At 44.7% G+C, this 72,089-nt stretch overlaps 1 protein-coding gene across 3 annotated transcripts; it reads left to right on the plus strand.

Annotated features, from left to right (window-relative positions):
- Positions 1-18,900: 18,900 nt before the first annotated feature.
- INSIG2 (insulin induced gene 2) lies at positions 18,901-44,270 on the plus strand. 3 transcript variants are annotated; one of them, XM_084789691.1, is made up of 6 exons: positions 18,901-19,017; positions 31,476-31,854; positions 36,675-36,799; positions 40,955-41,121; positions 41,301-41,400; positions 42,630-44,270. In XM_084789691.1, the coding sequence occupies exons 2-6, from the start codon at positions 31,611-31,613 to the stop codon at positions 42,669-42,671; spliced, it is 678 nt and encodes a 225-aa protein (XP_084645817.1). In that variant the 5' UTR covers positions 18,901-19,017; positions 31,476-31,610; the 3' UTR covers positions 42,672-44,270. The 3 variants fall into 3 exon arrangements, with proteins under 3 accessions (XP_084645817.1, XP_084645815.1, XP_084645816.1); XM_084789689.1 differs by lacking the exon at positions 18,901-19,017 and adding an exon at positions 23,664-23,959; XM_084789690.1 differs by lacking the exon at positions 18,901-19,017 and adding an exon at positions 23,976-24,087.
- Positions 44,271-72,089: the final 27,819 nt, after the last annotated feature.

Genomic DNA, 72,089 nt, shown 5'->3' on the forward strand with positions numbered 1-72,089 from the left:
TCTACAACTACAGTCTTGCTAAATGGACATAGTTTCTATGGAAACACAGATTAATGTCTATCAACTGATGAATGGGTAATGTACTTAAATACAATGGGCCTTTATTCAGCTATGAAGGAAAACAAAACTATGAAAATTTCTCAGAAGTGGATCCTAGCCCTGATCTTTTAGGTCCGTATGTTTAACTTGGAGTATATGTTGAACACAGGCAAACTGGAAAGGGGATGCTGGTGGTAAGAAGAAATGAATGTCTCAAGGGACCAGGGCAGTGAGGTATAGACAGCATGAAGGAGGGAATGACGGGGAGAAAGGTTTAAGTTGGGAGAGGAATGGGAGAGCAGGGCAGAGGAAGGGGGGAGGGGAAGGCGTAAAGAACCTTAAGGGCATTTGAAAAGGCCACATGAAAGCCTACAATTTTATAAGTTTCATAAATGTATATATTCATATAAAAGCCGACTTGAGGTTATCCTACACAGGGTAACAAATGCCATAAATTGTCAAATAAAAATCCCAACGCCAGCTGTGGGATTCCTCCCCTTAAGTTGTTGATCAGACACCCTCTCTCCACGATAATCCAGGACACTGCCATGCTCTTGGCTGCTGACTATATGATAAGACCATCTTGCTAAAACACGAACAAACGAACAACAACATGGGACCCAAATCCCAAAGCCTACAAACTTTGATCACAGGGCTTGGGGGATAGCAAGTTGGTACTGACCAAGAAACTTTCTCCCGTTGGCTAGTTTTTATAGTATGCAAGGGTGCTATGTAGTTGCTGGGAGAGAAAAGTCATCAGAAGTTTTACCCAGATGTGAACCCTATGAGCTACGGTAAGAGCTGATGTGGCAAATGATGCCCACGGGCACAAGCATGGCATGAATTTTATGGGGTTAGCCAATCTCTTTCTGACTGAGATTATGGCTTAATCCATAAGATGAAACAAATGCTTGACACTGTGCATTTGGACAAGGACCCATTTTTTTTTCAGGGAGATCCTATGCCCCAGGGTGAATCTATTACTACAATTTTTGTTAAATGGAAATAGTATCAAACTGCCCTCTAAATTTGCATCTCCATCCCCACAGAGCAGTGCGGCATTCAGGCTTCATGAGCAAAGTCTTCTTGTGCAATGGTTAATGCAGACATTCAAAGTACAGAGCATAAATGCCTGCAAGTGTTTAGCTACAAATGAGAAGTCTATAGCACATCTCTCCCCCACCCCCACTCCAGTGCTCAGGCTCCATTGCAGAAAGATTGTAAGAGCCAGGTAGTGAAACAGTATCTACTGAACATGACAGGACCACTGCACTCATGAATTCATAGAAGCTGAAGTTACCTGCACAAAACCTGAAACAAGGTGAAGCCAGGCAGCATTTCAGCGTGGGAGGCATAGGGCCTCTGGAGCCCCCATCCCTAGTGGAGGAGCTCTTGGCAGATGACGGGGAAGGGAGCATCAGTTTGCTTTAAGAATACAGTTCCTGGTAGGTTGACGATGTTTCAGTGGCTGAGCTGCACAAATTGGACTTTCTGAGTGATAGTGAAAAAAATAGGACATAAAGATGGTAGCAGTGGTTTGTTGGGTAGCAAGTCTAGGAGTATTGGGGGTGGGAAGCGGGGAGTAAATGTAACTAAAATATATTATGTGCATGAGGGAAAGTTTCAAAGAATTAATGAATTCTATTAATATTCTAATTATTACTTAAAATTAATTCTGATAATTATATTAAGTCTTTAATTCAAAAAATTAAAAAAATATTATATATTCTAGGCCCCATGTTCTCTCCCTGTGTGTATCCTAGCTTTGGATGAATATTCGTGTGTGTGTGTATACACACACACACAGACACACACACACACACACACAGGGATGCTGACATAGGTTACGAAACTATAAAGGAGACCATAGGAGGGGAAAGGAAGCCCTGGAGAGTAGGGGGCTGGGCATGGGGAGCTCAGCAAAGGAGCACAGCAATGGAGGAGGAGAAGGAGGCAGAAAGAAAGAGGCTTGAAAATGCCTCAGGAACAGTCATAGGGGAGGGGAGTAAGGGGAAAATGGGAGGGAGGGAAGAATGGGAGGATACAAGGGAGGGGATAACCATTGAGATGTAACAAGAATAAATTAATAAAGGAAAAAAAAAAGAAAATGCCACAATGAAACCTAATACTCTTAACAGGAGGGAAATAAGGGTTCCCTTTTGTTGTTCCTTAGTCTCCTAGATTAAATAACTTGAGGTAGACGGAGAGAATGTATTCTTTTTGAGTTAGAACTCAGGAGACTAGGCCATCTTAGCAGGGGAGATGTGTGGGCAAGTGCAGGAGGAGGGGCTTCATGAGGGACAAGAACACTATCTCATCCAGAGGATAATTATTCCTCCCATCTCTGTGGCATGTGCGCAGGTGCAGCCAGCCTTCCTGAGGGGTGGTTTCCTGGCTAGATGATTGTGTACTAACTGAATGATTTTTTTTTAAAGATATTGGACTTTCTACATTTCATTTTGAGGCAGGAGCCCACGTTGCTCAGGCTAGCCTTGAACTGATATGGAGCTGAAGGTTATCTTGAATTTCTGGTCCTCTTGCCTCTACCTCCTAAGGGCTGGCCTTACTGTATATACCACCACGTCTGGCTTTCCATGGTGTTGGAGATGGAACTCAGGGCTTGAGTCATGTTAGGCAAGTGCTATGCTAGCTATATCTAGACTATTTTCTGTATTAATTTTAAAAATTGAATTTATGCAGCACATACGTGCACGTGCGTGTGCGTGTGTGTGTGTGTGTGTGTGTGTGTGTGTGTGTGTGTGTGCCATCAGAGGCCAGATGAGGGTATAAGATCCTATGTACCTAGGATTACAGTTGCTTGCAAGCTGCCCACACCTGAATTCAGGTCCCTTCGGAAGAGGAACACATGCTCTTACCTGCTGAGCCAGCTCCTGCTTTCTACACTTTAAGTGACATATTTTTATTAGCTCATGATCATCTGAGCTGATTGGGAGGAAAATTGAAAACACAAATTCTGGGCTTCATCTTGCTTCAGTCTGGAGATTCAGGAATGAAGGTCCAGGCTGGGAGGTGACTGGCTGAAGGTCACCTGGCTAGTCAGCTACAGAGCGAGGACCTGAAGCCAACCCAGCATTGTCACATCGGCCTCCCTCCAATACCCCACTGGAATTGAAATCACCGTAAGAGCCACTGCAAGCACCGGTGATGGCTATTTGATAGTGGTCCTTTAAGCCTGCGAGGGGTGGTGTTCGGCTTTACACTCCATCAGCACTGAGAGACAAGGACACAGCTCTGAGCCGTATTTCACGCTGAGCTCCGGGTTCCCCTCAGGTTTATATTTCTGAACCTTCCTCCAGTTTCTCGTAGGGCTTTATGATATGATTTAATTTCAGCTTACGGCTGGCTTTGGCACTCAGAAGAGCGGTAATTTGTCCTTTAAATTCTTCACCCAGGGGAGTCAGTGTCCTCAGAAAACGAGGAGTGAAAACCTGGAAGCTTCCTCCCTGCAGAGGGATACATGACAGCGCCGCCTCTTGTGCCCGTTCTTTTCCACAATGCCTTATCTCCCATGTTCAGCCCTGGCTGCTATAATGCATCCTCTTTCTGCAGAACGTTGTACATGAACAAATAAAGCAATTTATGGAGTATTTACACACTGACTAGTGACTAATTATACACCTGCAAGCAGTGCAACCATTCCAGACAAGCAACATTCCTCTACATTAGTTTCCTTAGGAAGGCAGCTTGCAGCCGAGGGTTGAGAGAAATCAGCTGGACAGCCAGCCGGTCCTGCCTCTGACATCAGACCGTTCTGTGCAGGAGCAGTGTTCAATCTGTGCGTGGCACCACTGGGGCTTGGTTGCCTAGCACAGCCAGGAGAGCTTATGAAAGGAGATAACAAGTGGATGGATGGGATGGATGCAGCAGATCTTGCTAGAAAAATGTGAATAAAGTTAGCCAAAACAAAACAATGGCCACAAGGAACATGCAGTATTGTGAGATCATTTGTTGGCTCTGTTTATGTGGAGCCAGAGCCCAGAATGGGGCTGTCATGGTTTCTAGTTAAAAAAAAAATAATTGGAGATGAAATCATAACTGGTCTATAATGCTGAGGCAAAGTGACTGGTGAGTGCTCATGTCAGCCTCTGCACGGTCCTTGGGACACTGTGGAAGATGGGGAAAGAAAAAAATCTAAGAGCTGGAGGAACCAGGGGAGCTGGAAAGTGCTATCCTCTGGACGTGCCATGATAGCTGCATGCATGGCACAGCAGCCGTGGTTGTCTGCAGAAGGCCAAAACAGTCAGGACTTCCGGCGTGGATGGGAGATAGGCTCAGGAGGTACCCCTACAGCTGGAGACTGATGGGTGTCGATGGTTGCTGGGGTGGGTGAGTCGTTTTCTTTAGGGGTATGGTAGGTTTCCCATGTACTAATGACAGCCTGGTATCCATGAGAAGGTGCTCAGCACCAATTGGACTCGGTGGGTCATTTAAAAAAGGAAACAGACTGAAAGTTGGAGTGGGGTGTGTTAACGAGTGTGTGTCTGTGGTGAGTGGGAGGGGAAATTTGGTGTAGATATAATCAGAATACATTGTATGTGCATATGAAATGCTCAAAGAATAAATTATACTTATAATATATATTTTATTTTATTTTTTGTTTTTTTTTTGTTTTTGTTTTCATTTTCGGTTTTTTTCTTTTCTTTTCTTTTTTTTTTTTTTTTTTTGAGACAGAGTTACTCTGTGCGATAGTCCTGGCTTTCCTTGATTTGTAGACCAGGCTGGCCTCGAACTCATAGATCCGCCTGCCTCTGTCTCTGCCTCCTGAGTGTTGGGATTAAAGGTGTGTGCCACCAGTCCCAGTTCAAAATAAAATATTTTTAAAGGATAGAATTAATAATTTTAAAGACTACCGCGTAATGGATGCCTAGTATGTGCTAATCTCCTGTGTTCGTGACCTTATGTATAGGTGCTTATGTGTATGGGCACATGTACATGTATGTGTACATGTAGAGGCCATGAACAACCTCAGGGGTAATTCCTCAAGGACCACTCACCTTGTTTTTGAGACAGGGTATCTCACTGGTCTAGGGCTTGCCAAGTAGTCTGGGCTGGCTGGCCAGTGTTCCCTAGTTTCACTGTCATCATCTTCATTACACACACACACACACACACACACACACACACACACACACACACACCTGTGGTTCTAAGAATTGAAATAGCTTTCTCAAGTTACACAAATACTTAAAGATAACTGAAACTAAAATGTATCCCTGTCTGACCTTTATTCCATCACGCCTTATCAAAGGTGGCAAGTATTTACAAGTAGAAAATCAACTGCACACATATATGTACGTGTGTGTATATGTGTGTGTGCACACATGTGTGTGGAACAGGCAATATAGACAGAAGAAAAGGATTGATAGTACTACACCTACAAGGATGCTAAGAAAAGGAATTACATACTTTCAAAGTTTATACTTTGCCCCCTGATAAGTCTAAATGGATTCAGAAGATGTTCCTGGAAGAATTCAAACAGAAAATAGACCAGCAAGCACAATCCAAGAGAGAGCGGCAACGGAAGCCTGGGAGACCATTTGATGCCACTGTCAAGAATGGAGTTAGCTGTGTGGAAACGGGAAAGGAAAGGAGGCTGGTTAGCAATGCCTGGATTTTGGGCACTACCTCAGTGCAGGGCTGTGCTCTCTGCTCAGTCTCGCTTGATGTTCTTCCAACATGCTTACGTATTGTAACTATTTTTTTTTTAAGATTTTATTTATTTTATGTATATGAGTGCTCTAACTGCATTACATCCGCAGGCCTGAAGAGGGCACTAGAGGGTATAGATGGCTGTGAGCCACCATGTGGTTGCTGGGAATTGAACTAACCCCAACCCTAACCCTAACCCCAACCCCAACCCCAACCCCAACCCCAACCCCAACCCTAACCCCAACCCCAACCCCAACCCCAACCCCAACCCTAACCCCAACCCCAACCCTAACCCTAACCCCAACCCCAACCCCAACCCCAACCCCAACCCCAACCCTAACCCTAACCCTAACCCTAACCCTAAGTCTAGGCCCTAAGTCTTTAATTCTAGGCCCAGATGAAGATTTTCAGATAGGAAAAAGAGCAGAAAGGAGGACGAGTCCAGTGGCAGGAATATTGAAATAGGAGGATAACCAATGAGACCGGAAAACCTTCAGACCGAATGTGACAAAACAGCAAAAACAGAAAAACAAGGTACAAAATGAAACAACAGCAAAAACACTACCTCCATGTACCAAAAATTTACATTAGGTGACTCTTAAAGGATGGAGATTAATGACACAGGGTCTTTGGCCTTCCTGGGTCTCAGGACAACGTCCATTCTCAGCAATCTCCTTTTCTTTCTTAATAAATGTTCCACATTCTCCCACTATCCCTGTGTCTCTGGTCCAGTTCTTGGCTCTCGGATGTTGATCTTGGAAGTCTCAGAAGGTGCCCTCTGGACACATATTCGTTGACAAACAGTACAGCAGAAGAGTGACATGTGACATGAGGTGATTTGGATGGGTACTTGGATAGATAGGTACACGGCGAGACTGGATCATCCAGAGAGAACTTCAGGGCTCTGAGAGTGTACCCAGATGTAAGGGCTCATTTGTTGAGGTGTGGTATTCACTTTGGGAACCAAAAGAGTAGGGTAAAAGCATGAGAAGTATAAAGCAAAGGTGGAGGGAGAGTGAAACAGCCAAAGAAGCCATGAAATCAGACTGGAAACAGTCTACAGAGCATGGCCGTTCAGAAGCACACATATGAACAAGATGAAGGTAACTAGTCCAGGAATGCAGTGACTAATCTCAACTTCCGGGAACAAGGCAACATTGCAAGCTCTTTCTAGAGCAACCTAAAGGACACCAATGAAGGGAAATCTGCACAATGGACCGAACTTTGGGTAGTGTACATATGCATGCATTTTGCCTAGAAGGAATGGCCAGGTGTAGAATTGAATACTGACTCGTGGCCTGTGGCCAATGTATCAGCCGAGTGGCTGGGAACTTGGACAGAGCATGATTATAAAATTGGTGAGAAAGTCGTTTCTAGAAAACAGTATGTGGAGAGAGCGTTCCAAATGGGCAAAGGAGTGAAGGCACTTGCGTCCCAGGTAATGCTTATCAAAAGGCGACTCCAGCAGAGGAATTCAATAATCAAGTAGATAGGATGAGCCCTTCTGTGGACAGTCAGCCTCTTTCTCCAGTCAGCTTCAAAGAAGACATCGTGAAGACACAAATACAGCACCAGTTAGGACACAGTAGCCTGGAGGGCTACTGCAGGGCTCTCTAGAAGGCAGTATGTACTTTAAATAAACATCCATTTTATGGTACTATTTCTCCTATAGCTTCTATTCATAGGACCAGAAATAAAGGGATAAAAATGGGAATTTTTCTCCTCACTGTCACCCCTGCTGGCCCACTAAGAAAATCTTTGCTTCCTATTCCCACCTCCTTATGCTCCGCTGGCCTACAAGTTTTGGTTGAGAGTAGAGCACACCTTGAAGAAGACAAAACAAACATTCTATTGAGCTGAATGCTCAGACTTTCTCTGGGCCTCTGATGCCTTCTTGTCAACAGGCTAAGAAAGGAATAACCATGTTAGGAGGAGTGATTGAGTCGTATCGGGGAAAAGTGGCTTGCTTCTCTAAAACAGAGGTAAAGAAGATTATGTTGGAGTACAGGAGATCCTTTAGAGTGTCTCTTGGTATCACCATGTCCTAGATTTAAAATCAATGGGAAACTACAACAATCCAATCCAGGCAGGACGACAAAGGACACTGACCCTTCAGGAATGAAGGCATAGGTCACTTCCCTAGGAAAAGTGGCAACTTGTTGATGTGCTTGCTGAGTGTGGAGGGATTGCAAAACGGGCAGTAGAGAAAGGTAGTAACACACATAACCAGTTGTAGAAATGAGGATTAAAACTGACATGAGTATTTTTGTCTTCTTTTGTTGAGAATATGTTGATTTTGATATTTGCATTTTCTTTCCTCTATTTCTCAATCGTGAAATGTAACATCAGCTGAGATAACAGCAATGGTTAAGTGCTGTTACTTTATACTATCATATCTAAAAGATTTTCCTCAGGGGCTTTGCCATTTAGTCTAAAATATACCATGGACTTAAAGGTGTATGTGTAATAAACAGTTATATCATGTTAGGCAAGCTATGTTCATTATTGTTTTCATCTGGAAATTAAGCATGACATAAAGAGACATGATTGTGTGTCAAATTGATGAGGATGGTCTTGTGATGGCTAATATTGGTTGTCAACTTGAGTACATCTGGAATCAACTAAAGCACAAGATGCTTGGCACTCCTGTGAGGATTTTTTTTTTTGATCAGACTATTTGAAGCAGGAAGACCCACACTAAAGCCAGGTGGCACCTTCCATTGAAGGCAGCACCATCAAGAACTGATGCTTTGCCCATGGTGGTGGCACACGCCTTTAATCCCAGCACTAGGGAGGCAGAGGCAGGTGGATCACTGTGAGTTTGAGGCCAACCTGGTCTACAAAGTTAGTCCAGGACAACCAAGGCTACACAGAGAAACCCTGTCTCAAAAAACAAACAAAAAAGAAGAAGAAGAAGAAGAAGAAGAAGAAGAAGAAGAAGAAGAAGAAGAAGAAGAAGAACTGATGGTTCATACAGAACTCCAAGCTAACGACTTCATCCATCCATAGGAACTCTTTTGCTGAGGACAAGACTGTGGCATCCCAGATAAAAGATCATGTAAGGCAACTTTGCTTTTTGCCTGCTTGTTTTCACTCTTGCTGGCAAGTTCATCGACTCTGCTGCTGCTTCTGCTGCTGCTGCTGCTCAATTCTTTCATATGTATTAGGATCTACCTTTTCAAGCTTCTAACATAGACTAAAAATCAGCAGCTCTCCCGGAGTTATCCAGGCCTTTAGTGCCACATTGGGACTGCTGAGACGGTTAGCCTTGTGATCTGAACAAGTCCAAGATTCTTGGCCTTTCTAGTATTAGCCATTGTAGGGACCATACAGACTACATTCTGAAGGTAGTCTAATAAATACTATGTGTGTGTGACATGCCCACATATCTATATTCCTTTAGAGAACTCTGACTAACACAGGATGGTTCCCTAGAACTTGGAGCCTAAATGAGCCATTCTTTCCTTCCTTAGTTTTCTTTTCCTGGGTATTTTGTGACAGCAGCACCATCCCTAACACAACAGCTGACGTAGAGAGTCATGTGTGCATAAGAGGTAAATTTCCTTGCATGGAACAGAAATGTCCCCAATGTGAAGGAGACTGAAGGTCTCAGCTACTTTCATGGTTAAAATGAAAGAAGAGGGAAGCAAAATGCCTTAGCTGACTTCATCGCTGAGACCTCTGAAGTTCAGAATCCAGATAGGGAAGGGCAGCTTAAAATCGGCTTGAGGCCACCAGGTGGCTGAGAAATGTGTATCAAGCACTGGCTCTGTGGAATTGATGTGTCTGTGCCTAGCTGAGTTCTGTCTCCTAGACACTAAAAAGGCTTTGGGTTAAGATACGATTACCGCCAACATTTTCAGACCTTTGAGAATTAGGCAAATCTGACCAAAGCTTTATTCTCATGACAGAGGTGAATCCTGGAAACTCCAGGTAGGTGGATTTGGTATCTGGAGCATCTTCTAGTCCAAATTATAAAAGAGATGACGTTCTTGTCCTCAGCGAAAGAGTTCCCATGAATGGATGAAGTCGTTAGCTTGGAGTTCTGTATGAACCATCAGTTCTTTTTGTTTGTTTGCTTGTTTGTTTGTTTGTAAGAGCCATCAGTTCTTAACGGTGCTGCCTTCAATGGAACAGCTGTTAAGGAAAGCGCTCTTTCTCAAAAGTGGCATTATATCATCCTAAAGGTAGGCGTGCAGATTCTCCTAGAGCTCACTGCATTTGGTGCTGTCACTTCTAGATCAGCCGAGACTCTGGAGTATGTTTCCAGTAGTCTTGTGGCATGCTGAAGCAGCTGCAGAAAACACACTGGCCAGTTTTAAGTAACTCACCACCATCTAGAATCACTTAGGATCTTAACTGAGAACTTATTTGCATCAGATTGGCCTGCAGGTATGTTTGTGTGTGGGGGGGGGGGTTGCTGTGATTGGTAATCGCTCCAGCTCACTGTGGGCAGCACCATTCCCTAGGCTGGACCCGTAGCTACATGAAAGTAGAGAAGCCTAGATGAATGCTAAGGAGGAGGCAGCAAGGATCCATGCATTGATTCTCTTGCCTGTGGATGTGGTGACTTTAAGTTCCTGCCTTGACTTCTTTGCACTGACAGATTGTAACCTGGAACTGTAAGAGGAATAAACCCTTTTCTTCCCTATATTGTGTTTCTTCGGGTATTTATCACACCAACGGAAAGGAAACTAGAACAGCCCTGAAGGTGAGAAGGCCACTGGGATGTTGAGGGATGGACACCACACCACCAAGCTCTCAAGAGACAGTGACTGTGAACATGTTTCAGGATAGAGCAACTCACTGGGAAAATTATAAACCTCGTTGAAGCATTCACTCCTTATCAAAACTTCCATCCCCTATCTATAAAAGAGCAGAAGTGAGAAAATGCAATAGGAATAATTTAAAAGTCGTCTAAATTTGTAGCTGGAGCAATGGACCAGGGGATAAAAAGCACTGGGTTCTTCCTCAGAGGACCCTGGCACCCACATGGTGGCTCATAATTGTTTATAATTCAAGTTTCAGGAAATCCAACACTCTTTCTGGCTCCGTGGAAACCTGGCATGCACATGGTATATAGACATACATGTACACAAGACACCCATACACAGAAAACAAGAATAATAAAAAATTAAAGAGTTATCTCAATTTAACATCTCGCTACAACTTAAAAGTGGGATGTGGCTGTCAAACGTGCTATTATGGTCTGGAAAGATGGCTCGGTGGTTAAGAGCACTTACCAGTCTTCCAGGATGCCAAGGCTTGATTCTCAGCCCCCGTGTGCAGCTCACAACCCTGTAACACCAGTTCCAGAGGACTGACACCCTTTCCTGGACTCCTTGGGCATTGCACACGTGCAGTGCACAGACATACATGCAAGTACAACATGTATACAAATAAAATAAAATTTAAAATATATTTTAAAATTAATTAATTAATTTATTTATTCATATTACATCTAAATTGTTATCCCACCCCTTCTATCCTACCATTCCTCCCTCCCTCCCTCCCTCCCTCCCTCCCTCCCACTTTCACCCTATTCCCCTCCCCTATGACTGTGACTGATGGGGACTTCCTCACCCTGTATATGATCATAGGGTATAAAGTCTCTTCTTGTTAGCTTATCAAGGGGACGTGGTCAAATATGGGGCACTAGAGTTCATGTGAAAGTCAGTCCCCACTCTTCATACAATTTATTTTTTAAAAAGCCTTTAACATGAGGCAGTGTACTAAACAAAATATCCAGGATAAAAGTTGGGCGTGTGTTCTGGAGGCAACTAAGGAAGGAATATTGAAGAAAGCGACCATTAAGGTAAAGAGACATAGACTCCTTCACCTCCACAGACTCATCACAGGAAGCCCTTTAGGGATGAGGGAACGGAACATCAGAGATGTCCATTAGTCTGACTTGGAGGACACGGCTGATAATAGAGGGCAGAGTCTAGGACGTGGATGTGCCTGATTCTGAATGGGGCAGCCAAGCGCATTAGTGATGCCTTCCTGGTCCAGGACTGGGAGGTCAGTGCATACATCTCTAAAACAATGAGGGGGCGGGGCGAGGGCGGAGAGAGATAAGAATCTGATCATGCAAGGAACACTTGCATATTAGCAAGTATCCCCAAGTTTCCCCAGGTCACCCACAAGCTAACACACCCCTCCTCACTTTCCTGATTGCTCAATACTAAATCATTTTGTAAACCTAAGATATGTATTGAGAAAGTCCGAGCTTTTTTTCAATTCTCTCCAACAACATGAATCCCTACCCCCCCTTTTTTTTTAAGGTGATGATTTTCAGACTCTGAGGGAGTTCTATTCAAAACCACTTCCCCATATTTTCTTTATTACTAAGGGTAAATTTACATTTGGAGCAAGTTCAAATCCCATAGCAAATCTATATCCAACTCCTTATGTTCCTGTGATGCGAGCTATGTCCATCACATCATCTGGTTTTTACGTATACTATTGGGGGAAGTTAACTATTGGATCATGTGTGCGCTCTGTCTGCTATCAAGTAAAAGCTTTGCAGAGATTCATATATAATTGGAAAGGAACGGAAACCCCCACTTCTGTCAGTCTTTTATAAAGACAGAGCTGGGGAGATGGCTCAATTGGCAAAGCGATTGCGGTGTCGACAGGAGAACCTGAGTCTGATCCACAGAACCCACGTGACATGCCAGACACAGTGATAGCTTGCCCACAACCCAGTGCAGGGGAGGCGGAGACAGGAGAGTGCCCCCTGGGCTTTTTTGACCTGCCAGTCTAGCCAGTTGGTGAGCTCCAAGTTGAGGGAGAGATGCTGTCTCAAAATACAGGGTGAAGGGTGATTGAGAGACACCCTACATTGAACTCAGGCCTCCACACAGTGTGCATGTGTGTGCACACACTCACATACATGGATAATGTCCATGTATAGTCCACTATGAGTCTAGGTTCAGAGATGAGAGACAGGAATACTTTGCAGACCCCATGCTGTGAATCACTTTTTAATGGCTGTGTACCGAGAGCCAAGCAGGTCAATTTGGTATGCTTTTTTGACCTTAAACTGCATGGGCGTTTTGTTTGTTTGTTTTGTTTTGTTTTGTTTTTGGTAAGTACAGCTAATGTGGCCTCTGTACTCTTGGTCTCCGCTATGGCCTCCCAGTTTACAATGGATAAGTTTCCTGTCATCTTCTCAGAGACTTCCTGCTAGAGTTTGCTTGCTCAGCCATGGTGACCTAGTTTCCTTTGAGTTTTGTTTATTCTCTTTGTTGGGAGATGATCCATCTCAGGCCTCCCAAGGACCACGTGACCTTGTTTATTGATTTCAGTTACCAGTGCTTCCTAAGATAATCATCTGAAAACATCTGAGTTATGACACAAAGGTTAATGCCCTCGCCACACCTTTTTTTTTTTTTAAAGAACCTTGGTGATTCAGACCTGCCCTGCTTTCTAACCCTTGTCCTCAAATACATCGTTTTTAGGGTCTTTTTTCCCGCTGTGGCCAGTATTGATCTTAGTAATAATCAGCGACTGGAACCACATGACTATGAGATTCAGTTGCGTTTGCATGCTTGTGACCAGATCATTTTATGAGTACACCTGCCATTTTTGTTGTGTTTCTTGGACTGGAGAGATGGCTCAGAGGTTAAGAACACTGACAGTTCTCCCAGAGGACTCTGGTTCAATTCTCAGCACCAGCATGGCAGCTCGTAACAGTATGTAACTCCAAGACCTGACACTCTCATATAGTTATATATGCAGGCATAAAACAATTTACATAAAATAAAAATTAAAGTTCTACTTCACTGTTTATTAGAATGTGATCCAATTTGCTACTAGCTCAAACGAGACTAATGTCCATAACTGTAGAAAAATCTGGTGACTTTATATGCTTATCAAAGACTCATTCAAGACCATGGGTTTCTGTAGGCTTTGAACTTTTTCAAACCTACTTTATTTGGGGTTCTTTAATGCCTAATACCTTCCTTTCAACCCACCTACCCTAGATAGGAGATAAAAAAGGTTAACAGGAACAGAAGAAGTAGAACTTTCTAGATTCCATCCCTGGAGTGATTCCACTGGTGTAGTCACCAGGATGCCAATAGACCAGTTAAACAGCAAACCAGCAATTCAGCGAAGGTGACTGCAACCTCAGCTGCTGGAACCTGGAGCCTTGAAGCAGTCACTGGAGCGTTTCTCTCCAGGACCATCTTGAAATGAAGTAATGAACAACCAAGACCAAAAGCTCCACCTCTTGTTTTGTGCTCATGTACACACACACACACACACACACACACACACACACACACACACACATCCTCTCAGACTCCACGCTAGGATGCTTATCAGTTGGCAAAGACCATGCCCTCAAGAGGCGGTTCCTCTTCCAGTGGACAAACATCACCTGTTCTCTCACAAGTCTGTTTTCGGCAGAAAAACACCACATACCCTCATACAAGCCTGTTTCACATCTCACATTTGGGATCAAAACAAAACCATGTTTCCATCCACTATGGGTTTCCTTGCTAGAAAATCAGCTCACATTTGTAACTCCTTAGTCAGGGAACTTTGGTAGATTTTTATCATCAAGTTAGGACAGTGTTAGAAACACACATGGACCATGGGTAAAGCTTTGTCTACGGACACATTGAGGATTATCTTTTAGCTCCTTGGAATCTGTCATACAGTAGAAGAACATTTCCTCATAGGAGGAGGAGGGGATGGAGAGGGCCATCAGACCTCAGTGGAGCTCTCAGCTAACCTTTTTCCCCCTCCCTTCCAGCTGGATGACATCTGTCCTAGCTTTACATTGTCTCTTGGTTTTAGGAAGTACCAGAGGTTACAGAAGATAGGAGTTAGCTGAAGTAGAGCTTTCCATTTAAGCAGGTATAGGGCAGTCAACATCCAAGCTGAGGTGAGACTTCAGGGATGTGACTGCTTTGAAGTCACTCATGCCAATAAGTAACCCTTCATCTGTGCTCCTGTAAGTAAGCCCAATAAACTCACTGGTTTATCAAATCAGACTCTGGTAGAAGCATAGTTTGGTCTGTCATTGGTGCCCTATCCTATGGTGGGAGGTGCAGAGGTTTGTTTACATCTCCCCAGGAAAGGTAACACAATAGACTTGGGGGGCAGGGGTCAAGAACAAAACATTCCAGGGGTTGCAGAGATGGCTTAGTGGTTAAGAGAATATCCACATCAGAAACTACACACACACACACACACACACACACACACACACACACACACACACACACACACGGTATACACCCTGTTGCAGGAACACACATGGACACACTGTTGCAAGATGTTTGACCACACTGTGAATGCCAAGATTGTGTTATTTGCTGGAAAAATCTATTTCTAGTTGTGGTGTGGTTCAGCTCTAGCACAGATCTTTAATCTAAGAGCTTTGTGTTTGAATACTATAAGCAGGATTAAATAAAGTTAACCCTAGGTCAAGAGGTGGAACAAGCAACCGGCTGACAGAGTGAACGCAGGAAAAAAAAATCATAGAGGTCAGGAGGACAGATGGGAAGGAGAAGGGAGGAACATTGAGAGAGAGTGCTCCTTTTTCCTTCTAGGACCTCAGCTGGGGAGGAAGGTGAGCTGGGTGCTTTCTCTGCCTCTCTGAGCTGGCAGGCCTTCACCCCAGCATCTGGCTCCTGAGTCTTTACTGGTAAAATTGAAAGTTTGAGATTTTGTTCAAAACAACAACACATTAAAAACAAACAAAATAATCTAAAGGAAAATCGTCCAAATGGGCCCAGTTTGTAGGCATGTTAGGCCCAAACAATCTAAGACTAATTTTGCAGAAAATTAAAAGACAGGAAGTTTGGGTGGTACCAAAGTGGAGCTAGTTGAGATGCAAATCTGGGCTTGAGATTCTATTCTCAACAAACATTTATTTTCAGAGGACTGTGAGAAGGAACAGAGTGCCAGAGTACTGAGGGGGGGGGGGAGGTGTAGTAGAACATAAGAAAGGAAAAAAAAAGGGGTTACCGAGGACGGTGAAACGGTAGAGAGCAGGGCTAGCCAGACAGGAGGGTGGGAGGCAAAGCCCCAAAATAGAAAATGCTGTAACAAAACCTGATATTTTGTACTTTAAAAAATGGGGCCACATGCTTATCATCTCACCTGCATCTTTTATGCCCGCCCCCTTGTGGGGTGTGTGTGTGTGTGTGTGTGTGTGTGTGTGTGTGTGTGTGTGTGTGTGTGTGTGATATATTATATCAGGTATCTTCCATAGTCACTCTGTGTTTGGAGACAGGGCCTTTCACTGAGCCCAGAGCTCACCAATTTGGCTAGACTGGCTGGCCAGCAAGTCCCAGGAAAGCTGTCTGTCTCTGTCTTCCCAGCACTGGGATTAGAGAAGTGTGTAGGTCTGTCCAGCTTTTTATGTGTGTACCGGGGAACACACTCAAGTACGCAGGCTTGTGTGGTAAAGCATTTCCCCTGCTGAGTCATTTCACTAGCTTTTTTTTTTTTTTTACACTTTTTAAGTAGCTGACAGATTGTAGTGTAAACAGGCTCAGTTTAAAAATGCAACTTAATTATTTAAAGTTCCCCAAGGTATATTTATTTGGAAATACAGAAACACAGTCAACTATTTGTTGTGTAAATGCTCTGAAAGTTGGAAAAAGGCAAATATTCTATGGGTCCAACTGTGGAATGCCTGTACAGGTCAGGCCTCCCTGCCTAAGGAATAGTGCTGCCTGCAGTGGAGTGGTTCTTCCTAAGTCAATTAATTAAGATAATCCCCCGGCAGATGGGCCTCACATGAAAACTCAGTATTGTCCACCTCTCATTGAGGCTGTCTTCTCTGGTGATTCTAAGTTGGGTCAAGTTGTCAGCTAAAGCTAAGCATCAACCTTATGGGAGTGTTTCCTCAAAGTGCTGTGGTGCGCTGGATGAGAAAGGCTCCATTGGCTCACATATTTGAACACTTCGTCCTCGGGCGGTGGAATTGTTTGAGAAGAATAAGGGGTGCGTGGCCTTCTTGGAGGAAGTGTGCCACTGGGAGTGGCCCTTGAAGTTTGAAAAGACTCATGTTATTTAGTCAGCTCTTTCTGCCTCCTCCTTGTGGATCGGGGTGTAAGATCCCAGCTGCTTCTGCCTTGACTTTGTTCTGCCATTATGACTCCACTCCTCTGAAATCATAAGCTCAATTAAACCCTTCCTTTTCAGAATCGTCATGGTCATGGTGTTTTGTCATAGCAGTAGAAAAGTAATGAAGACAGTGAGAGGCCGTTGTAGCTTTTGGGTGGGCAGGACTATAGTCTCAGTATTCCATAACATCCTAAGCAAATCTTGAAGTGATGGCATTTGAACAACACAATAGCCTTCATTTATTAGCTTCTCTGGGCCATGGAGAACCAAATTGAACAAGATATTGCCATGTGATTTCTCTCAAAGTTGGCCTCTAGCCAGGCCAGGCATTTGCCTATATTTCCATCACTCAGAGGGCTGAGGCAGGGGGATTTTAAGTTTAAGGCCAGGCTGGGTAACCTAGCAAGATCTTCTCAAAAGAACAATGAACCAAATAAGGAAAAGAAGTGTGATTGTCAGATTTTTTAAAAAAGGGAGTGTAAATTGTCATGTGTTCTAAATAAGGAGCAAATAATAGTTGGGTAGACTATATAAACAAGGGTTTAATAGTGGGGCTGGTGAGAGAGCACACCACCACAAGCACTGTGTATTAAAAAGCTTTTATTTAAGAAGAATCTAGACAATACCTGATAGTTCAATATTTATATTATACAACATCATGAAAATGTCTCTCACATTGCTATGAGTTTAAGTTTATATGTGCTTGTTGAAGTGCTCTGAAAAGCTTTCCATATGTTTATGAGCTTAAGCCTAAGAATTTTCTGTCTAAATTTAAAATTGGAACACTGTAACTACAATAGACTTAAGTAATACTATGATCAAAATAGCCTAAATCAAAACTATAAAAGTCATTCATGTAAAAACACTAGAGGACAGTGGCGGGCCACTTCTGTTGTATCTCTGAATGCCTTGTGTAGCATTCTTCAATATTCAGTCATTGTTTAAAACTGGCTAGTATTCTATGGCTATTTATCATCTAGTAAATCTGCAGTGTTTCCAGGATCAGCCTGGAAAGTATTACAATGCATCATGGGTGATCATGAGTTGACTATGTTCAATATCACTGCAGATAGATAATAAGCTTATAACATATTCCAGTATTACAAGGACAGGAGTTTCCCCTTCTCTATCCTTAATATATTTTCTCTAAAAAAATTCATATGTAGGGGGCTGGAGAGATGGCTCAGAGGTTAAGAGCGCTGACTGCTCTTCCAGAGGTTCTGAGTTCAATTCCCGGATAGCACATGGTGGCTCACAACCGTCAATATGATCTGATGCCCTCTTCTGGCCTGCAGATGTACATGCAGGCAGAGCATTGCATACATAATAAATAAATAAATCTTTAAAAATAATCATATGTAGCAATGCATATTGTGTAAGTGTGGCTTCAACCTCTCTCTCTCTCTCTTTCTCTCTCTCTTTCTCTCTCTCTCTCCATATGTGTGTGTATGTGTGTGTGTGTGTGTGTGCATGTGTGAGTATGTGTATGTGTGTGTAGGTCAGGAGATATCCTCAAATGTCATTCATTCTCAGGTGCTTTCTACATTGCTGCTTTTTAGGCAGAGTCTCTCATTGGTGTGGAGCTCTGTAATTCAGCTAGGCTGACTGGCCAGCAAGCCCTAGGCACCCACCTGTCTCTACCTTCCCAGAGTTGGGATTATAAGCACATGCTACCGCACCTGGATCTTTACATGGCTTCTGGGGATAGAACTTGGGTCTTCGTACTTGTGTCAAATGCTGTACCAGTTTAACCATCTTAGGCTCTTGATTTCTAAACATATTTGCTCACTGGAGTTACGGATTCACATTTCCACTGCTCTAGTGAACATTTCTATCTGAACATTCAAAGTCCTTTGAAGTCATTCAACTCCAGCTCAAATGTCAACTCTTTTAGCAAAATCAACAGTGTTGCTCCACTGACCTTCCCTGGCTCAGAACTTGGAAGCCACTTCCACTTAGTCCTTCGTCACTTTCACAGCAGTGGTCAGTTAGCACTGCCAATCCTGTGGCCTTTGCCATTGCCTCAGTGAATGCTTGCGCCATCTCTCAGCTGACATCTGCAATCCTGCTTTCCTACATGCCCTGCCACACCAATCTAGATTAAAACAGGGCATGTCTGATGTCAACGGGAGTCCTCACTTTGCTTGTGTCCGTTTATGTGAGCTAAACTGGCTTGCTTTACTAACACCTCTGCTGCCCAAGACGAACTTATTGAAGGTAAGTGCCCTCATTTATTTTCGTGTCTCAGTGAGTTTTTAACTGCTTACTGTATGCAATTGTTGACAGAGCAGCTAAGAACACAGGAATTGGAATGCACAGACAGGTGTTGAGTTTCTGCTTCCTCTGCTATTTTATTGTCCAATGAAGCTAGACAAATTTAGATGAAGCCAGTGCTTCTGAATTCTGCCTGCACTGGGGTTTCTTTAGGAATATATATTATATAAGAACTTTATTGAAAAGGCCTGGGTCTGTCCTTCAACCCAATTAAACTGGAAATGGAGAGAGGGTACAGTTCAGGTCCTGGAAAGATGTCAGACGCAACACATGCATAGTACTTTAATCAATTTACAGGTGGTTCTAACATACAGTTAGAGTGGAGGACTACTCAGGTATCTAATTCAAAGGGTTTTGAAGACACGGTTGGCATAAGAGTGAACTGAAGGACCGTGGAGAAGGTTTAGTCGCACAGTGCTTGCCACAGACATGTGAGGTCTTGAGTCTAATCTGAGTCATCCATAGAAAATCTAGGGATGGCAGCACGTAGCTGTAATTCCAGGGCTGAAGAGGCAGAGACAGGAAGACCCCTGGGGCTTGCTGGTCAGGCAGCTGAATTCATGAGCTTCAGGTTGAGTAAGAGAACTCATCTAAAAAATTAAGGCGGGGTGTAAACAAGGGAGACACCAAGTATCAACCTCACCTCCACACAGATGCACATTCACATCTGCACAACTATGCCTATACACACAAGCACTAACACACACACACACACACACACACACACACACACACGATATCTGACACACAATCACACAATACGGGGCAAGTCATGATGTTAACATACAACCTTAAGTGGTAGCTTTTTTTTCATCTGTGATTATTATTATTTTTTTAAAGATTTATTTATTATTGTGTATACAGTCCTCTGCCTGCATGTACACCTGCAGGCCAGAAGAGGCCATCAGATCACATTACAGATGGTTGTGAGCCACCATGTGGTTGCTGGGAATTGAAATCAGGACCTTTAGGAAGAGCAGGTGGTGCTCTTAACCACTGAGCCATCTCTCCAGCCCTTCGTCTCTGATTATTATCATCTTCCTTCTTTCCTCCACTCATCCACGTGACTCCGCCCTTCCTTCAATTCTGGGAACACACGGAGTTTCCAGCTGTTGTATCCTCACAGCTGTGCTTCAGCCTGCCCTCCGCAGTTCCATCACAGTTTTCAACTCACACTTGAAATCACGTCTCCGGGCATCTCCTTTCACTCCAGGTACATCTCTTTAGCGCTTGTGGTTTGAATGTGCACCATCTGCCCCAGGCCCGTGTGTCTGGACAGTTTCCAGCTGGTGATTGTGTTTAGGAAGTGGAGCCTTGTCGCTGAGATGGCTCAGTGGGTACGGCACGGAACAGAACAATCTCACTGAGTTCGAGCCCAGAACTCATGCAATGGTGGAAGGGAGAACTGGCTCCATAAAGAAAGTGGAGGCCTGCTAGAGAAAGTTGGTCCTTGGGAGTTAGCCTGGATGCTTTTTAGCTTAATCACATTTCCTGTCCCTTCGCCAATCTGATCAGCAGACTGTGATAGACCGAGGCCTTTCTTGTGATGTAACCTAAAGTAAACTGCTCCCCCCCCCCCCCCCCCCCGCCGTCAGTCATTTCTTGCCAGGTATTTCGTCACAGCAATGGGAGAAATAACCCAACACTTGCCTCAACTTCTATTACATACCCATTTAAATATTTATTGTGTTTCTCCCACTAGAATGTAAGCAACAAAAGGAAGGTAATTTGTCTATTTACTTTCTTCCTAAGGCCCAGTGCGTGGTGTCTGCTTAGCTGCTCAGCTTGCATTTATATAAGGGACAAATGCACTAATAATAAATGACTCATGCAATAACCTCAAGAAGGCAAACTCCTTTTCAGGTCCCTTAACTATATGTATCTGTGTTAGTCTATTTTGATTTGCCTGCTGTAACAAAATATGTGGGACTGGGTCCTTTATAGAGAGAAGATTTTTGCTTAGCTCACAGGTTTGAAAGCTCAAAAATCCAAGACCACTTGGCCATGCTGGCTCAGCCTGGGGACGGCCTTCTACCTATGTGACAACATGGTAGGTAGTAGTATAGAGGGGACATGGGCAAGAGGGCAGGAGCTTGTCAAGAGGCACTGTGCTTGTTGTTGTTGTTTTTTAATCACAATCTGCTTTCTAGGAATGAATCCACTCACACCAGTCTTTAATCACCCCATTCATGAGAGTGGAGCCCACAGCGCATAATTACTGTTTATTAGGCCCCACCTACCTCTTAAAGGTTCTACTACAGCAGTTGATACCACCATACTATGGCATATTTCAGCACATAAAGTTGGAGTTAGAGGGGCTAGAACCAAACAAAAGCAGTGTTTCACATTAAAACATGATAAAAGAAAACTTCCAGCTTTGGTGATACAGGTACACGACCCCAGGGACCCCAACACTTAGCAGGCAGAAGCTGAAGGATCTCTGTACGTTCAAGATCAGCCTGGTTCATATAGTGAGTTTCAGGTCAGCCAGGGCAGACCACAAACAAACACAATATCATAAAAGGTAGGATAGTTTTCTAGTATTTGGGGCTCCAACTACTGATAGAAACATTTTTCTGTATTCTTCGGGTTTAATGTTTGGATGCTTTTCATTTGGGTAAGATTTCCAAGTGTCAGGTTCTCAGAAACTTAGAATAGGGCTTACTGAAGCACCAGCCCATAGAGAGTAATTACCATTAGGTCTCATGGTGCCTCCCGTCCAGTGACCTCTGTGGATGTCTGCCTGCATTTAGGTACAGTTTTTTATTCTCTCTAGCTTGCCCAATGACCTGCACCACTGAAAGATCAAACAGTGTGCACCATAATTGGGGCAAGGGAAGAACAGAACTATCAAACCAGGGATATTTCTAGCACTTAGTGCCAAGACACAATGAGGTTTCAAAAAATCTTCCCCAGCAAGCCAGTGGCACAGAACTAGCTTCAAAGCGATCCAAAGTCCATGTGATTTCATCACCCTCTTAGTTCCTATCCTGACATCAGTTTGTTTTGGATTTTAATGTTGCTGTGAAAAAGCAACACCTGGCCCAAGCATTTGAGGGAGGATGGGTTTATTTTGGCTCATGGTTTGGGAGGACACAGGCGGTTACCAGAGGGAAGGCATGGGGATGTGGGTGGAGGTGAGGTCATATTGAGTATGCAGTAAGGAAACAGAGGTGAGTGCAGCTGCTCAGCAAGCTTTCTCGTTTTATTCAGCTTAAGACCCCAGTGGTGCTACTCACATCCAGCTTGCTGCTTCTTTCCTTAACATTTTCTAGAAACTTCTTATACATCCATAGGTGTTTCCATGGTGAGTCTAAATCCTGCCATGTCGACGAAGATGGCTAACCATCACCGGTATACTTTTGTTTTTCCTTATAAAATTCTTCCTCTATGCAGAATAATTTGTCTAGGTCTTTAATTATTACACACACACACACACACACACACACACTGTAGGAATTAAATTTAAAAGCTAGAGAAAAACATTCGAAATACAAAAATGTTTATATTAATACACGCTGAGATCTGGTCGAAGTTTAGTTTCTCTTATATTTTTAAGAAATAAATGTGTTGATAAAAGGGCCAGCATCAGTTAAAAAAAATGCAGCTGACCGTTAGTTCAAAATAAAGAAAAAAGACTCTACCCAAATGACACTTTCCTGCTAAAGTAGTTACTTTAGACCCACATTTCCTACAAAACCTTCCTTAAGACCAATGTAATCAGACTACACTCATAATATATTTTTGGCTAAGCACCCCCCCCCCCCGCAAACATAGAACATCCCAGAAAGGGAGGTAATCAAGATAGACTTTAGTATTGGCTTTAAAAAAACACTCTATAGAGGAATATGGGAGTGGGCTGGGGGCAGGGAATATGATTAAGATACTTTGTATACACGAATGAAAATTTTCTTTAAAAAAATGTAATTCCTTGAGGATGGCATACAATGTATTTTCATCATATTTACTTCCTTCTTCTTCCCCCAAATCTTCTCTCAGATCCACCCTCCACTTTCCCACTCGAACCCTTGACAATTTCAAGGAATAAAACTTCCCTGTACCATTTCTTTTTCATCCAAAACAATAGTTCATCTGCCCACTCGTCAACATCTGTCCACCTTTAATTACTGGTTCCCGTTCTATAAGGACGGTTTCAGTACACACACACACACCCCCGCCCCCTAGCACTAGGTAAGCAGAGGCAGGCAAGCTCTTAGTGAGGCCAACCTGGTCTCCTAGGTGGTTTCAGACCAGCTAAGGCTACACAGTCAGACTCTTGTTTTAAAAGAAGGATGCTCTTAAATTAAAAGGACAGGATCATTTTGACAGTTAAGTGGTGATACGATGTTGTGTTGTTCCTTGGTGCAAATCTTTATAGAGGAAAGGAGCTGCTTTTAGTTCGTGTTTAGAAAGGCTGCTGAGGCGGACTCCAGGGCAGAGAGAAGTTGAGGGGAGCATCACAGAGCCCTTGTTTGCAACTGAGGCCCACGCAGAGGGCGGGGTCTCCGGCCGTGCGTACGAGCATCCGCGCACGGTTTCCCTCACTCCGCCCACTGAGTCGAGGCACCCGTCACAACCCTTCACTACCCAGTCGGCCAACAACAGCTGATTCCGCAGCTTCTCGTCCGGGACAAGGTCCACGCCTCCTTCCAACCTGGAGTGTCCAGCAAACCGGAAATCCTTTTGCCCTGTCCCAGGAGAGCCGAGGGAGCTCGTAGAGCTGCTACCGGAAGCTCCTCTGCCCTTACCTTTAGTGGGTGGGGCGCCCCGGCCGCGCAGGCTCAGTGCGGCTCAGGCGGAGCTGTGGGAGGGGTGTAGGGCGGGGGGCAGGTCCCCGAAGATGGCGGAGGCGGGGATGAACTGGGGGTCTCCCGGCGGAGCGCAGGTGAGCTTATTTTAGAGGGGGACCGCTCGAGGAATGCCGTTGCTTTCGGGAAGAGGAGCTGCTTATGCTTTAACGTTGCAGGCTAGGTATCCTGGTGGCAGGTGTTGGGGGCGATCCTGGACCCGCAGGTAGGGCCTGCTGGGCGAGGGGTCCCGGCTTTACCCGGACAGAGGTCAGGGGGATCTAGAAGGGGGACGGCGGGTTCGGGGACAGGCCTTAGGTGTTGCTGAGGTCCCCTGGGCTGTGGAAGACTGTCAGAGTGGAAGAAGGCTGGAGGACGGCGGGAAGGGCGAACCTGGAGGTCTGTTTGGGGACAGAGATGGGCCAGCTGTCTAGCGTACACCTGACAGGTCTTGGGTGGCTTGAAACCTGGGAGAAAGACTCAGGCTTGTATTGGAGATGGGTCGAAATTAGGTATAGGATCCTAGTAAGTTTAGAATCTACCGATATAAAAGGACTTTGAGTTGAAGAGTAGGGATTTGGGATCGGAAGTGAATACCTTTTAGGTATGTTATCAGTGGGTGCTGCCAAAAAGCGCTCTTGTCTGGGCCTAGAGGTCTGTTGGTGATAGTAGTTGGCTTTTTTTTTTTTAAAGGTCGTTGGGGGGAGGGGGAGGGAGGGACGAGCTGTCCGGTAAAGAAAACAGTGCTTTGCTGAGGATGGAGGTGCTTTGCTAGGGACATGAAAGGTGTTAAAACTTAAGTGAAAACAACCCATGTCCAGTTAATGTTAGGAAAAGTTGTTCAAGGGTGGTATTATCTGTGTAGTTGAGGGAAATAGGCCCTAAAGAGCTTTCTGTTTTGTCGGCTCGAAGAGGAAATTCTTGGAGAAAAAGCAAATAGACAGTTGGGCCACTGAAACTGGCTAGCATCTGTATCACCGGGAAGCTGACCGTGGCAATGAAAAACAGGCTCCAGTTCTGCTTACCAAAAACAAACAAAAACAAAAACAAAAGCAAAAAATAAAACAGAAGAAGAAGAAGAAGGAGAAGAAGAAGAAAGCGGCTTCCCTGGCATTTTTTTTCCCCAGCTTTGAGGTTTTGCCCTGACAGTGAACCTCTGAATGAAAATCAATAAAGGGGTGCCCCCTACTAATCAAGGTCCTGTAGGGAAAACCAGTGAGCTGAAGTTCTTGTTTTCTTCCTCCATGCTTTATTTTTTTTCCCCTTTCTGGATTTGTAATCAGTGGTTTTATTTGTTTTCATAGCAGTCAGCTCACATCTCTTATGAAATGGCCAGTCTGTGAATCTTTTGTATTTGGTGACAAGCCTGATACTTTTTAAATTGATGATTGTGTTTGTAGACCAGGACACTGAGAAGGAGAAGATAATGTGCAACTCAGTGAAAACAGTGTCTTCATTTTTGCTAGAAAATTATCACCAAACAGAAGAGTAACATTTTTAAGGACTAAGGACACTGTTTAAAGCAGCGAGTTATGCAACTGTTGCTGGCTTAAATCTTTTCTATTTGGGGGTTTTAATGTAGAGAGAAAAGAGTTTCAGTCTATCCAGGGTATATATTTTTCTTCTTAGAGTTTGAGAGCACCTAGTTTGGGATTCATATCTAGTGCTTGTATTTAAGGAGAGTTAAACCTGTCATTGAGTTGTGTTTTTGTAGTGCTGACACTCTGTTTTGTGGATGCCATTCTAATGAGCACAGCATATGTTGAAAAAAAATAGGCAGTAGTAATTTAACTTTATTATTTGGGGATGTATCTGATCCAGTCCCTGAAGAGACATTCGTATGAGAATGCAAACTCTCCTATTTGGACACTAATCACTGAAAAATGAATAATCTTGTTTGCTTGCAATTGTTAGAAGCAAATGGTTCTTAAGTTACTAGATTCTAGCCAGCTATGGTGATGCATGCCAGAAGTCCCAGGGTTTGGAAGCTGGAGGCCGGAGGAATTAGAAATTCAAGGTTATCTTTGGCTATATATTGGGTTTGAGGTCAGCCTGGGCTAATAAGACATAGGCAAAAATAAAATTTTAAAAAGCCTAGATTTCAACTACTTCATATGTTACAATATTTCGCTTCTATATTGTTTGTCAAATGCTTATTACCCGTAAGTTGTTTTGATGGTCAACATAAACTTTGATTTACTTGTAAAATGTGTAGAATTACCTAGGCCAGTCTTTTGTCTAAAAGTAATGATATGAATCCATTAACATGAAGTCACATGGGACACTGTTTTTCCAGCTTTGCTGATTTGTCACTGATCTGGTGAAAGTATGTGAACTGCTTTTGTTTGTTTGTTTGTTTTGGTGTGTGTGTTCATTCTCATACTTTATGGAAGTTGTAGATCAGGGCTCAAGGTAGAATATTGCCATATCCTCCTGTAAGGTTTTCTCTTAAACTGTAGAAAGCATTGTTTTGGAGTTAATAGTTTGTGAATGGGACTTTAAGAATAGTTTCCTGTGTGGCACCTAAGTTGTTAGTGAGGTGTTTGTGGAGGGAAGTGAAAAGAACTCTGTTCATGGAGGCCAAGTGGTTGCCCCAAATGCGGCTACCTGGCAACCACTTGGCCATCTTGGGGTGTTAAGCCAGGTTTGGTGGCTCAGGTCTGTAAGCCCCACACTCTGGAGGACAAGGAAGGAGAAGCAAGAGATTTGAGGCCAGCCTTGGCTACACAGTAAAATCCTGTTTCAAACAACAAAAGAAACCTACACGTTAGCCTATCTGATTTTGTACAATGGGAATTAAAAACCCCTGCCTATTTATTACCATTGACTCTTTAGGAGCCATGGCGGTATTATACTTAAAAATTTTTATGATTTAAATTTTTCAATAAAGATTTAAAAAATAGAGAATCAAATTTCCTTTTAATATAAAAATAATACTTAAAAACACAGTTATATTTGTTTTAAGAACGTATTAATAGCTAGAGACTTTAAAATGAATTATGCTATGTTTGTTTCCAGAGCCTTCAAACTGTCCCACCCTCCTAGTTAACACTGAGAGTATAAGCTTGCTTTTATACCTTTATTTTAAATTTTTAAAAACTTTACTATTGCCATTATCATCAGTGAGTATGTGGGAGAGGGTTACGTGGGACAGCACACGTGTGGAAGTCAGAGGCCAACTTTGAGAAGTTGATTCCTTCTTCCTACGGTGGGATGCCGGGATCCGACTCAGGTTGTCAGGCTTGCAAAGCAAGCTCCTTTACCCTTGGAGCCGTCTCAGCAGCCCATAAAACACAGGTTTCCTTTAAAGGGAGCTTTACTGTTGTCTAGGAGGTAGTGAATACCTTTCTGGAATTCCGTCTGTTGGATCAGCCTGATGATTGTACGTGTTTATTTGTAACTGTGGTAAGAGATCCAGAAATGACTCCCCCTTCCCAGATCCAGCGACTGCACTGTTTTCTCCCGCTAGCTTTGAACTTACTGTGTAGCTGAGAACAGCCTTGAATTCCAGATCTTTCCACCTCCACCTCCCAAGTGCTGGGATTGTATCCCTGCTCCACTGTCCCCAGCTAAAGTAATTCGTTCCTGATCTGGTCAATTCACCTGAAGACTCTGTGTGACACTATCGAGGTGAGAGAGAGAGCTCTTAGGTTGACTGTGCTCCCTTTCTTCCTCTCCCTCCTCCACATTCTCCTCCTCCTTCTTTTTGTTTTGTTTTGAGACAGGGTCTCAGGCTGGTTTGAAATTCACTGTGTAGCCCAAGCTGACCTAGAATTTGGGGTGTGGGTGACCACGCCGGGCTTGATGGCCCATTGTTGACTTTGGATCCTGGAGGATTTTGAGTACGTGTGTAAACTCTGAAAAAAATGCACACATACACACTTTTGTTTTTACTTTGCATGAAGCTCAAATACACCCTGGCATAGATGGTCTCCTGGCTTCCTTCCAGTCCTTAAATTTTAGGACATTGGTGGTGAAGTATTGTAGCCTTTATTTTTGTTCCTGGTAATTATATATCTTTGTGCTATGATATAACCACAGTTAGTCTTTTGGTTCTGCTTCAAATAAACATGAAACAAATGGTGTGTTATTTTTAAAGAAAATTTGTGGGGGTGAAGTAGGAAACTGAAGAAGAGCTGCCAGGAAAGGTTGAATAAACAGCAGTGGGAGAAAACACAAATAAACCTCTCAGAATGTCCTCAGTAGGCGAATGAGGAAAACAGTCTCCAGCAATCAGCAGCCCCATTGGAGTCAGAACCTCCCTCAGGGCGTTTGGAAATACTGTGGGTACAATTTTGGGTTTCACGAGTCGGGAGGCCTACATTTAGTGGGCAGGAGCCAGGGGTGCTCGGAACAGTTTCCACCCAGCGAGGGACCCTCCAACCTAAGCACCAAGGCGTCTCTGGCGGATTCTGGCCAGTTATCTCTGGAGTTGGATGGGATTTGTGAATTACAGTTATTTGTCCTTCTAAAAATACTGTAGAACCTAAGATATATTGTTGTTAATTCCTCCTTGGGAAAAAAATCACAGACTCTGTTGCTCATGCTCTGTTAAGGGGTAGGGTGGCTGTGGCTGCTTGGGGTCTAGGAAGCAGAGTTCACTGTTGGCCTCATGCAGTGTGTAAGGAAGCCACCTCAGGTATTTCATTTGTCTGCTTGTTGCTATTTTACACTTTTTAAAAAAAAGATTTATATTTATTTATTATGTATGCAGTGTTCTGCCTGCATGTACACCTGCAGCCAGAAGAGGGCATCAGATCACATTACAGATGGTTGTGAACCACCATGTGGTTGCTGGGAATTGAACTCAGGACCTTTGGAAGAGTAGGCAGCGCTCTTAACCACTGAGCCATCTCTCCAGCCCTGCTATTTTATACTTTAAAGCATCCTTTTCACCTTGGTGTAGCATATTTTTATTTTTATTTTTATTTCCTAATGCTGGGGAGATGGTTCAGCGAATGAAGACCCTAGGGTTGGTCCTCAGCCCTGTACAACCCTCAGCTCTAGGAGTAGGAGGTACATTTTAGAAGGGGTTGGTGGAGGGGCAGGAGGATCAGAAATCTAAGACCAACCTTTGCCAGCCTGTGTTCCCTGAGACCTTGTCTTAAAAAAAGAAAATCCTGTTGTTTAAATATTCATTAAATGAGATTGAAAATTTTGGTTTTTATGTTTTATAATGGCTATTATTTTTAAGTTTCTTATTACACTTATTTATTGTGTGTCTCTGTGTGTACTTACACATGTGGGCATGCACCACAACATGTGTGTAGAGCCCAGAGTACAACGCACAGGAGTTGGTTCGTTCTGTCTACCATGTGGGTCCTGGGAATTAAACTCATCAGCCTTGGTGGCAAGCCTTTACTTACTGAGCCATCTTGCTGGATCCATAATGGCTATGGACCACGCACGTGCACATTGAGTTTTGTTCCAAAATTTGTGTATGAGGTAGTTTGAAAATTAGGAACTTAAAGGCAGCATATTTTAAGCGATTAGGGTCTAGATTTGCCTTTCCAGGGACTGCTGAGCCCCAGAGAGTGACTCCCAGAAGAATGAGCCTGGCTTAAACTACGTGGAGCCACTACTCCTGTGGGCTAGGCAGGAAGCTTGGTGCGCAAAGAGATACAGTGGAGATCTAATGGTGAACAAGACCAGCATAAAAAGTTTATAACCCATAAACCATCTCTACAGATAATTAAAGGCAGCTATTAGAAGTCCTGTCTGTGGGAGATGGCTCAGTCGGTAAAGCTAAGCCCGTGTTAATGTCTGACAAGCCCAGTTTGATGCCCCAGGATCCATATGATTGAAGAGGAGCACGGATTCCCTCAGGTTGCCCTCTGACCTCCACACATGCACAGTGGTGAGCCTGCCCACTCCCATGGCCCTATGACATCAGCTTCATTCACATACAGTGTCTCAGCAGTCACAAGACGCACTACTTAAGTACCGACTTACGGAAGTGCCCGAGTAAGTTGTGTAGTAGTGTAGTTGAGTAAGACAAAAGTAACTGATAAGAAGCTTACTTACCGTGCTCACATTTCAAAACTGTTAGCGTTCATTGAGAACAAGGTACAGGGCAGTGTGAGAAGCTTAGCCTCATGGCGAGAGCAAGGGAGTTGGACGGTGGATTTGGTTCGAGCTGTGCTTGACCTTTCTTTGCTTACCTCGCTTGAGATTAATTACACTTAGCTCTTGAGGCTGTTGTTGTTATGATTAGTGTTAGTTTTTGAGACAGTCTCACTGTACAGCCCAGGGTGCGCTTGAATTCAGTATATTTCTGCCTAGAGCTCCTAAGCACTGAGATTCTAGATACGCGGCACCACACCGGCCCCTTAGGGGTGTGGTGAGGGTTAAATGACTGCCTGTGCCAGGTGCTTGGAAAAGTGCAAGTGTGTTATTTATCTTTAACACACACAAAGGATCACTGCATTAGCTGATTAACTTGTGTTGTTGCAAGGAAATACTGAAAGCAGGCTAACTTTGTAAAGAAAACAAGTCTATTTTACTCACCACTCTAGACTAGCTAGCATCAGTTGTGCCCCTCAGTGGGTGGCGTGAGTGTAGTTGAGAGGGTAAGATCACATTACCAGATAGGGAGCAAAGGGACAGGAGGCCCACTGTTTCTCCTAGGACAGTGCCCCCTAAGTAGCCTAAAAATATTGTTTTGGTGTGTCTCCTCCCTTTTAAAAGATGTCTTATAGCCCAGGATGGCCTCCAGCTCTCCATGTAGTTGAGAGTGGCCTCGGATTCTTGATTCTCATTATAAGCATGTGCCACCCCCCACCCCCTCCACCCCCCACCCCCCCCACCCCCCACCCCCCCCTTACCCAACCTTCACCTCTTAACGATCTCATCTCCAACATCACCATCACCACAGTGAGCGTAAACTAACAACACAGCAGTCTCTTGGGAGACACCATCTGGGTCCCAGCAGCCACTGACCCTCAGAAGGTTGTCACTGGGCAGTGCTGCCTAGTATTCTTCTTCTGCTTCCTCTGCTTGGTCATAGTGCATGCCAGAGGCAGACATTGTGTGTCTTCTTTAATCCTTCTCCACTGTGGTTTTGAGGCAGAGCTAGGCCAGGGTGTAAGCTCTAGGGATCCTCCTCTCTCCCCATGCCCACCACTGGCATCTCAGGTGCTCGTGCCCACACCTGGCTTTTTAGGTAGGTACTGGGGTCAGACTTAGGTCCTCGTGCTTGGGTTGTAAGTGCTTTGCTAACAGAGCTTTCATCACAGACTCTACTGTTGCGGTCTCTCTCTTTTAAAGATGTATTCGTTTTTGTTTGATGTTTATGAGTGTTTTGCCTGCATGTATTTATGTGTACCACATGCATGCCTGGTGCCCACAGAGCCCAGAAGATGGCATTGACTCCTTTGGAACTGGGACTGCAGGCATCTGTGAGCGTAGCCAGCTCTCTAGCTCTATGGCTGAGATCTTTAAGACACCTGTTCTGTCCTAGTAAATACACATATAGCATATTTTTAACGTGCGTATAAAGGCTCTCTTAAAGGATTTTCTTAATTTAGTAAATACTTTAAATAAATTAGTACTAAAGTGTGAAAATGGTTGTGCATCTGATGACCCATGCTGATTCTCTGCTCTTATCTCTTGTAGGATTTCTGGTAGGTCCCACGTTCAGGCAAGATGCGGTACCATTGAAACACTGGTCTGCTCCAGTTCACAGTTCACCTTTTCCACTGGGAAGCCTTATCCTATTTGTTGGCTTAGGCCTCCTGAACTTATGAAACCATGGCGGAAGGAGAGACAGAGTCACCTCGGCCTAAAAAGTGTGGCCCATACATTTCCTCTGTCACCAGCCAGAGCGTGAACGTGGTGATCCGTGGGGTGGTACTGTTCTTCATTGGAGTGTTCCTTGCGCTAGTGTTGAACTTGCTTCAGATTCAGAGAAACGTGACACTTTTCCCACCTGATGTGATCACGAGCATCTTTTCGTCTGCATGGTGGGTACCACCGTGCTGTGGCACAGCCTCAGGTATGTGTAAGGCATTTCTGTGGTGCTTACAATCGAATATGGTATTGTCTAAGTAACAAACGTGTATTTGGTGGGGAGGAGAGTGGTTTGCACATGTGTGGGTTTGCATGAACATATGTGTGCCTGGATATTGAGGCCAGACGTGAGTGTTGGGTGTCTTTCTCAATTATTCTCTAAACTGTTTTGAGACAGTCTCTCTCTAAACCTGGACACCATCAGTTAGGTTGACTAGCTGGGCCCTGGGCACCAGGGATCTGCCTGTCTTCCCCTCCAGCACGGGGATTACAGGCGTGTGTCCTCACGGTGACTTTTCACTAGGGACTGAGGATCACAGCTGGGTGAGACTTGATGACTTTTCTCCTTCAGTTGCCTGCTTAGCACCTTTCAGTACCATGAAAGCTAGCCAGCATGGAGGAAGCTCTCCTGTTAATACCAGCTTGATTTCTCTGTGCCTTGTGACCAAAGAGTGTGGTGTCTTCATCAGGAGGGTCCAAACAAGCTTAGTGAGGCTGGTGTTGTCGTGGACTCCCTTCTTATATGTGTGGTGCGCCAGAGCTGGACTCTGAGAGTCACCAGGGAGCATTTATGAAGGATCTCTTCTTATTGTCTTGTTGTATTTGAGACAGTAAAATAACACATCCCATGCTGGCCTCAAACACACTCTAGGTAAGACTGGCGTGGAATTCCTGATTATCCACCTTTCATTTCCTGGGTGCTGGGATTATAGGTTTAACATTGCCAGCTTTAAAAAATAAATGTTTTAAAAGACAGTTGTTGTATGTAAAAGAAATAGAGAGGTTATCTCAAAAGTCACAAGTAGGCAAGCCTATACAAGGCATTTGAGGGGTCCTCTCAAGCCATCCCTTGCCTCTTTCCTGGAGAGGTTCCGCCCTGCCCCTTTCCCATCCTTCTGTTGGTGTCCTGCCCTCAACACCCTTTTCTGCCTTCAAGTTTGCCCTTCCTCTCTTCCCCATATACTGTTGAGCAGTCTGGGATGTAAGGATGATTATCTTGGGTACAGAATGTGTCAACGTGTTTTTTCTCATTCTTTACCATACTCAGGGTTCAAGTCTTTTTGTGGCATACTTTTGGCCATGTTTATGATGCTCTGTGGATCCTGAGCCTCCCTTCATGCTCAAGCCTTACAGTTTCCTCATGATGCTGTTTGTTTCTGGTTGTGCCTTGGCTCCTTCAGCACCCCCCCCCCTTTGTTAATAGAACTGTTTTCATGTTTCTGCCTGCACAGTAATAACCTCAGCACTTTGTAATTTCTGTCACTTTGCCATGAAAACACATCCCCTGGTTTATTGTGTACATTTCTGTACCTCTGTATGTGTGTGTGTGTGTGTGTGTGTGTGTGTGTGTGTGTGTGTGTGTGTCCAAAGCACAACTTCAGTTGTACTTCTCAGATGCCACCTATCTTGTTTTTGTTGTTGTTGTTTTCTTTTTAGGACAGTCTGTCTGGCATGGAACTCATCAAGTAGGGTAGATAGCACACCCCGGGATCTGCCTGTCTCTGCTTCTCAGTGCAGGGGCCACAAGTGTACACCACTGTATCTTGGTATCTTGGGTGTGTGAAGTGTGACTGTCAGTATGTGTCCGTATGTATGAATGAGTATGCACATGTGTGTCTGAGTGTGTGTGTGTGTGTGTGTGTGTGTGTGTGTGTGTGTGTGTGTGATTCTGGAGATCAGATTCAGGTCCTTGGGCTTACTCAGCAAGCACTTTGCCATCTCTGCCATCTCCCCAGCCTTCTTTTCCCTCTTTAAATCCCTAGCAAATACCAAGCGTCAGAAGCACATAGGGCTTAAGTATTTGCTGAATGGAAACATGCCTGCCTCTGTTGTAGTCTCCCGTGGAAGTGTGTCTTGCTGAGTGGTGTGGTTTTCTTCAGCCCTCCCTTGTTGCTAAATGTCTAATTTAACTGTGTTCCTTTTCCTGCCTCGCTGCACTGAGCACACCACCCAGAGAGAGTGACGGCTTACTACCACAAGCTCCTTTTGTCTTTGGTCTTGGCAGACTGTTACTGGGAATCACTTAAGGATATGAGAAGACATGTGATTTTACATCAGAGAGCTATCTGATTAAGCAGGACTGTATTTGCATATGATTTTACACAGCATGATTTTAAGTCTCTTGTTTAAGAAAAAAAAAAGATGCAGAGAAGAGAAGAGGAAGCCCAGACATCCTCCACTGAGCTCTCAGCCAGCGGAGCCTCACTGCGCTATGTGTATTCCTATCAGACTCTCCATGCCTTTATTTAAGGAAAGAAAGAGAGACATTTAATGGGAAGTGACAAGCTTCCCCAAATTCTCCCTCTCAGTGAGCAGCTGAGCACTGTGCATGCTCAACGGATTTGGTCTTTCTATTGGCAAATCCCAAGGTTGGCAGCATGACCGTTTAAATTCTTTCTTTGTTTTTTCACTTTCTCTTCTCAGTTGTCTCCCACTTGCATAGAAACATAGTCAGTTTTACTTATTTATACCTTTGCAGTACATGTCAGCATCTCTGTGTGATAATTCTTTACCTATGGCATCAGCTGCTGAGCAAAATTGACTTGGAATGCCTGTTCTGGTTGAATTTTCGCTCAGCCACAGGCCATCAGGAGAAAGATGCAGGAGTCTGAGGATAAGTTAATTGATATATAGGTAGATGATAGATAGTAGATGGATTCATGATAGATGATAGATATACCTATAGGTATCTATCATAAGTAGGCAAATGCAGTATTGGTATGCATATATATATATATGTATGTATGTATGCAGATGCAAAGGATGGGAGAATGACAGACAAGCTGTTTTGTGACACCCCTTGAGGAAAAAGTATCATTTAGACATGTTTCAATTATTAGGCATGCTTGTCATTTTAATCATGTAGAACTTTAGAGATGTTGTCACTTAATCCAATGGGATTTTTCAGTAGTGTGTTTTAAACAAGACCATACGCGGTTTTTCTCTCTGTGTGTGCCAGTGTATGTTCCTGTCTGTATGCAGAGGCCAACGATGCCCTCAGCTGTCACTCCTCAGACTCAGTCCACCTTAGGTTTTCTTGTTTTGGTTTGTACTCAGTTCCTTAGGCTTGTGAGGCAAGCACTCAGCACACTGAGCCATTCTCCAGGCCTTGAAACCTAATTTTCTAGCAGCCAGTGGAGCTCTGCACTCCAGCGTTTTGTCACTGGCTCAGGATGGCGTGTGAACCGTCTATACTCACCCAAAGCTGAGGTGAAAAGAGCACAGAGCTCCAGTCTTGTTTCTAGGCTGTCTCTTTCACAGGCTGTTCCATTGCTCTATGTGCCTGTGGCTGTTAATACTAACTGGGCTACAGTTTTCTTTTTCTTTTTTACCCTTTTAATTTTAGGTTTAAAACTTTAAAGAGAGTGTAATTGTGTGGAGGCATGGTACAACAGTTAGGAGTGTTTACTCTTCTTTCTGAGTTTGGTTCCCAGCACCCATGTTGGTGGCTTACCAACTCCTGTAACTCAGGGGATCCTATGTCTTCTAGCCTCCATGGGCACACAAATGCACATGTACATACTAGCAGGCACCCATGTATACACAGACACATTTTAAAAATCTTTAGCACATACATACATACATATATATACATTTTTTCTTGTGGGCTTGGGAGATAGGTTAGTGGGTGAAGTGCTTGCCTTGGGAGCATAAGGACTTTGGTTTGAAAAGAAAGAGAAGGAAGAAAAAGGCCTGGCTTGGTGCTTCATGCCTGTAATCCAAGAGGTGGGTGCAGGTGGGTCTCCGGGGCTTGTTGGGGCCTTGTTGGGCAGCCAGCCTAACCTACTTAGCCCTAGGGCAGTGAGAGACCCTGTGTCACACAACCAGTGCTGCATGGTTCTTTGACCTCCACATGCTCAGTGAACACATTCACAACCATGCATGAAACATACATTGCATGTCTTTGATAGTACTTAAGTGAGGGGTAGGCTGACAGTATGTTAGGTCTCTGTCATGGATATATATTTGTGATTATTTACACAGGCAGCAGTCAACTTTTTTCTCAAACTAAAATCTACATAGTAAGATGGTTCCTTCTTACCCTTTAACAGCAAACTTCCATATTACCTGGAAATATATAGAATTTTTGTTGTTTTTAAGACAGGTTCTGACTGTAGGTTAAGTAGACTAAGCTGACCTTGAACTCAGATATCTGCCTGCTTTTTCAACTCCAGTGCTGGGATTAAAGGTGTGCATTAGCAAATTTGTAATTCTAAGTACCCCATGCCTTTCCTTTTTTCTGCGAGTAGCAGGAATCGTACCTGTAGCCCTTTGTTGCTTTTAGAGTAGTGCTGGAAAAGGATGAGGTGGAAAGCAGTGTCAGCAGAGTGCTGGGTGCAGGCAGGAAACTGGCTAGCCAGGGCTGATCTGCCTAACAGGACAGTCAGGGCCTTGGGAGCCTATGTATAGGGGAAGGCGGTTGTGTGGGTTCACTACTGTCCAGCCTCTCCTTACATTCTGCTTGGTTGTAACATACTTAGATATTGTGTCCTGTGAGGACAGGGTAACTGTGTCTGGAAGATACTGTTAGGAGTTCCATAAGTAGTGTCTCTGTAGCTCCTGTGAGTCACTCCCCACAGTGTGTTGCTTTAGAGTGCTTGGCTTCTTCACAGCTTTCGGCAGCAGTGCCGCCGCTCTCCTTTTCCTCTGGAAGGTAAGTTTAAAGATGCCAGCGATGTTCAGTCATTTGGATACATTTTTCTTCTTGAAGACTCTCGAAGTCAGTTGCTGTAGTGATTTATGTAACTAAATTGCTGCCCGTGCAGTACTGGTGATGACTTACCTTTTTTTTCCTTCTTTTCGCAGCTGTGATTGGGTTACTGTACCCCTGCATTGACAGGCATCTAGGAGAACCACATAAGTTTAAGAGAGAGTGGTCCAGTGTTATGCGCTGTGTGGCGGTGTTCGTGGGCATAAATCATGCCAGTGCTGTATCCTTTATGAAATGTGCAGTAAAGAGGCAGCCTACATCCTCCCTGCAGTAAACTCGGATGCTCTCAGTCACAACACAATGCTGAAGCAGTTGGTGAGATGTCAGGGTAGCAAGTGTGAGGTTAGAGAAGGGCATAGACCCTGGCTTAAGCTGGTTTTCAGGTCCATGTAAAAGCTCTGCTTCTTAGGCTACTAAATCCCTTACATGTAATTTTGATAATTCAAAAGTTAAAACCATTTTTCACTTAGAATTTGCTAGTAAGGGCCTTGGTAGTTTTAGGTACTCTTTTAAAAGTATGTTTTTAAAGAAGCTGTACTGCTTTTTATTGATTTTTAGTAAGCACCCACACACACACTTCTTCATAAGCTAGGCTTTTACTGTGCTAGCTAGCCCTAACCCACCTTGACTTTTGACCCTTCTGCTTCAGCTTGTTGAGTGGGTCTTTGTTTGTTTTGAGTTGTTTGAGGTTTTTGTTTCAACTTTTCTTTTTGTATTTTTCATTTTGAAACAATGTAACCAACTTGTTAAACCCCTCTCAATACGATGTGAACCCCTACCGGTGATGTGCAGCTTCTTATCCTGACCACTGATCTATCTTTCTTTCTTTTTAATAATTTTTATTGAGTTTGTTCTTGGTCCATTTCATGCATTTTGTATACTGCACACTCTGCTCACAGTGGCTCTTTTCTCTCTCTTCTATTCTCACTATCTCTCCTCTCTACAAGTCTTTTTCCCACATCCTCAACTTTTTCTTTTCTTTTGCTTGTTTTGAGATCCACAAATTTCACCAGGGTTGCCTGCATGGCAGTGAGCTTGAAAGTATCTTTTGGAGCTTGGTGGGCTCCTCAGTGGTTATACATCTAAAGAAGATGATTGCACACACCCCTCCCCCCAGCTAATAATCTATCAGTAGCCAGTACTACATGGGGAGGGAGAAGTGGAGGCAGGACTCCATGGGCCTCTTTCCATCCATGACTGACTATCAGCAGGCCTGCTGTGGGCAGCCATTGCTGTCCAGTCACTTCTGCATGAGCTGTGCTATGCCCAGAAGGCAGTCGATATTCATTGCCTTCTTCTCATCTTCAGGCTCTTTTACATCCTTCTCATGTCCTCCTCCACAACGACTTTGAACCTTAGAGGGAATAGTATAGATGTCCTGTGTAGGGACAAGCACTCAATCATCCCTGGTTCTTGGTACTTTGAGCAACCATCTCTTCTGCATTTACTTCCCAATTCATTTCATTGCAAAAAGAGGCTTCTCTGATTAAGGAAGGGATTGTGTTTATCTATGGGTATAAATGTAAATTTTTAGAAGGCAGCATGGCACTGTGACAGCTGAACTCATGTCAACTGTCGGGCCTACGTCCTCCATGGCCTTGGATTTTTGACTGCATTTACAGTACCACATATGAATTCTCTCCTTTTGAACTGACCTTGGAATCCAAGCAAAGAGCAGTTGGTACCCCTGTGAAAGTGATGCCACTATTGCAATTGTGTACAAATCTTTCCTGATAGGTTGGTATTGTAAATTGTAGGGCTCACATGGCTCTGTAAGATGCCTCTTCTCCCCAGCAACTGGTATAGCATCTTCAGCTTTATGAAAGCTAAGCAGCAGAGGGAAGCTTCCAATTGAATTGTAGCTTGATTTTTTTAAAAATTAATTAATTTATTTATTCATTTTACATCTCGGTCATAGCCCCCTCCCTCTTCTCCTAACCCCACCTCCCTCCTTCTCCCCCCTCCATTCCTCGCAAGAGGGGAGCCCCCACCAGCTCAATAAGTTGCATCAGGACTGAGCTCATTCTCTTCCCCTGTTGCCTGGCGAGGCAGATCGGCCAGAAGGAAGTGATCAAAACGCAGGCAGCAGAGTCCATGTCAGAGACAGCCCCATCCCGTTACTAGGCAACCCACATGAAGCCTGAGCTGCCCATTGGCTACATCTGTGCAGGCGGCCTAGGTCCAGTCCATGCATGGTCCTTGGTTAGCACTTAAGTCGCCACAAGCCCCTCTGGGCCCTGCTTAGTTGGCGCTGTTGGTTCTCTTGTGGAGCTCCTGTCACCTCCAGGTCCTTCTATTCCCCCCCCCCCCACTTTTCTACAAGACTTTCTATGCTTTGCCCACTGTTTGGCTGTGAGTCTCAGCATAGGTTGATTTTTATCCACCTTGCAACCAAGCAAAAGCTGTGTTATGTTCAGCAATAAGCTGGTAGGTAACCAAGAAGACTAGCAAGAGCCTGTGTTGTTTTGGGAGGCTCTTGGGCTCCCGTGGCCAGCAACTCCTGAGAAAGTATCTCACGCCTGGCAGTAGAATTTTCATTCAGTAGCCCATGGTTCTTGGGACCAGCATTATCCAGGCATGCAGGATCTCTCCCTTCTAATCTCTGTCTAACTTAAAATTTTTAATTGGCTTATAAAGATGTATGACTTTTTCATACATCTTTCCCTGCCCCGACCCCAGCTCTTTCGTGTGGGTGCTAGGATCCTAACCCAGGTCCTCCTGCTTGCATGGCAGTCTCTACCCACTGAGCTGTCTTCCTGAGCCATCTTCCCAGTCTCATTGTTTTTAGGTAGAATTTAAGCAGCCCTTTCTAGAACACTAAATGCCTTGCATATAATATGAGGTTTTGGTTTTGTTTAACTTTTCCTTTGTTTCTAAGTAACATACATAAAAATAGCAATATTAGCGGTATGGTCTGTGCTTTAAAGAAGTCTAAAATGTTTACAAAATTTATAGCCAACACTTTTCATACTAGGTTACTTAGACGTTGGGAAACCCACAAGGTCCAGCTTCTGAAATTGATGTATTTCTTGTCTTACAGCCTCCTTATTGTGCTAAATAACTTAGCAAGGACAGACCCCGTTAGTGCTGTATCCCATCACTTATTTATGTGAATGCCTCTTGCACAGAGGAGCCAGTGCTCAGAACCTTGTGCTTGGAGTTTTCATATAAGGAAAAGAGAGACTTGCTTAGATGAACTGTTACTTTCTTGATGAATCAGCCACTTAAAAAAACTGTAAACGAGTGGCTTACAGCAGTCCTCAGGTGCCAAGGACTCTGCAAGCAGTGGTTTTGTATGCTTCAGGGAGAATGTGAAGAGTGCTGGGGGAAATGGGTTATCACTGGAGTCAGGGAGTAGCTTCATGGGCAGAGAAAGGAGAGGTTTCTGTAGTACTGCCAAGGTACTACAAAGATTTGGACAAATCTTTGGTCCAAAAAAGTAGCTATTTACAGAGCCGAGGTAGAGCCTTAGGGACATAGAAAATGCCTCCTTTTAATGACTTTCAAAATTAATTTCATAGTGTAATCCACTAACCTCCCCCTGAAAAAAAAATCAGAAAATTGAATTTGTAAGGCTTCTGCCTTTTTGAGTAAAGGGCTATACATTTGTGAATAGATGCTTAAGTGGGTGCCAGAAATAAAATATCAGAGCAATGTGCCCTGCTAGAAAGTCGCAGGCACCAGGATATCTTGGCAGGGGGAAGATAATGTTCACTTCAAGGCTTCATCCTCAACAAATTAAAACCAGAGCAGTTGACATAATAGAAAGGGATGCGATGTCCTTGGTACTCTTGTTCTGAACTGCATTATTATAAAATGTGTCTGTCAGTAAATCATACAGCGAATGTGCTACCCGGCTAAGTAGCTGTCAGCTCCTCTATTTCTAAGTCCCTGTATGATTTTCAAGTACTTCTAAACCTTTTTGAGAAGTATTACTGCTTTTCTTTTCTTTCTTTCTTCTTCCTTTCTTTCTTCCTTCCTCCCTCCCTCCTTCCCCTTCTTTCTTTCTTTCTTTTTTTTTCAAAAATGTGTTCTTTTAAGCATTGTACTGTCCAAAGTCCACAGTTACATGTTTAGCCAAAAAATATGCCCTAAAGAGTGTCTGACTTTACAATTAGGACTATGTTAACCACCCACCTACCCTCCTGCTCCCTCCCAAAAAAAGAGTAAAAAAAGAAAGAAAGAAAGAATCGGGTTACAAGAAGGAAGGATGTGCTCCTTAATGCCTTCTGTATTTGGTATTTAGACATAGTTTTACTTGTACCTAACATCTGTTGAGAGCACTCCAGAAGAAACAGACTCTCATTTTAAAAAACTGAACATTTGGTCTTACCTGCTTCCTTGTTTTACGATGACTCCTTAGCACTGGCCTCAGAAAGTAGACTTTGACAACAACTTCCAGTTTTCCCTCACGCTGGCTGCACTGTCAGTAGGACTGTGGTGGACTTTTGACAGATCTAGAAGTGGTTTTGGCCTTGGCGTTGGAATCGCTTTCTTAGCAACCATTGTCACCCAACTGTTAGTCTACAATGGTGTTTATCAGTAAGTATTGTCCTTCTTGTCACCTGGTTGCTCTGTAAACCAGCAATAACTGCATTCGGAATTGAGGGTCTCAGTGGGCTTAGCCGGTTTAATGTACTGAACCACTCCCTTCGTTCTGCTTGGCTTTACTGATCTTGTCCTCGCTCTGGGGGTGATTAAAAATATTTCTATTTTTCTAGATACACATCTCCAGATTTTCTCTATGTCCGGTCTTGGTTGCCATGTATATTTTTTGCTGGAGGCATAACGATGGGGAACATCGGTCGCCAACTGGCCATGGTAAGCTGAAGCCTGTGCACCGTGTGACTTGATGATGCTGTTTCTCAAAATGGCTGTCACTCAGGGAAAGCACCAGCAAAGACAGTGTTCTGCAAACGCTCTTTATCACTTTCGTTGAAATAAAGCATTAGGATGAATTTAATCTGCAAAATATAAATACTTGAGGAACAATTGGAAAGAAAAGGGAAAACAGATTTGGATAGGGTGGTAGAATTTCTTTACCATATTTGATATTTTTGTTGCTTTCTTTCTTTTTTTTCTTTTCTTTTTTTTTTTTTTTTTACTTGTTTACAGTTTTCCAGTCCATTTTTTTTTTCCTTGAGACAGGGTCTCAACTAGCCCACTTGGCCTTGAACTCACCATGTAGCCTAGGATGACCCTGATTTTTTTTTTTTGTTGTTGTTGTTCCTCCTGCTTGCACCTCTTGAGAGCTGCGATCATAGGCCTGCACCTCCACACCTGGATTATGTGGTACAGGGGTTGAACCTTGGCTCTCTTCCGTGCTCAGCAAGCACTCTTATTAGCTGAGCCAAAGCCTCAGCCCTTAGAACAAGAACAGTTTTAAACTTAAGACTGTCTCAAACTGATCAAGATACTCATTTTAGTTATGAATGGAAAAGACACTGTGATGGCCCCAGTCCTAGTGCAAGAGTTACATAGTGATAGTCAGAAGCCATAGCGGGAATGGCTGCCACTTGAGTTTGGCCTGCTGTGACAATTGTGACCTCCTTGCTATCATTTTGATAATCTGAGCACCTTGTTCTCACTCTGTAGGTTTCCTTTCTTTTGAATTTCAGTTATACATTTTGGTAGCTATACTTTTAGATATCGTTTTAATTTGGATCCTTCATATTGGATATTTTTCTGTTAAATCATAGAGTGATTTGAAATAATGAGTTGAAGTCAGAACTGTGCTGAAGTTCATGGCTTGCCCTTGGCTGATCTCTGAGCAAAATGAAACACACCACGTGCGCCCTTTATGTTGCAGGATTTCCCTGCAATACCAGCTGTCGTGGCTTACAGTGTGGAACTTTGTTTTTGTTTTGCTCTCCTTCACTGTTGTCTCTAGTCCGTTCACTTTCAGAAGGTCATTGTGTAATTCTTGGTTCTCTGAGGAGTAAAGTGAACACATCAAAACATCCACTTTCAGAGCCTTTTAATTTGTTTGAAACTTGAAATTCACAAGAGATTTTAAATCTGTTAACTTTTGGGCCTTTTAATCTTTGCAGTATGAATGTAAAGTTATTGCTGAAAAATCTCATCAAGAATGAGGCAGAAGAAGTCGATCTTCTCTGAGGAAGCCACGAGAAAGCGGCACGCATGTGATAGGTGCGCCACCCGGACTTCGGACTGAAGTTGCGAGGATGCAGCAGTTTTTTCTTGAGTGGTGTGTGTGTGTGTGTGTGTGTGTGTGTGTGACACACACATTTCTGCAGTCTGTGATTGCTTCTGTAAATCAGTTACCAACCTTTCGGTATTTGATTTCAATAAGTGTAAGATATCTGTGCACATATGAAAGATATGTTTATGAGTACATGAAATTTCTAATTTTTTAAAAACATACCATGCATTGTATCACAATATTGATGTGCCAAACTATGCTATTACTGTCACAGAGAATAAGAATGCTTTGAACAATTTAGAAATTTAGTGAAACAGAAGAAGAAAGCCAAAACCAAACCAAACAGAAAACAAATGGGTAGCTGGTCACTTCCTCTCACCGGTTATTGTGTCTTTTCCTGTTTCTGATCAGCTGTGTGCATTACAAGCACCCCACGTGCTGTCTCTGTTGTTGTTTCAGAGTTTGACTCTCACTATATGGAAACAGTGGACTTCCGTAGAATGATGTTAAGCCTGCATCACTATAGGGATCCAAAGAATACTTTACATATTTTGCCAGAAGTATATGTGATGAGCAGGGGAGGTTATCAGCGTTAATGTGCTTGGAGTCTACATTTGGAAAAGTATAAATGTCTAAAACTAGGGGCCCTGACTAGACACATATGTTTGGGGAATACTGTGTCACCTCCTCTCTGTCACAGAAGTCAAAATGATATCAGCTGTTCTTCCTACTGAAGCTCCCTGCACTTGGATGAATAAGGAACAAGGGGACAGTCCTAACCTGTTGGCTTCTAGAAGCAGGCCATACTGGCAGACACGCGGGCCATGTGACTGATTAGCTCTAGCCAGCCTGAGTTCGCTGCCTTCACAAGTACAATCTAAGGATGGCGGGAGACATGGCCCCCTCCCGTGTGCTGAGGTCTACTGCTGGTGCTTCCTTCTTCGGAGAGTGTACTGAGAACGCACTTCACAGGGCTTCCTGGCACAGCTCATTAACAACAGCCACCACTTCCTTACAGTTGACACATATCAGCTGACTTTCCACTCACTGTTCCTTTCTGAAATGGTTAATTATCTGGCACACAAGGGTAAATTCTTCTGAACACTGTGGTATGCACTTCTTGTATACTGAGCGAGAGAAAATGTGTACATGTGTCTGTGTGTGCATGTGCCCGTACTTTCCTACAGTGTCTAGTAGATGCTTTCAGTTTTTTCCTTTTAAAGCAGTGCTGCCAGGCTGAAATTGTGTACGTCAGAGTGTAATGTGCTTTGTGTTCTCAGGCAGAGTATGACCATCCCAAGAGTACTCCATATGGAATATGTGTGCACAAGCCTAAGGACAGTGGTGGTGAGCACACTACTGTAATTTATTATTCTGTCTTTCAGATGTTATTCATTTAGAACAAATAAGGTATATTTTTAGAATCAAATTTGTAAACACTATAAATCTTTAATAAGTTATAAGGTCTATGATATGTTTACTTTGAAATTGCTGTTGAAAGCAAGATGTATTAAATATGTAATTATCACCATGTGTCAGTCCTTTTTCTTCATGACAACTATTAGGATAACCTTAAAAAGTTCATACAGGTGGTTGGGCGTGCTAAAAAGTGATAAACGAAAACAGCAAATCCATTGGGATAAAATGATTATCAAGTGAAAGTCATAGTTTTAAACAAGAAAAGATAATTCTGGCAAAAGTAAAATGGATTTTTAATATTTTGATAAGCATAAATCTCTGTACTTAACAATATGACGGTGTCAATGGTGTGTCTCATTCTCATTATTTGAACTTGGACCTCTGAAAACTGAGATTAAATTCTAAGAAAATTCCCTGGTTAGAGCCCTGCAGATACTTCACAAAGTCAGTTTTTTCCTACCTTCTCATGAATTCTGAGGACCCAACTCCAGTTGCCTGGCATGAGGGAACCGCTTTTCCCGTTTACACCGAGCCCTCTCCCTCCACTGAGGCCGGGAGCTCTGTGTGATGGAGATGTTTCCCACATCCATCATACCTGGGTGAGGTGCAGACTGGTCAGTCTCACTGTTTCTGCACCCAAGGCTGACTGCTTTCCCTGAAGTACGTGTTCTGCTGCCTTGAGTAGTTGGTTCTGAGCCCTTGTGTCTGGAAATGCCCTTACCAGGCTTTGGGATTCTGGGGCTACCTTTTTCTCTTTTCTCCTTTGGCACTTGGTGTGTTTGGGAGTGAGCTGCTGTGTACCAAGTAGCCTTGTCTTTTCACTCTGGATGTTTTCACTTGCTCTTATTCTCAAGGCATTGTTTGTTGTTGTTTGTTTTGACTTGACGTTTCAAGTAGCCTAAACTGGCCTTGAACTTTTTATGTAGCCAAGGAGGGCTTGATTCTGATCCTCCTGTAGCTATCTCCCAGTCCTATTTTAGGCCTTCGTCACCATACCTAGCTTACAAAGTACTTGAGGAAGAGGTGGACGGTAGTTCCTTACTAGAGAAGGCAAGCAGGGAGGTGCTGTGACACACTGAGGTCGCAGTTTGTAAGGGATGCTTGGAGAAATTCAGATGTTTGCCTGTTTGCCTTTGGGCAACTGCACGTAACTAAGGTGTCACAAGTGCGCAACAGTAATAAACGAGGCTGTGGGGATGGATGAGACTGCCCTGGGAAGTATGTGGCAAAGACAGGAGGACCGAGATGGGCAGGGGAACTGGAGAAAGGTAAGGGGCACAACTGTCCTCAGGAGTAGGAGGAAGCCGGAGTGTGCCTTGATGGAGTTACTGTAGGAGGAAGGTTGAGGTAGTGTGCCACAGGCTCTGGCATTGAGAAGGATTTATTAATCTTGGGGATAAAGAAAGTACTAGCTGATGGGTATCTCTAGAAAACAATCTCATGCGTTACATCTGTGTGTGTGTGTGTGTGTGTGTGTGTGTGTGTGTGTGTGTGTGTGTGTGTGTGTTCACATGCACACGGAGGCCAGATGACAGCCCTGGGTAGAGTGTCTTCAGGAGCCACCGTTTTGTTTTTTAAGACCTGATCTCATTCACTTGTCTGGATGGTTAGGCTGGCTGGCCATTGAGCCAGGGACCTGCTTGTCTCTCCCCAAAGCTAGGATATATACCAGCATGCCTGGATGTTCGTCTCTCCCCAGAGCTAGGACTGACTATAAGCATGCACCCCCATGCCCAGATGTTTGTTACATGGCTACTGTGGATCCAGCTTATGACAAGCACTTTACCAACTGGACCACAATGTGTTGTCTCTTGATAGTACTTGTCTGTGATCACAGCATTCAGAAGGCTGAGGCAGGAGAGGTGACCAGTTTTAGGTTAGTCTGAGCTACACAGCAAGAACCTGCCTTTTCAATAAGCAAATGAGCACAAAAGAAAATATCTCACACTAGTACCACTGAGAAAACCTCATAGTCCGGGTCACTGTTGAGAGTGAGGCAAAGGGCGGGTAGCAAGAGACCTTTTTTAATATGAAGGTGGAGTTCATGATTAGCCCTGGGAATGAACCAGAGATAAAGGAGCAGTTGTCAGTGGATGTTGAGGCCATCAAGGACCAAGGTAAGGTCACCGGCAATAAAACCGGTGGGTATGGGTAGGCTCAACACCTGAGGAATTTTAACCAACCACAGGAAAGTAGGTTGCTTATAGTTAATATTCATGGGCCAACTTTGCACCAACCTGCGTTGAAAGATAAATGGCGAGTCTTAAGGACAGATTGAGAACTGTGATAGGATCCAGGCAAATTGTGGAAGAGAGCTGGATCACTAGTGCTGGTCTGAGCACTTGAGGGAATAGAGTGAATCAAACATTGCAAATCTGATAGCCTGTGTGACAGCTCATCTTCATTGTCAGGTTGGTTTGATTCTGAATCAGCAAGGAGGCATGGGTGTTTCCAGAGACCAAGGAAGGGAAGTCCCATCTTGGGTATGGGTTGAACTGTCCTATGACTAGGGTCAGTGACTGAATAAAAAGGACAATAAAATAAGGTAAGATAAAGGTAAGCACCAGTCTTGATCTCTCTACTTCCAGACTATGGATGCAAAATGACCAGCCACCCCACACCCCTGCACTGCAACTCGAGCCAGTCTCCCCACGGGGCCATTCATGCCGTGATGTCTCCCCTCTGAAGACAAGCCAGAATAAGCCCAGCCGGCCGGCCATAAGTTGCTTCTTGCCAAGCATTTGATGGAGAAACATAACTAATACACCTCCTTTATAAGACAGCCTGTGGGTCTGCAGGCAGACAGGCCCTCTTGGACCATTTCCAGATCTTGATGAGGTCCAGGAGACGACTGGAGCAACTGTTTACCCAGTTCCCTGGAGTCAGTGGAGGGGTGCGTCGGTGGATGTGTACAAGGGTGAGGAGATGCTTTGGAGATGTTGCCTGGGGTCCTCTCCAGTCAGATACAAAAAAAGGTACTCATGCCTTCCCTCTGTCAGTGAGGGAAGTTATTATCACCGTCTGTGTGAGATTTTAATCAGGGCTCTTTACATTGCTGTCTATTTACTTACTTCGTAAAGTAAAGGACTATCAGGGACAGATATCCTGGTTGTTCTAGTTCCCTTTCTGCTTAGGGGGAAGAAAGGCTTTATTTGGTCTTAGCTTCCATCAATGACAGAACTCTGGGCAGGAACCGAAGTAGGACCTTAGGAGCAGAAAGCATGAAGGAAGTTGGAAGTCGCTTGCACCCAAGCTCATTCTTAGCTAGCTTTCATAGACAGCCCAGGACCACCTGCTCATTCTTAGCTCGCTTTCATAGACAGCCCAGGACCACCTGCTCACCCTTAGCTGCCTTTCATAGACAGCCCAGGACCACCTGCTCATTCTTAGCTCGCTTTCATAGACAGCCCAGGACCACCTGCTCATTCTTAGCTTGCTTTCATAGACAGCCCAGGACCACCTGCTCACACTTAGCTGCCTTTCATAGACAGCCCAGGACCACCTGCTCATTCTTAGCTAGCTTTCGTACACAGCCCAGGATCACCTGCTCACTCAGCTGGCTTTCCTATACAGCCCAGGACCACCTGCTCAACCTTAGCTGGCTTTCCTATATAGCGCAGGACCACCTGCTCACTCAGCTGGCTTTCCTATACAGCCCAGGACCACCTGCTCACTCTTAGCTGGCATTCCTATACAGCCCAGGACCACCTGCTCATCCTTAGCTGGCTTTCCTATACAGCCCAGGACCACCTGCTCATCCTTAGCTGGCTTTCCTATACAGCCCAGGACCACCTGCTCATCCTTAGCTGGCTTTCCTATACAGCCCAGGACCACCTGCTCATCCTTAGCTGGCTTTCCTATACAGCCCAGGACCACCTGCTCAACCTTAGCTGGCTTTCCTATACAGCCCAGGACCACCTGCTCAACCTTAGCTGGCTTTCCTATATAGCGCAGGACCACCTGCTCACTCAGCTGGCTTTCCTATACAGCCCAGGACCACCTACCTCGGTGTGGTACTGATGCCCCCAGTGGGCTTGGCCCTCCCACATGAACTAGTAAGACCACGCCCTCAGGCAAGCCCAGGAGTCACTCTGATCTATACACCTCCTCAACCCACGCTTTCCTCTCAGGACTCTACGTTGTGCTAGGTTGATAAAGCCACAGGGCCCAGATACTGTGAAAAACTACTTGAGTATAATCTTTTAATCCTGCTGAGCGACAGTTTTCTTTTTAATTCTAGGAATTTTTTTCCTGATCTTTGCCCCCGATATTCCTTATTATCTCTCTGTTTTCCCTTACGAAAGGCCTCCGAGAGTGCCAGGGGGTGTGGCTCAGTTGCCTACCAAGCGATAAGCTTTGATCCTTAGCAGCCCAGTAAGCCAAGCATGGTTACACATGCCAGTCACCCCGGCACTCAGATGGAGGAGCAACAGAGAAGTTTCAGGGTCATCTTCGGCTGTGTATCATCTTTGATGCCAGTCTGGGCGACTTTATTCCTGCCTCAAAACAGAACAACCTCAACTTCCTTTCTGATTCTGGAATGCCATTTAGCTGTTTCCTGACATGCTCCATTCTAGAATTGCTTGACTCGACTCTCTTGCTCTCAGAGCTCCTCTTCAGCTGTATCCATTTGGTGCTTTCGATTTTGGTAATCAGTTTTCACTTCTAGGGTCTCCGTCTCCGTCTCCCTCCACTCTCTCCTTCCTCATCTGTTTCTGTCCCCTTCCCCCAGCAGGTTCTCACTATGTAACTCAAGAAGGGGATTAAGTGTGTGTCTCCAAGCCCCACAAGAGTCTATTTTGAATGGCAGTGTGTCTAGTCTTCCTTAACTTCAGAGGATATCAGTTCTAAAGTCCTTTAGGAAGTGGGGTTGTTTGTTGTTTGAGACAAGTCTTACTCTGTGGCCCACGATAGCCTGGACTCCGTGTAGCTTAGGCTGACTTTGAACTGAGGTTGCTTTTTCCCGCCTCAGCCCCTCTGAGTGCTGACATTGTAGGAGTGAGCTGCCTTTTCTGTATTCTAAAATGTCAGTCTTCTAAAGAGGCGTGCTGGGCAGGGCCTGATGGGCTGACCACCAGCCACCCTCGGATGTGGAGTCCCTTGTCACGTGTCCTGAGACCTGCCATGTGTCAGAGCGCACCATTCACATAAGGCAAATGCTGATGTTTTTGCCCCCCTGGATTTAGGACAGGAAAGAAGGGGTGAAAGGCTTTCCTAGCCTAGCTTCTTCGTGGCCAAGCAGGTCAGCTGCCCTCTTCATGTTTGCACACGAGCTACCTCTGGCATCCTTGGGATCCTTGGTTCTTATAACAGTTTTCTCCATGGGTGCCTCCAGAGACTGTTTCCCTGTGATTGTTTTCTTCCTCTCAAGAACTCTTACAGGTTCTGGTCCAGGGTGCATCCCTGTGTCCACTTCTGTTTCAGGAGAGCCAGGCTCATTGTGAACTTAGCTGGACTGGAGGCAGGGAGGCTTATCGGGGTAGGCGGGTGCAAGCAGGATCTTGACCATCGAGGTAAGTGTGAGGGTAAACACACACACACACACACACACACACACACACACACACACACACACACACACACGGGAACAGCTTTAGAGATCTGGTTCAGTTGACTGGGGGCGGTCTTTATGCCCCTGAGGAGGTGGGTAGGGTCTCTGGGACAAAGTTTGTGTATAGCCATGCACAACTGGCCAAAGTGTGTGTGTGTGTGTGTGTGTGTGTGTGTGTGTGTGTGTGTGTGTGAAAACATACAAGGTCAAACAAGGAGTGAAACCTGGTAATTGTCAAGGTAGTAAATTTTTACAGGGTTGATGGTGGGGGAGCTGACTTTCTGGTTGGGAGAGAGGAAGGAGCCAATGCTTGCCTCAGGTTTCAGGGTTGAAACTCCCCGTGGCCCTGCCTCCATTAACCTGGGGCCATTACGGCCCCACGCAGGGAGGGCACTTCTTTACAGTATAGATGGAAAACACTGTAAAGGCTTTTTGCTGTTCTTGTTTCTATGGGTTTGTAGCAGGAGGGGAGAAGCTGCATCTTGCCTCCTTCGCTGACCTGATTCAACCTACCCTGCGTGTGTGTGTGTGTGTGTGTGTGTGTGTGTGTGTGTGTGTGTGTGTGTCTGTGTTGTGTGATGCTAGGAACCAAACTCTGGACTTAATTTCATATGACGCAAGTGCTCTACAACTGCACTACATCCCTGACTGCTCACATCACTTTTCTTATAACAAAATATCGCCGTCTCTAGTCATTTCCCTTTACATTTCAAAAACTCCATTTAAAATCATTATTGTCACTGTTGTGTGTGTGATGTGTGTATGGGCATCTGTGTCATGGTGTGCAGCTAAAGATCAGAGGACAAATGAGAAGTTGCTTCTCTCCTAGGGTTCTGGGGATCAGATTCACATCCTAAAAGAGTAAGTGCTTTTGTCCAACCAGTTATTTCCCTGGCCCTCCATTTTTGTTTTTGTTAAAAGTTGGCATATATATGTTAAGCCAGCGATTTCTTACTGCATCTCAAGAAAAATAGAGAAACAGATATTTCCCTATTTAAAATACAAGTAGCACTTGTAATTCCTTGCTAGCAAGCGCCCCAGCGTCTGCTCCTAGGTGCCTCACTTCCTCTTATCACTGATGAGATCTAGGGAACCTGTCATCTTTCCACGATTTACAAGATAGACTTCCCCCCTGACTTGTCAACAGCTCTGAAGACAACGTTGTTAGGTATCAGCTTTGGCAGATAGGATAGATAATGACATGCCCTGCAAAGGCTGGGCTATTGATGAGCCTGGTGTCAAAACTGATTGCCACATATGGGCGATTTTTTTCCCCTTCACCATTTCACTTGGGTTTTTTTTCCCCCCTGTGGAAGTTGTCACGAACAAGGGCAGCTCTGGCTCCAAATCAAGACTGTACAGAATAACCGTGTCTCTTTCTGCTTTCTCGTGGCAGGCTGTGTGGCTACCTACCATTCTGTGGTTTTCCTGAAGGCGGATATTAAAAGTGATCAGCACTTGGGAAACACCATCCTTGAAACCTAGTGTGTGTTCGTGCACAGAAGTGCTTATGGGTGCACAAGGGTGTGTGTGGAAGCCAGAGGGTGACCTCGGGTTGCTGCTTAGGTGCTGTCCACCTTGGTAGTTTTGGTTTTCTGCTTTTGTTTTTTCTTGGTTTTGTTTTGTGTTTTTATTTTATTTTGTTTTGTTTTGAGGCAGGGTCTCTCATTAGCCTGGAACTTGCTATGCACGCTCAGCTGACTGACCAGCTAGCCCCAGGATCCACCTGTCTTTGTTGCCACAGAACTAGGATTGCAAGAATACATACCTGAGATATGTATGTATGTGTGTGTGTATACACACAACACACACACACACACACACACACACACACACACACACACACACACAGCTCCTGGGATCAGCTGGAAAGCAAGCCCTTTACTAATAGAACTATCTCCAATCTTTTTGGACACAGAAGGAAGGAGGAGGGTATGTTGGGGGGGTGTCTGGAAAGAGTGGGGACGATATGATCAGGATATGCATTGTACACTTACACTGTCCAACAGTAAGATATTAGAAATGCTTTTTGAGTACCTCTCTGAAAATAGAAGTTTTTAGTGCTGCAGGGCTTCTGCGGGATTCTTTCACTCATAAGCTCACCTCCCTTTGAGAAACACTTTGAGGAACCATGGGGAGATGGAGGCCATTCCTCAAGTCCTTCTGATGGTCAGTAGGGGAGACGAAGGAAAGAGAGAGCCTAAGCACTGACTCTGTTTAGAAGTTTCTGTGGTGGGTTCCCTGGGAGCACCTGCCAGGGAGCACAGCTCATCCTGCCCCTCCCCCAATCATCCCTCGCCATTCACAGATCTGCTGGGAACATCAGTATCTGCTTAACCGAAGTGTGACACTGGTGGCTCTGCTTGGAATTGCTCTGCCTGTATAAAAGCTTACAGTCTTACAGAAGAATATGACAGTAGAACACCGAGCCATCCCATCACCTTAGGTCATCCGGGTATACCTGCTGTGTGCACAGTCTCTACCTGTCTGGCCTAGGAATCTGTAGACAGGGTCATTTAAATCAAGGACCAAAGGCGTCAATAATCATTGCTTGGTAAAGTGCTTGCCTGGTAAGGCTAAGATCCTGAGCTTGACCATGCAAATCTATGCCCAAAAACCTAGGCGTGTTGGCAGGCTGGGGAGATGGCGTAGTCATTAAGAATGCTTGCTGCCCTACCAGAGGACCAGAGTTAAGTTCCTAACACATACATCCACTGCCTCACAACTCCCTATAACCTCAGTTCCAGGATACCTGTTCTCCATAGGTCCCTGCACACATATATTTAGGTGCCTATAGCATGTGCTCATTCACACACACACACACACACACACACACACACACACACACACACACACACACACACGAGTCAGTAGGGACAGATCCTAGTGAACTTTCCAGTGCTCCCAAACCTGATGTGTGTCAAGATCATGCTTGTCGAAGAGAAAGCAACCTCATGCATATTGAAGCAGATCTTTTCTGAGTATATGTAAAAATTGACTCCAAAGTTAAGTCAGATTGAGTTATTTTTTTTGGAGGGGAGATGGTAGCGAAAAAATATGTAACTTGGTTGGGATATTAGAATAATGTCTGCTATGAAAGGAGATGCTGCTTTAGGGACTGTGGGGGCGGTAAAGTGCTGGCCTTGTAAGCACGAAGCTCTGGATTCAACATCTCGAATCCACCCACATAAGAAGCTAGACGTGGTGATGTGAGTTTGGAATCCCAGTGCTGGGGAGGTGGAAGCAGGCGGATCCCTCAGGCTAGCCTACTGGACAATTCAGGCCAAGGAAAGATCTTTCCTCCAAAGTTCTGACTAATGGTATGTAGCTACCCCGGTGGCAAACACGGCTAAGGCTGGGACCAATGAGCTCTGACCTCATGCCATTCTCTGTTGATCCCAGAAGCAATGTGGTGCCGTGATGCCTTTCTGCACCACACGTGGACTCATCCTTCATCCTTGACCAGCAGCAAGCAGATGTGTGACATTTCCCTCAGAGGGCAAGCAGTCAGATAAAAGTGATCGCCATGAACACCCCATGCCATGGGTGCAAAGAAGTGGCATTCCATTTTCACTAGAATATTGTCTCTTCATGACATATGCTAATTGTAACTATAAGGGAATATTTTATGGTGAAAATTTAACACAGCGATATCATAATAGTTCAGATAAATAAAATTAAAACTCTACCTAAGTCCTACGGTGGTGAGAAGAAAAATGGGGTTTGCTTTTGCTTTTGCTGTCCTCTCAAAGCAGAAGTGAGGGAAGGGGAATTTGAGAGCTTCTCTGTATCTGTAAACATCCCCAGAATGCTCTTGTGTGAGGGTTAGTCTCCATCCTCTGTGTGTGTGTGTGTGTGTGTGTGTGTGTGTGTGTGTGTGTGTGTACAAATGCACTTACCCATGCGTTCACACATGGATGTCAAAAGTCAATGTTAAGTGTTTGTTTCTATCGCCATTTCTCTACTTTAACTTTTTTTAAAAATATTTTTTATTTAATTTTAATTTATGTGCATTGGTGTGAGGGTGTCAGATCTTGGGGTTACAGAAAGTTGTGAGTTGCCATGTGGGTGCTGGGAGTTGAACCCTGGTCCTTTTGAAGAGCAGGCAATACTCTTAACCACTGAGCCATCTCTCCAGCCCCCTACTTTAACTTTTAAAACAGGGCATCTCACTGAGCTGGAGCTCACTGGATTTGCTAGACTGTCAAGTCAGTGAGCTCCAAGGTCACAGTGATCCGTACCTCCCCAGAACTCCAATTCCAAACCCAAATCACCATGCCCTGCTTCTTAGCTGGGTGCTGGGAACCTAAACTCAGGTCCTATCGCTTGCTTTCCCAGCCAACTCACCTTTCCATCCCCATTGGTACATTTTTTTTTTGCGGCCATCTGCAGCCATGTTTTTTAATGGTAGTCTTGTTTGACTTTGAGGACCGAGGGATCTTCTTGTCACTGTGCTGCGAATCCTTCAGCTGCTCTGACCAATAATGAAATGTGCATCAGGTTTCTTTTATTTTTAATTTTTTTATTAATTTATTCTTGTTACATCTCAATGGTTATCCCATCCCTTGTTTCCTCTCATTCTTCCCTCCCTCCTATTTTCCCCTTACTCTCCTCCCCTATGACTGTGACTGAGGAGGACCTCATCCCCCTGTATATGCTCATAGGGTATCAAGTCTCTTCTTGGTAACCTGCTGTCCTTCCTCTTCTTTCATTGCCTATAATGAATGGCTTGGCACAGCTGCCATAGTTGTCATGAAAGCAGCCTAAGGTTTCCTGTAGAAAAGCAAGGGTGGGTGGGCAAGAAGGCTTGGTGGGTAAGAGTGCCCTGCCTAACAACCTGATTCCGAGAGCCCATGGGGAATGGAGACAACCCCTCCAAGATGTCTGTGACCTCCACTTATGCAACCCTGGCATGTGCACATTTGTGCACAATACAGACACACAGACACACATACACACACACAGACACACACAGACACAGACACAGACACACACACACACACACACACACACACACATGCTTTATAGACACATTAGGTGGCCTACTGCTTCCGTATGAAATGTCTCCCAGGGTCATGTGTTTGAACACTTGGTCCCCAGGTTGTGGTGCTGATGGGGGAAAGGTCACCGAAACTTTAGAAGATGGAGCCCAGCTGGAGAAAGTGGCTTGCTGGGGATGGTCCTTGATGCTCCATAGGCCACCACACTTCCTGTCTGTGCTCTGCCTCCTGCCCCACCCTCCTGCCACCAGGCTTTCTCCACCACTATGGGCTATGCCTTCCAACTGTCAGCCCAAATCAGCAAGCTGCAGCAATGGACAGAGCAGCATAGACAGGCATATTCTTCCATTGTGTAACCGGGGTTCTTTCAAGAAATTAGTAAAAGTGTTCCTAGAGGGCCTGTGCCTTCCTCCTCCTCTGAGAACCTCAGGTTGGTCTTCAGGCCCCTTTCTCTGGCAGAAGCTCCACTGAAGTTTCCCCAAACCCAGTCAGTCCTATACGGGACTCTTACAGAACAGTAAAGAGAATTGTGTGTACACATTTTGATTTCTGACTTTTTCAAAAGCTCTTCTCTGAGAGAAACTTATATGAGTTATTGTCTTGGGTGGCAGAGTTTTGTTTGTATATGGCCAGTATGCTGTAAGTTATCAGCCCTGTGGGAGCCACATGGGTAAATAGTATGCATAAACAGTGGGAGGCAGAGTGCTCTCGAGTCTTTTTTAAAAATTTTTTATTAATTTATTGTTACATCTCAATGGTTATCCCATCCCTTGTATCCTCCCATTTCTCCCTCTCTCCCATTTTCCCCTTATTCTCCTCCCCTATGACTGTTCCTGAGGGGGATTACCTCCCCCTGTATATGCTCATAGGGTATCAAGTCTCTTCTTGGTAACCTGCTATCCTTCCTCTGAGTGCCACCAGGTAATGAACCTGCCTCTAGGAGAGGGAATGTTCCAATTCAGAAGAAATGGCTGCACAACACATAGATCTAGTCACTTTGGGAAGGTACTATGAGTCCATAATAGCATTAATAGAAGACTTTGGTGACTGAAGGCTTCTGGAGGTTTGTGGGCGCACACATATCGGATACAGACCCTGGGAGATGGGGTAGACAGGCATAGTGAACTCAACAGATTGAGAAAGAGGTTGAAGCTGAGGCAGAGGTGATGGCTACTCTTGGCATTTTAAGTGGCTCTTGTAGAGCTGGAGAGATGACCCTTGCTGCTGGGGCAGAGGATCTGAGTCCAGTTCCCGGCACCTGCATCATAGGGCTCCAACTGCCTGTAACTGCAGCTCCAGGAGATCTGACATCCTCTTCCAGCCACCACGGGCACCTGCACCCACGTGCACATAGGCACACACATATGCATCATTAAAAAAAAATCTCTAAAAATGCTATTGTAAAATCTAAAAGCATCACAAGAGTCTGCATTGCTATGACACACAGTAGGAGGCATGCACGTTGAGACTGCCTCCATTAAAAGAGTCCATGGCTCTCACATTAGCACTGCCAGGCTTTCCTTGGCAAACTACATTCTGAGGGTGACCAGGTGTGATCCTGAGGTCGAGAAATCAGGGAAGGGAGTCAGGAGAAACTTCTTGAACTCTGGGTAAGTTCCATACAGACTGGGCAAGTGCTTCCAGTGATCTGCATGGTATAGATACAATATCATTTCAGTGTGTGTGTGTGTGTGTGTGTGTGTGTGTGTGTGTGTGTGAGTACATTAGCCCATATGTGCACTTGTCCAGAGATCAGTGCTGAGCCTGCTCCTATATCTCTCCCCACATTATTTGCACAATTAAGACAAGTTCTCCCCCTGAATGTAGAGGCCTGTTCTGCCTAGTCTGAATGGCCAAGCATCTCCAGAATCAGCACCCTACCAACAGTGCTGGGGTTACAGGGACATGTTGCCATGCCCAGCTTTTTAAAAAAGTATTTTTAAAGTAAATATTTTTTATTTAAATAATTTATTCTGATTACATCCCAGTTGTTATCCCCTCACTTGTATCTTCCCATTCCCCCCTCCCTCCCTCTTTCACCCAATTCCCCTCCCTTAGTCCTGTGACAGAAGGGGACCTCCTCCCCCACCATATGAATGATCACAGCCTATCAGGTCTCATCCTGATAGCCTGCTTCCCCTTCCTCTGAGTGTCACCAGGTCTCCCCACCAAGGAGAAGTGGTTAAATAGGGGGCACCAGAGTTCATGTCAGAGTCAGTCCCTGCTCTCCACACAACTGTGGAGAATGCGCTGTCCATTGGCTAGATCTGGATAGGAGATCTAGGTTTATTGTATGCATCGTCCTTGGTTGGTACAGTAGTTTGTGCCGGGCCTCCTGGGTCCAGATCTGCCAGCCTTGATGGTCTTCTTGTAGGGTTCCTGGACCCTCTGGGCCCTTCTATCTCCCCATTCTCCCTTACTGCTCTCACCTGGAGTCCCAATAGCAAGTCCCAGCATCTGTCCCAATCCTCTGCCAAATGAAGACTGTCAGGACATCCATGTCAGCCTAGTACCCAATTACACGTGAGTATTTACCACATGTATCTTTCTGGGTCTGGATTAACTCACTCAAGATGATCACTTCTAGTTCCATCCAGTTGCTTGCAATTTTCAGGATTTCCTTGTTTTTAATAGCTGAGTAGTATTCCATAGTGTAAGTGTACCACAGTTTCTTTATTCATTCTTGGACTGAGGGACATCTAGGTTGTTTCCAGATTCTGGCTATTATGAATAAGGCTACTATGAACATAGTTGAGCAAATGTCCTTGTTGTGTGCTTTTACCTGGGTTAAGAGGGCACCTGAATTCAGGACCTCGTGCTTTTGTGAACAGCACTTTATCCTGTGAGTCATTTCCTTTCTCTCCCAATGCAAACTTTTGAGAACCATTGACTTTGCATACAGTTGTTTAAAAGACCATGCTTATAAGGGCTGTCTACAATTGTTTGTTTGTTGCTTTTGAAATATGCAGCCTAGGCAGACTCTCAACTCATGGCATAGCCGAGGATGACCTTGAAACCCTGATCCTCCCAACTTCACCTCCCAAATGCTAGGATCACAGGTGGGGACCACCATGTCTACTTATGTAGTGTTGGGTTTGAGCCCGGGTATTGTGTGTGCTAGATGGTCACTCTTAATCAGCTGAGTGACATCCCTAGCCATGCTCCATCAGTTAGGAGCTCCCTTCCTTGTCTGTCCTCATCTACTCATTGAGCCAGTTCGTGAGAATTTCTTGGATCTGGCTATTTCTCTAAAGTTTATTTTTAAATTTATTACATTTTATTTATTTACTCCCTGTCTGTGTTATGTGGTGTGTGTGTGTGTGTGTGTGTGTGTGTGTGTGTGTGTGTGTGTGTGTGATGTATCCTTGCCATAGCATGTCTCTGGAGGTCCCAGGGCTTGAACTCAGGTCCTCAGTCTTGATGGCAAATCCTCCTGGGCCATCTTACCAGCACCCTTCAATTTTGTCTAAGCAAGAGGAAGCCTAGTGCAGTAATGAAACGTGTCTGCTGACTACACGGGATGCTTCTTGCATTGGCTCCTTGAGTAGGCATAGGCTTCTAAAGAGGGATGTCAGGAACCTGGCCACTTGCCAGCATCTTGATTCCGTGACGCTTGACAGTGGGGACTGCAGGCTCAGGGATGCCTAGGTGGGTACCACAGAAAGAAGGGAGACCAGCAGAGGGAGGAAAGGAACCAGAGATAGGAGATAGGTTCTCTCCACTTACTTTCCCCTAGGGATGACTGCCCTTCCCCTACTTTAATGTCACCTGTCCTGGAGTGTGCTTTCCAGAAGGAGGAGTTACATTTTAATTAGCCACCAGGCAGGCACCTGGTTTCTGACACTTCAGCTCCTTTTCAGGGACCTCATCGCCTCGGATCATTCCTGCCCATGCTCCGCTCTTGCTCGTACCTTTCATGTGGATATGAAGGCAGCCACTGAGCCTCCTGGAAACCCCATCACCCAGACATCAGGATATTAATTGTCGCGTTCTCTCCAATGGTTACACAAGTGCTGAAAAAAAGTGTTTCTCCTTCAATGGCGTCTTGTCAAAACGCCAGGCGCCGTTTGTTTTTGACATCCTCTGTTACCTTAAATAATAGTCTTGCTTCTGTCACAGCGAATGTTGACTTGAAGATGTTAGGAGGACATTTCTCAACTCCAGCTGTAACAGTGAGACCCCGGGGCTTTGACAGATCTTTCTCTCGCTTGCCCAAGGCAACTGAGCACAAGGGTCATGATAATCTGATTTTCTAAGCCTGAGAATGTGTCAGGTGGGGGTGTGCCATGTAAAAGCGTAGATCCAATTGTGCACGCGGCAGGACAGAAACACCGACACAAACATCCACATCCACGCAACACGAGTTAGGGTCCTGGAAGTTCTGGCACCCTGGAATTGACATATAAACCAATGAAGCACTCTATTCCATTTGCATAAGCCTCGGGGCTGGCTGTTCTGCCTTGGAAAAGCTCTATCAGGTAGAATGTCCCACTTAATTACAGCTCTCTTTAAAATCAATAAGCATTTTTATTGTTGCTGTATTTGCAACAGAGCAAAGCCCTGCGCACCAACCATCTAGCCACGGACTCCTGCCTGCCATCTGTCAGGGAGTTCTTCATGCCCAGTGCTTTCCTGAGCAACTCAGTCTGGGAGGAATTATTTTTGATTCTTCCCTTTCCCTCTTTTGTGCGAAGACGTTTTTCTGAATTTTTCCTTTAACACCTTACACACGAGTATTATAGAGATTCCCTTCTAAAGGGACCGCTGCCTCAGGAATGTTCAGTATTTATGAGGTCAGGAGAGAGGGACAGAAAGACAAAGAAAACCGAGCAGAGGAAATAGAGATGGTAGAAGAATTCTATGGAATTGCATGGGATCTGGCCTAATTTGTGTGTGAAGGGGCCAAGAAATGCACAGTTGCTGTCAAAATAAACATTGAAGGAATGGTTAATTGCACAAGCCTGCTTTGTGCTCAGACTAGAAGTGTGTCAACAGCTAGGGTTTCCAGTAACCAGGACAACTTGACTTTGAGTTTATCTATGGATCTCTGTATTAAAAATCTAAGGGATGTTTGTGATCTAAAACACAATTTCCTAGAGCCATGACTCACAATTCAATTGCAGGGCTGAGGAGATGGCTCAGTCAGTAAAGTACTTGTCAGGTGAGCATGAGGATCTGAGTTCAATCCCCAGACAGAACCTATGTAAACCAACAGTGTGGCTGTGTGCACTTGCCTTCCCAGAGACAGGAGGACTCCTAGGGCAGTTGAGGCTACTGAAAGATTCTGTCTGATAAAAAACAAGATACATGGTACCCAAAGAATGACAGCAAAGGTTGACTGCTTGTACACACATGCACGCATACACACACATACATACACACAAACATATAGGCCTATGAGTGTACATATACCCCTTGCCACAAATATATACATAAATATTTTATGGAAGTTATTTTTGAAGTTTTTCTAAATCTGAGCAAATGCATATTGTGTCACCACTTCTCTACTTTTCCTTCCTTATTTTTACTTGTATTATTTACTTGGGAAACTTATTTTATTTATTTATTTGTTTGTTTATTTATGTGTGTGTGCCTTTGCCTGTGTACTCCCACAGAAACCAGAGAAGGATGCTGAATGTCCTGATCTGATACTCTCCGCCATCTTCCCTTAAGACAAGGTCTCTCACTGAACCTGGGTCTAGACTGGCATCAAGCAAGCTGTAGTGATTGACGCTCCTATCTCTGCCATCCACAGCACCGGACATACAGGCACACACAGTCATTCCCAGATATTTACATGGGTCCTGAGGAGTCAATCTTAGGTCCTCATGCTTGTGCAGCAAGTGCTGGAGCAGAGGATGGAGGCACACAGCATCAGCATCAGCATCGGAGGCCCAGTTTTAGGTGGCAGCAGTTTTTCTTCCTCTGGGGTGAGTAGGTTTCTTTAAAATGAAGATGCAATTATCCCATAATACTTGCCTGGCACAAAGATCAGAGTGGTGGAGCTGAGAGTGTGCCTGTCACCCATCTAGGACAGTCCCCCACTAGTCAGTTTACAAATGGGAAAGCAAGAGAACACATGGGTGCAGTGCCTGTCTCCAGTCATAGGCAGAATCCAACATTTAAATTGCTTGACAGGGCACTGGCATTTCCATTCATTCCATTCATGGGGAGGTGGTTCAGTGGATAGAGCCTGGCATCCAGGAAGCCCTGGGATCCATCCCCAGCACTGAGGATACTGGGTGCGGTGCTGTATGTCTGCACTCCCAGCATTCCAGAGGTGCAAGCAGGAGGATCAAGAACTCCAGGCCAGCCCTAGCTACATAACAATTTGCAGACCAGCCTGGGATAAAAGAAACTCTGTTGCTGCCAAGCCTGATGCCCTGGGGGACCCACATGCAAGTTCTCCTTGACCTCTGCATTTGTACTGGGGTACACACAAGCACTCACACAGGATAGACAGACAGACAGATAGACAGAATGTAGTCTGAGAGAAACCAACAAAACAACCAATAATGAAACACTCCAAAACAAATCAAATAAACAAAAATAACCAAATACCACAACAGTTTAGTTCATTGAAGATGGAGATAAGTTTTCAAGCAATGCAAGAATGTAAGGCAATGTGCTGTATGTAAACAATTAATAGGAAACAGGCTTCAATAGGTAAAAGCTTCTATTGGAAGGGGCAGCAATGCTCTCTTTAGTAGCCGAGAAAGAACACTGCTGTCTGTTTTATACATACTGTTTCCTTTTGTGTCAACAAAGCAATGCTGTAAAGACTGTTGCTTATAAATATAAAACTATATGTTTATGAAAACACAGAGTTAGCGAGGTTATGCTTAAGCTGCTAAGATCCCACAATGAAGATGCTCGCCTGGGTACTTGTTCTTCCTAGGATGCTTTTGTGCCAACTGGCTACCAACCAGAAATTTGGTGTATTCAGGTTTATGACTGAAAAGCATTTGGTGTGAAATTTGGCCACAGGCACGGAAGTAATGAGCTTACCTTTTCTACGCAACTATAAATTCCCACTGGGCCAATGAGCAACTTCAGCAGTGTGATTCTTGGTTCAGAATCTGACGCTTCCTGTCCTGTGTTGTGGTAAGTTGGATGCTTTAAGAGCCATGAAGCAAGTTCGTTTATATAGTGACTTTGGTGCATTGTTTATTAATCTTATTCATTCATTTATTATCTGTGGTGTCAGGTGTACATATTACAGCTTGCTGCGGAGGGCAAAGGATAGGCTGTGCAAATCAATTTTCTCTTTCTACTATGTGGGTTCTGGGAACCGAGCTCAGGTCATTTGGCTTGATGACAAGTGCCACTCGCTGAGTCATCTTGCAGGCATGAATTGTGACCTTAAATTCAATTGGAGATATTTCTAAATTATTGAGTTAGATAGGGCTGGAAAACCTGCTCCGTTGGCTCAGTGCTTGCCTTACAAGCATGAGGGCCTGAGTCCAACCCTCTAGAACCCATGTAAAAACATTAGACATGGATGTCCATGGTTGTCATCCCATTCCTTGAGAGGCAGGGTCCCTGGGCTTTACTGGACATCTGAATTGAGATGCTCGATGTCACAGTGAGAGACCCTGTCTCAAAAATCAAGGTAGATAGCACCAGCGGAATAAGAAGGTTGTATCTGACTTCCATATGCATGTGCATTCAGAAACACACACACACACACACACACATACACACACACACACACACACACACACACACACACACACACACACACACAGTATACCAGATATAAAGTATGCTCTGCCAGCTATACTTGTATTTTGTATTATACTTGAACTACAAAGCCACTCAACTGCTTTCAGTGTGTGTGTGTGTGTGTGTGTGTGTGTGTGTGTGTGTGTGTGTGTGTACTTCTCTGTGTTCTGTCACTCATTTCACTTCAGGGACCTGAAAGAGGAAGACCTTTCTTTCTGTAATGCTGTCCTATGTCTCCAGTTCTTGGAACGCAGCAGTGAAACCTTTCAATGTAAGCTATGTTTTGATTGGGAGAAACATCAAGAAGAGTCATGGTTCTGTTAAATCAGCCACTCACATTTAGACGTTACACAATTTGACATCTGTAACCTTATTGAAGCCAGGACCAAAAAAAAAAAAAAATGAGTGTACTAATTGTCAGAAAAAGGGCTGTAATTAATGACTAGGCGTGGAAAAGCCAACTACCTATGCTTCCTCCCTCTGCCCCAGCTTTTGTCCTGGAAAGAGCCCTACAACCTTATTAGCGTCTGCTCTCTCGTGAGATCACACTCTTCTTAATGACGTCACAGAAGAGCTAGATCTAATGTTCCTGCAGAGGCCATGGACTGGCTCAGTGGTAATCAGATGCTGACATCTATCAACAAGCCTAGAAGCTCCTTTTGCTGGGTTCCATTGGCCCCCTCACTTGGACTCATGGCTGGCTGGATGCAGGAGGGAATCCGGGCCCCTTTGCCTTCCTTCTGTGACTACTTTCATCACCCTGGTGGAAGGCCAGCATCCTAGTTTCACCCAGACAAAGCAACCATGAAGTATGGTTTCTTCAGCACTCAATTGGAGGTTACAGATGGCCATTGTGGGGAAATCATGACAGAGACACTGAGGTGGTTAGTCACATGACCTTCACAGTCAAGAGCAGAGAGAAATGAATGAGTGCCTGCTGGGGCCCAGCTTCTCTCTCCTTTTCATCCACACCAGGGCCAGCCAGTGAAATGGTTTCACCCACAGTCACGGTGGTCATGCTCACGTCACAGACAAGGCCACCCGCCAACCTGACCTAGATAATTCCTGGTTAAGACTCTTGCCATGTCATCCCAGCTTGTGTCAAGTTGACAGTTAAAGCTAGCCAGCTAGAGAAATGATTATTCTTACCTCCCCTCTGAGTCACCTTGAGTTTCAGGAATTGCTGGTCCCGATTCCTCCACCTCTCAGATAAGGGCATCACAGAGTGGAAGAAACAGAAGTAAACAACTTTCGTTTCTTTCAAAATGCATATGTGGTGTGTGTGTGTGTGTGTGTGTGTGTGTGTGTGTGTGTGTGTGTGTGTGTGTCCTGTGCCCATGGCAGCAGAGGCTAAAGTTGATGTCAGGTCACTTCTTCAGTCACTCTCCACCTCATTTTTTGAGTCAGGGTCTCTCACTGAACGTGGAGCTCACTGATTGGCTAGAGGGATTGGCCTGTGAAACTCCCGATGCTCTGTCTCTATCTCTATAGTGCTAGATTTACTAGCAATACCACCGTGCCTGGCTAGGCATAATTATCTTCTGAGTACCCATTTATGCCCTGGGCAGCAAGGATCTCTTCAGGCCACCGTGAAGGAGAAGAGGGACAACGTTCAGCCAGATCACACCTTGAAGGGTTTGCTAGGACTACTTGACTATGCACGGCCTTTTGGCTCCTGCCCCAATTATCTCCTCTATTTAAATCTAAATCTCATATCAGTACCTAAAAAGGGGACTTGTGGGGGCTGCTGGATCTCTCTGCCTACTAGTCTTCCCAATAGATATTCATTGAAATTTTCTCCACCTCTAACCATTTCCTTTTTGTTGGCTTATTGGGGCCATGTGGCCATGTCTAGTAACCTACTAGGATTTAGGCTTTTGCCCTACAAACTCTGTTTCTCTGGTTCTCGCTATAGTAGTTGTGACTTTGTGTGGCGGGAGGTGGGGAGGGGCTTGCCCCTGGTGGACTAACACATTTCAATGACATAAGCAAGGAACAACATTACTGGCTCCTGAAGCTAAACGGAAGGATTGATCTTACATTCTTCTGGGATTCAGATGGTACCCAGGAGCCCATGCCTTTCCCATCCCGCTGTCTTTTCCACTGAGCCGGTGTTAGCTTTGGGCTTCACAGAGGCAGGGAAGTTCCCAGAGCTCCGGCCTCACGTCCTGTCATACTCACAGCCCCACATCCTCAGAAGCCCCAGCGTAAGTCTCATCCTGTCTTACTGGCCCTGCACAGATGGACATCTATGACCCCATGCCCACCCCATGGCTGCTTCTGCCGCAGAAACAGAAGAAAGCTGATCTGATGAGGACATCAAAGACAGCCCGGCAGGTAAAGGTGCCTGCTGCCAAGCCGATAAACAGACCTGTGTGGCAGAGGGAGAGAACCAATTCCTGCAAGTTCTTCTCTGGTCTCCACACATGCACAGTTGTATGTGTATGTGCCTCCTGTGAATAAATATATAATTTTATAAATACAATTTTTTAAAAGAAAAGGGGAGCTAGTGGTAAGCCTAATGGTTGATTGTATAACAAACATTTAAAAATAATCCCAGGGGGTGTGGAGGCAGTTCTCTAGATAAAGTGCCTGGCACACACGCACAAAGATTTGAGTCTGCATCCCCAGAAGCCATGTAAAAGCTGGACAGCCGACTGTAACCCCATCACTGGCGAAACAGAGATGGGGCTCCTTTTGGTAAGATGCCTAGCCAGATAAGCCAGAATTAGACGGTTCCAGGTTCAGGAGAGATTCTGTCCTAGTAAATAAAATGGAGAGCAAGTAAGAAAGATACTGGAGGTCAACCTCAGGCTTCCACAGGCATGTACACATAAGTGCACATGCACCTTCACGTCCCCACACGCACTCAAGCGTGCACATAACACACACGCAAACTCAGGTGTTTCACATCAGAGCCAAAAGTGCGTAATGAAACAGAATATGTAAATGAAGAAAAATCAAAATCAGAGAAACCGAGGCAGTAGACAAGGGATGGGGGAAAAGAAGAGAGAGAGAGAGCACTTACCATGATCCCACTTCCTGTGATGCCTGTACTTCCCTCCCAATAAGCCACTTGGAGTGGTTTGGAAGGGTTGCTTTTGGTCTTTGCTTTTCTGAAGTCAAATGGCCATAAGGACAACACTTGGCTCATGTCTCCATTACACATCAAGGCTGGAGTCCAGGTTATACATCAGTGGTGCATGGCCCTTAGATAACGTCTGTCTCTCCAGAGGAAGAGAAACCTGCTGGACAACCAGTATCCAAAGCTTAGATGTGTGTTTTGAACTAAGTGAGCTTGAGATTTCAAGGTTTTTAAATGGTTCTTTGTTGTTGTTTGTTTACCTACTCATTTATTACTTCTTCTTCTTCTTCTTCTTCTTCTTCTTCTTCTTCTTCTTCTTCTTATTATTATTATTATTATTATTATTATTATTATTATTATTTATTGTTGTTGTTGTTATTATTTGCAAGACAGAGTTTTTCTGTGTATCCCTAGCTCTGTGTAGCCTGGAACTCACTCTGTAGACAAGGCTGGTCTCAGTGTGGGGATTAAAGACATGCACCACCGCTGCCTAGAATTTTAGAGAAATAATCTCTATTCAGTTTCATGCAAGAGTCAGATTTTTCAACCGCTGTCTTGCCTAGCCCACTTTTCTCACTCGGTGTAACAGAAGGGGCTGCTGCTTACAGAGATGGCTGAGCACGTATTAGCCAGGTTTGGTTTTACTTATGTGTGGGTGTTTGTGTGTGTTTATGTGTGTATGTGTGTTTGTACTTGTGTGTTTGTGTGTGGGTATTTGCATGTGGGTGTTTGTGAGTGAGTGTACTGGCAGATGGACAATGAAGGACTAAGGACAACTTTTGGTGTATTCCTGCATTACGAACCATCCTGTCTGGGTTTTGTGGCAGGGTCTCTCCCTGGTTAAGCTAGGCTGGCCGGCCAGTGGGTCCAAGGATCTACTCTATCTTGCCGTGCCCAGTTTTTTTTTTTTAATGGAGATTGGACTGGGGTCTCAATGTTTGCATGACAAGGAATTTACAAACTGAGTTACTTCTCGTCATCCCCCATTTTCTTTTAAACAGAGTCTTCTTTTTGAGACTCGCTGGGTAGGAACACCATTGAAATGCCCCTGATCTGTGTCTCACCAAACAGGAGCACTGTTTCAGTCTTTCACTCAAAATTAAAAACCAGAAAACCTGGGAGAGGAGGATCTAATCTCCCAGAAATCCATCCCAAGTTTTGAGCTACCTTCATCTTTGGCATTCACCAAATACTAGACTTGAGACCCGAGGAGAACACTTAGATCAAATTATAGTGTTCCTGGAGTTGGGGTGATAGCCTGTATCCTAGCAAGTCAGGTTCAGCCACCTCTTTTCCATAAGCCAGTTAAAACAACCAAAGTAATAGTGAAAAACACGTAAAGGAGATTTAGTCAGTGTGGCCACTTTGGGAAGAGAGACAGAGATCTATTCAGCATCTCCATCTGCCCATATTTCGGGGTTAGGAAGTGAGATTAGGGTGGCCAGAGTGATGAATATCTAAGCAGTCCCCTGGTCAAGGTGTGGTCCAGCCTACTACTGACCCATCACTGTCTCTCCTGTAAGGAGGTCCAACAAAGCTCCCCTCTGGTTGGCCCAGGCTACATTCAGGCTCTCTTTTTCCCTAGCATTAGATTCCTGATGAATTCTGGTTTCTTGAGGTTCACTGTTTCAGTAGTCTGATAGCCAAAGTGAGTAACACAAGGGTCTCCTGGGAATAAATTTGTCCCTGCCAGGCCAGTTACAATAAAAACACATTTTGTTCAGTGCCAGCTTCAGGGTCTCAAGTAGTCAGGTAGAACCTATGGACCATCCTTTTTTTCTGGTGTCACAGCTTGAGAGTGTGATCCCTGGGTAGCTGAATTTTTTGGCTGTTTATTGGGTTCTTTTATCTAACACCCTTTTCCACCCTTCCAACCCCCCAAACTCTAGGTAGGAGAGAAAGAAGGTTGGGGGGGGGGGGAAAGGACATCAATATTGTTAGACTACTTCCTGATGATTAGGGGCATTGAGTTCCTTAGGGCAGGGTTGATCGTCACCTACAGGATATGCAATTTCTTCTTGTCTCTTTGTGTATGACCACGTGACCAAACACAACCAACTGCATCCAACAGCAACCACCACCAGCTGCAATAACAGCAGGAGGAGGAGAAGTCACCTCAGCCCTTTTCAGGGCTCTTGCATATATATAACCCCCAAAGGGTCCCAGAATTCCAAATGTTATATACTTGAAGAAACTATCTGAAGCTGGCAAAATCATGGCCCTGCTAGAGCAGAAGGCAAATCATATTCAGCTGCGGTGGACAATCTGAAGCAGCCCCGTATCCCACACCTGGGATTAAATAAAAAACATATTCCCATAACATTTCTGTGTTTTTAAGGAAATAAAAATTTCTCACTACTCCCCATATTTATTCCCCTATCTCACAGAGATTCCATAAAATTGCAAGGCCTAGTTTCCACAGCTGGTTCTTAATCCTGTTAGTGTGACTCACCATAAATGCATCCAAATGGGTCACTAACCGCCCTGGCATAGGAAAGCCTTGTTGAAATTCTCCTGAGTGGCGCTGTCTGAGAGCCATCTCCAGTCATCTGGCTCAGGGCCCTGCCCCAGCTAGCTCAACAACTCTGATCTTTGGCAAGTCATACCACTCCAGTGAAATTGTCTTACGCTGCCAAAACTATTATGCCCTTTCTTAGTAAAGATGAGATGCTGGGTCCATCTTGCTCAAAAAATTAATATAAACTCTTTTCTTTGTTGTGTAATTACTGGAAGGAATGTGGAATGCAGAAAAAACAACCCCAGCATTTCAAGCCAAGCTATGCAGAGGCTCTGTCACTTTTGGTGACAGGGAATGGCTGTGAAAATTAGACTATAGTGTTATAGAAGATCACTTCTTTATATCATGTATGTGAGTGCATGTATGTACATGTATGTTGGCTCACGTATAGCTGCAAATTCATGGTGCATATATGTGTGGGATGTAAGTAGAGGCTATAGATAAACTTTGGATATCATTCTTTAGGTCATGTCTGTATTACTTTGTGTGTGTATGTGTGTGTATGTGTGTATATGTGTGTATATGTATGTATATGTGTGTGTATGTTTGTATATATGTGCGTGTGTTTGGCTGTGTCTCTGTAGAGACCAGAATTTAACTTTGACTCTCTTCTTTAGTTACATCTCACCCTATTTTTTGAGTCAGGGCCTCTCAATGAGCCTGGAGCTTCCTGAGTCAGCTAGGCTGACTGGCCAGCAAGCCCTAGGTGTCCTCCTGCCTCCATTGCCCCAGTTCTGGGATTAGAGGCATGTGTTGCTGCATCTGGCTTCTCTATGTGGGTTCTGGGGAGTCAAGCTCAGGGCCTCACACTTAAGGCAAACACTTTACTGGAAGAGGCATCTCTCCAGCTCAGTCCAGAATACCTGGTGTGTACTAGATGCTCAATAAATGGGAGCTGAGTTGGCTGCTGTTATTGGCGATGTTGTGTTTAGTGGTTCATGCATCTGTCTCAGCTCATTACAGAACCTCCTCCACCGTCCCATTGTGTCCTTGTGTGTGGAAAGAAGTCCTGAGCACTTGACGCTACAGAGGAAATAATGAAACAATATTAAACAAATGGGGAGGGAAACGTGATGCGTAAGAAAAGAGAAAGCCGACTGAAAACAAGGACTTGATTATCACAAGGGAAAGTCACTGATCTTTCTTTTCTTTTTACTGTCTCTGTATGTGAGCTGGATGTGTGCACGTGTATCCATGCACGTGTGCATGCATGTGTAGTTATGCACGAGAGTGCACACGTGTGTGGAAGCCAGTGGATGACCTCACATATATTCTGCAGTCTTTCCACCTACTTCTCTGAGACAGTTTCTAATTGGACCTGCAGCACAGCAGAGCAGCTAGGCTGGCTGGCCAGCGAGCTCTAGAGACCTTCTGGTCTCTGCCTTCACAATGCTGGGGTTAGAAGTGTGCACCACCATGCCCAGCTTTCTCATGTGGGTTTTGAGGCTTGAACTCTGGTCCTCACTTTTGCGCTGCAAACATTTTACTGACAGGTTAAATAAAATGAGTCATTTTCCCAGCCCCAAGCCTTACTACTTCTTTAGTGACCTGAGCCTGGACTTAATGGGTCAGGTATGTTGTCAGAAACCAAATCTTGGTTTCTAACCCAAACTCCTTGCCTTTCAGCTTCCTGTAGCTCCTTGGCGATGTATTTAAGTGTCTTCCTCAGTCCCTTCTGTTAAGTCTTCTTGGATTTACTAGCCTCCCGCGATGGTTGGCATGCTAGTTACTTTTCTCATTGCTGTGGCAAAATATCTGTTTTAGCAACTTAGAGGAGGGACAGATCACTGTCATGCCCTAGGAAGGCTTTGATGCTCACCATGCCGTCCTCTTGCTCAACCTGTTTATTCATTTATTCTCACAGAACAACTAGCACACTTTCCTCCTTACAAGATGGACGTTGTTGTAGGGTGTTGTGCCGTGTCACCGTTGCCTCTGGGTGCCCATCTTACTGAAAAGGGTAGAGGGAAAAAGGGAGCACATAGGACCAGCCCAACTGGGATCATATGTGAATACTTCTGCCCATCATCTGTGAGACCTTGTGCGGTGCTATGTCACCGCTTCTGATTTCTTGCTCTGAAAAAAAGATGGCAACCGCCTTCCCACCTTGTGGTGAGGATGCACTGAGCTAAAGTGCCAGGACTAGGGCATGTTACTCCTCAGTGCCCACACAAATGCTATTAGCCTGTGATCACCCTGGGGGGCAGGGTGATCTGTCTTAGTCTGTGGGCCTCTGTCCCCGGGGGAAATAACACTGATGCTGTTGTTAAGAAGCCATGCAGTAAACACCTGTAAAGGCAGCGGCCTCAGAGGCTGTGCAGCGTTCTCACACGTTTGCCCATTTAGTCCTCTAGTCATCTCCTGGCTGTTTATCATCGTTTCCCATAGCATAGACAAATAGCCGAAGGCTCAGAAAATACTGGCTTAGCCCAGTTTTTCAGAGGGGTGAACAAAGCCAGGACTCAAGCCAGGTGCTCCTACTTCAGCTGTCAGGTTTCTGGAACTTGCTAGTCTCAGATCGTATTTTCCGTGTTTAGAAGCCTCTGCTCCACATTCAGTCTGACAAGTTCCATCTTCCTCGAGGTTTTTCTTGGTTGTCTCTGTGTGTGCACATGCCTGTGGCAGGCAGAAGATGATGTGGTTGTCATTCTGAAGGTGCTGTGTGCTTGTTTTTTTTTGTTTTTGTTTTTTTTGAGACGTGATCTGTCAATAGCCTGAAACTTATCAAGTAGACTAGGCTGTCCAGCAAGCAGTAGGGATTTTCCTGGCTCTGCCTCCCCAGTGCTGGGGTTAGAATTGTGAACTACCACACGCTGCTTTTCTAAAATATGGGTTTTGGATATTGAAGTCAAGACCTGGTATTTGCAAAGCAGGCACTTTTAAAGATGAAACCATCTCCTTGCGCCCCCCCGCCCCCTTTTTTTTTCCTTCTACCAGCTGCAATGTTGTTACTCCCGGACAGCCTGCTGACCCATACTCACTGCCTGGAATACTTAGTCTATTGACACTCCCCACTATTCCCACTACTGTACACACCTCTCTAAGCAAGGGCCACTGTGATTCCTCCCAGTGTCCCCCAGACATCAATGGAGCCATCAGAGGAAGGCACTGAACTGAAAACGATACTGGCACAAGGTGGCATTCAGTGGGGGGTGGATCTCAGGCAGCCTTCCCAGTGCTCCCACTATGACGTTCCTGGCCCCTGGCTTTGTTTGTTTATCTTTTCCCAGGGAGTCACAGCAGTATGTACAAAAGCTATTCGGGCACAGCCCAAGCCTCTCACCCTACCTTCCTGACCTTCGTCTTGATACAGAGACTCTTAATATCAGACGCAGCAGCCTTACAACAGAGCCACGAGAGGCTCGCAGGGCTGATGGGCAACGCATCTCACCTCTGGTTCACAACAGAGAAGGAACAAAGGGGAGATTTGTTTTGTTCTTTGTGAACCTTTGTGGAAAGTGTACACGTGAGACTATATGGTGTGTGGATGAGCTTTGAGAAGGTGGACATATCCTGACTGCCCTGTGCCACCCTTGATGGCATATTCCCTGGCCCATATGTGAATATCCTGACCCCACACCATGTGTTATGAGAAAGCCCCAGACCATCTGCTCAACCATGGCCTAACCAGCACTAGCAACAAGGAAGCTGACATAGACATCAAAAGATTTGTTTGGGAAACCACGAGTTGAATTTTGTATCCTGGAATCACAGCAGCCCTGAACAGCCCTTCAGGCAAAAAAAAGTTTTGCTTTTTATTTTATTTTATTTTATTTTATTTTATTTTTCAAAAGGGGATTTCTGCAGCCTTCAGTTTTGGAAGAAGTTCACTGGCTGGGCAGATATCTGAAACTCAGAATCTGCTTTGGCTGGTTCTGACTTCAGTTGTTTTTCTCCTGTCGTTGCAACATTAACCTTGAGCAGTTCGATCGCAACCTTCCCACAGCATCCCCAGCTCTACTTTGAGGCATCTTGGTTTTCATTCCTTTATTTATTATTGCTATTATTATGTGTGGGTGAGGGGGTGTGCCACAGCACATGTGTGTAGG

Source organism: Acomys minous, assembly GCF_964271855.1.
Source record: "Acomys minous genome assembly, chromosome: 1".
NCBI lineage: Eukaryota > Metazoa > Chordata > Mammalia > Rodentia > Muridae > Acomys > Acomys minous.

Excerpts from the sequence above, each read along its gene's own strand:
- INSIG2 (XM_084789691.1), top strand. The coding sequence starts at position 31,611 with ATGGCGGAAGGAGAGACAGAGTCACCTCGGCCTAAAAAGTGTGGCCCA. Across the intron at positions 36,800-40,954 it reads GCATAAATCATGCCAGTGCT|AAAGTAGACTTTGACAACAA; the intron begins GTATCCTTTATG and ends CACTGGCCTCAG. Across the intron at positions 41,122-41,300 it reads GTCTACAATGGTGTTTATCA|ATACACATCTCCAGATTTTC; the intron begins GTAAGTATTGTC and ends CTATTTTTCTAG.